General features: G+C 42.4%; 1 protein-coding gene across 3 annotated transcripts; it reads right to left on the bottom strand.

Annotated features, from left to right (window-relative positions):
• Positions 1–35,321: 35,321 nt before the first annotated feature.
• On the bottom strand, positions 35,322–57,161 carry pfkpa (phosphofructokinase, platelet a). 3 transcript variants are annotated; one of them, XM_080864777.1, is made up of 22 exons: positions 56,902–57,161; positions 54,253–54,326; positions 53,365–53,442; positions 52,072–52,261; positions 51,651–51,816; positions 51,347–51,391; positions 51,152–51,260; positions 50,859–50,954; positions 49,161–49,253; positions 47,358–47,483; positions 46,693–46,757; positions 46,374–46,443; positions 45,286–45,432; positions 44,077–44,147; positions 43,775–43,862; positions 41,751–41,903; positions 40,180–40,344; positions 38,951–39,012; positions 38,589–38,700; positions 38,166–38,265; positions 36,247–36,352; positions 35,322–36,123 (listed from the first exon to the last, which is right to left on the bottom strand). In XM_080864777.1, exons 1-22 carry the CDS (start codon positions 56,993–56,995, stop codon positions 35,967–35,969), a joined length of 2,367 nt encoding a protein of 788 aa, XP_080720903.1. In that variant the 5' UTR covers positions 56,996–57,161; the 3' UTR covers positions 35,322–35,966. The 3 variants fall into 3 exon arrangements, with proteins under 3 accessions (XP_080720903.1, XP_080720904.1, XP_080720905.1); XM_080864778.1 differs by lacking the exon at positions 50,859–50,954 and adding an exon at positions 50,433–50,528; XM_080864779.1 differs by lacking the exon at positions 50,859–50,954.
• Between the last annotated feature and the right edge of the window lie 14,928 nt (positions 57,162–72,089).

Below are 72,089 nucleotides of genomic sequence, written 5' to 3'. Positions count from 1 at the left end.
CTCCACACACAGACGCACACCTTTGCCCAGGTGTGCACCGATAACTAGAGGCATGACACACTTGTCTGAGTTCTTTAAAGGTTTTTTGTTTTGTTTTTTACACGCCAGCCACCCCGACAATCCATTCCTTTCAGTCATGCTTCAGCATCGTTTCCTTACAGCCCGAGGATTACTGAGGAGAGGACGGCTGTGGGAGTGACTGTGCAGGGGTAGCTGGGGTGAAGGGGGGTTTCCATAGTGACACCAAGGCAATGAAAAGATTGGACCAGTGGAGTGCGGAGCCGGTGCCAGGGTGTGTATATGCACGCACGCGGGTTCTGCTCTGTAGCTCGGTGGAGACACAGTGGAACCATTCATGATCTACTATCTGGCCCCCAGCGGCCTTCTCGCTCTTAAATCAGAGCCCTCAGATCCCTGCTGGGTTTTGTTTTCGCACCCAAATCCACAGCAAAATTAAAAAAAAAGAAAAATTACTGTTTTAATAGTGTTTGATATTTTCTGTCATCTTTCTCCTCCCACGCATTAGAGCCTTCTCATTTCTGTCCAAAAACTGTGCCAAAGTGGCGAGGTCATGTTTAATACCCCTGTCATGGAGAAGAGAAATTGATGGCTCCGAGTTGTGTGTGTTAATGGTTTTATGCTGGCCGAGGGATAAACAATTAGAGGGAGATGTATTCATAGTCTCTAATTATCCTTTCTGCACGCAGATTAAATGTTTTCATAAGTCTGGCTCTAACGAGCCAAATCCTCTCAATATATGGGCATTACATCTGTCCACAATCCAAAACAAAATCACTTAGCTGCTGTTGTTATCAAGTCACACTGTGCTGTGAGCGAGACTCATCAATATCGTTTAACTGGGGAAACTTGGGGCCTCATCCGATTGCCTTTTATAGCCATTTTCCAATGAACTTGACCTCACACTGAGTCCACTGACAGGGCACTGACTGTGGCTCAAAGTGTGCTCAAAAATGCATTTAACAGGAATCTGTCTATGAAACGACTCAAAACGTGCTCACGTCTTGTAAAGATCCCCCCCTCTCTGCCCTGAGCATACATTACAAGAGGAATCGTTTTCAAAGGGGCCTTGATTGTGCGGAGCCTATTAATGAAATCTGTGGTCTTTCATAGAAATGACACTTAATGAAGACTATAAATTGGGCACAGACGCCTTGAAAGAATGGCGTAAATTAAAGCTGAAACTCTAAATCTGGTGTAATACCTCGAAGAGTAATTTAAAGATAAGACAATTTCTCGTTTGGCACGTGAAATAATTAATTATCTCTTTGATCCAAATCTTAACAGGGCTGCTTAGTATGCATATAAAATTCTGAATTGTAAAATCAAATTGACATTATTAACTTATAGTGTTTTAGATTACATCTATTTGCTTTTTAAAAGGTCCCATGGAGTTGAATTGATAATTAAGTAATGAAATGAAAATGTATGATCTAATCAATGGCAGTCTGTATTAGCTCAGCAGTAGTAATAATAAGGTCACGGGCACTGAGGGGCCTGCCTAAAGCTGGCAGAAGCCCTGAAGAATTAGGTTGCAATATGACTAATAATTATCATGGATCTATAATGAAGCTTTTTTACTCCTCTTGGATAATTGAATGGTATTCATATAGTGCTTTTCTACTCCAAGTGCCTTTTACTACAAACCTCATTCATGGAAGCTCGTTTCCACCACGGAAAAAAAATAAAAAGGGTCACACATTGCCCGAAATTTCAAGTTAATAAATCAAAATGTTACGTTTTGCATTACGTATCTCAAAATTTTGAGTTGATAAGTCAAAAAGTCAAGAAAAAAATTGTGAATTTTAAATGACTTTTTAGAATTTCTGAGAGTTAGCGCTGTCAGTCAGAAAGCTCCAGGTTCTTCAGCTGTGAATGGCTGCATAAAAGGTATGTAGTGGACATGCACACAGGAAAGTGTGCTGGCATCCAGTGTGGGCATCAACTGCAGATATCCAGTGTGTTTCACCCGTTTGTACAGGTCACATCAGTGTGGTCATAGTGAACTACTGGGCAGCTGATGTCTTCTGTTTCCACATAAGAGCTAACTCTGCCTAAAAAGGCCCTTGGCCCTTGAAATTGAGCCGTTACTGAATTCAAGATAACGTCCGACATCTTTTTCAGTGGCAGAAACAAACTTCACACACCCAGTTTTTTCTACACCCAGGCGTCTTGTCTAACATCACTGACTTCATATATTTTTTAAATCGTCTCACTTCATCCAACAGCGCTAATGTTAAGTAACGGGAAAAACTGGACACCCAATCAGCTTTGCTCATATCTTTGCCCAGCTAACCAATCAGATTTCCCACGTCCGCCTCTCTTCTTTCACCTGCCACGTGCCCGATTGTCTTTTGCTCTGTAGCAAAGCCTCCCAGTGTTCCTTGTTGTTTTTCCTGGTGTTCACGGCTATCTTATGCATGACCTGTTGCCTTTTTTCCTGCGTTGTGCCTACATTGTTTGGTTTTGCTGGCAGCCTTTCTTTGTATGACCCATGCCTGGATTAAAGACTGGATTTGGGATTTTACTCTGCCCCCTGGTGTTCTGTATTACATTGCCATTGTCATGATCCCTAAATTTTCTGTCCCACTGAAATACATACATTTTTTTCTCTTTACTTTTCTTTTTAAAATCTTCAGATGACTCTCAGGATGCCACCAGGAGCTGCTGCTAGCACCTTGGTGTCTGATACCACAGGACACCTTCAGCGCTCTTGTGGCGTTTGTGCCTCACCGGGTCGAGGCGTTTTAGCAGGACGTGTTGGACCCACACTGTGTGAGGCAGGGAGTTTAAATGCTCTGTACTTAATTGGAGTATTGGATGCTAACATGCTCGCCTGCATATTTATTATTAATATATGTGTTCAAAACAAATCTGTGAACATTTGAAATCTCAGCTCATGAAAATTCATGAGCATCTTAATAATCCTTTTTTAATCCTTTTTTGTATGGAATTTGTTGCTTATTAATCTCTTTAAAAGGATTTCTCGTGATATGTTATTTGGTGCAACAATTACCCACATGCAGTGACCAGCTATAGCAATAACTGTATTCAAAATTTAAAAACAAAAATACTATTTTAATACATTTTTAAGTCGGTTTTATGCATTATGCATGAAAGCCACAACAACTAATTTATCTGTATAAAAAAGTCACTTAATTTGAAATCTTAAAATGTTTGAATTTCTCATATGAATAGATATTTACTGTTAGTGTTTGAACAACACTTATTTATTGTTGTTGTTTTAATTCTGTATCAGCTCCAACTTCATGGTGTCTTTGTGTATTAAAGTAAAGGAAAACTTACTTATTGATCAGATACCGATTACAAAGTTGGTATCGATACCTTTCAGGTATGATTTTTATAACAACTTACAAATTGTAAGTAATTATCTGTAGTAGCAGATCTCAAACGAATGGTAAGATTACATGCACCTGTAGCATTATGTGCACATAGAGCTGGGTGATATGGCCTAAAATCTATATTTGAAGCATGTGCAGTAACGATATATATTGCGATATATTCTTTTCTTCTGTATACACACACACACACACACACACACACATATATATAGATATATGGTGGTTGGGAAGCTCATCTGTAACCGGAAGGTCGCCGGTTCGATCCCCGGGCTCTCTGTCCTGGTCGTTGTGTCCTTGGGCAAGACACTTCACCTACCGCCTACTGGTGTTGGCCAGAGGGGCCGATGGCGCGAAATGGCAGCCTGGCTTCTGTCAGTCTGCCCCAGGGCAGCTGTGGCTACAACCGTAGCTGCCTCCACCAGTGTGTGAATGTCAGAGTGACTGAATAGTGGCATTGTAAAGCGCTTTGGGTGCCTTGAAAAGAGCTATATAAATCGAATCCATTATTATTATTTATTGTGCAAAAGTTGTTGTTTTTTTAATTTTTCAACTTACAAAGCTTTTCAAATCATTTTTAAGATGTAACAGATCTGTTTCCAGACAATGAAACACCAAATTCTTAAATAACAAATAAAAAAGTTTTGAATAAAGTAAATACAAGTAAAATATCAGTAAAACACTAAATTCTAAGTTTTTTACAATAAAGTGCAAAATGTGCCTTTGGAAAAGATCAGTCTGCTGGTGTGTAGGGCCACCTTTTTTCTTTCCACTTGACTGACTGGGCGTTTGTGGAGGGCGAGTTTTTGGTTTTCCTCATATTGAAAACGTGCTTCGTCTCTTCGCTATTACTGTCGCCCCGCATAATTTGCAGATGATATTTTTCTGGTTAACATCCGACTGCTTAAACCCAAACCAGGTGCATATGACCGACGTCGCACTGGTCTGCTTTATGAGCACCTCCCCCATGTGTAAGCTCCATGCTTGCAGCCGCTGCAATGCTTTCGACCAAAACAGGCGCAGCTTGACGATATCATCAATATAGGCTATCGTGGTAGAGTGGTATAGTCACAATCTCTGTCCATCCATTCGCTTCTGCTTATCCTTTTCAGGGTTGCGGGGGGTGCTGGAGCCTATCCCAACTGTCATAGGGCGAGAGGCGGGGTACAGTCTGTCACAGGGCTAACACATAGAGACACAGACAACCATTCGCTCTCATATTCACACCTATTAATCAATTAACCTTTCCCCACCAACTGCATGTCTTTGGACGGTGGGAGGAACCCATGCAAACACAACAACATGCAAACTCCACACAGAAAGACCCCGGCCTGATGGTGGAATTGAACTCAGGACCTTCTTGCTGTGCAGCAACAGCGCTAACCACCGTGCCACCGTGCTGCCCCAAAATCTCTACCGTTGGCCAAATTCATATAATTTCTACTGTATACCATTTATACCGCCCATCATCCATAGCGGTTGTTTATAAAAAGATTTTGTAAAACTATTTTTAGTGCAGTGGCACTCTGGGGTCAGCAGAATGTGTTGCCATGCATCTTTAAACCTTTAAATAAGTGTTCATCAAACAGTGATGCTAACAGTGCCTGTAATTGATGATTTATAATATAGTTTGCAAAGAAGAAGGAAAAATATACGTATTTATTATTTATTTATTGTTGTTAGTCAGCCGGAACCATTGCACAGTGTCATCTCAATTCATTTTGGGGTTTTGTTTCATTTCAGTTGGAAAATCTGGAAAATGCTGCTCTGCCAGAGGTACAACGAGAAGAAGGTTAAGGTGAGGCTTAGGACAAGGATTCATCCTCTGTGCAAAACTTCACAACTGTCACTGGTTACTGAGATATTTCAGTCAGTACAGAAGGCTCACTGCGTGCCCTCAGCCATGCAGCAAAACACTTGCTTGCACAGCGCTAGCAAAAATGAAAGATGATTAACATTTGTTTTGCTGTAAAACCAAGACGGCTTTGGCCCCTGCAGGGCCTTTTCAATTCTGGTGGCTTTGTCAATATATTTTAATATTTGGCCTGATGCAAGGAGACACAGTGACATAAAAACACGATGCTTCAGCCCCACTGCTTCATAACAGGTTAAATGGAGCGGAGGGCGATGAGCAATTCTCCAACAATCCCTCTCCTTGGGTTGCTCTTCCCCCTCCAAACCCATCACTTCCTGGTGTTCCGGCTTAAAGCTTTACCCTGTGGGGTCCCAACAGGCTGGAATAAAACACGAGTGGATGCGGCAAGTTGCCATGGAAACTTAATAAGCCGGCAGTTGTAGTGAGAGAGGGAGTCAACTACAGTACCCGGTGAAGCATGCGTCTGAAGGAAATAAATTGAATGCTGCGGAGGGGAAGAAGACGGAGGGAGACGGGAGGGGAGGAAAAAGAGGCAAGGGGGACCGGGTGCTATTGTGAAATAACCTTTTAAGTCGGAATTAAATATTTTGTCGAGAGCGCGCGACTCTGATGTCCCACCCAGGCCTCCCTCCGCCCCTCTGCGATGTGCCTGAGGAGGGTTGGAGGTTAAATGGTTGTCTGCGTTGTCACAAGGACACTCTGAGCCGTCTTCTGCCGTGCGTCTCAACTTGTGACCAAGGGGCGCCTGACTGCTACCTCCAGCCCCACCCCCCAGCTTCCCCTAACCTCACCTACAACTGTCACGGCTGTCGGGCCATTACGCAGGCGCTCGTCTCCAGGGCGCAATTGATGTGCCTTTAGCTGTCAAAGCTCAAAAGCCTCCAACATGCTACAATATTGCCGAGCATCCTTTACGCCGCGTTCATTAACCGCCAATCTATCATTAATTATTGGCTCCTGGCATTTATGGAGAGGTGGGGAGATTGATAGGGTGGGGGCTGGGTTGCTGATTGAGCCTGTGTATAATGATTCACAACAAGGAGGATCCCTCTTAGCTTTTATTTATAAGGCATGGAGTGAGAGGGGGGGGGGGGGGGGGGGGGGGGTTCTTCTCACCACTTGCCAGAGGTGTTGTACGTCGGTCTAGCTAACCCGATAAGTCCTCACGGCAGCTGGAAAACAGCTTTATCTTCATTCTCCGCGTCTCTCAGGGTCCGTCTCCATATGTTTTTGGACAGCTCGATGATCATCTCTCTTTACCTCTGCGGGCTCCTCTTTCCCCCCGGCCCCCTTAACAGAAACAAATTAATTCCCCTCTGAGGCTTAAGCCCTGGACCCCGCAACTTTAAAGGTGATGAGCTTCCTGCTCTTGATTCAGGGGCCAGGCGACTGCCACCTTTCTGTTATTGGGCTTTGAATAGAATTAGCTATCTGCTTCAATAGCAAAAAAACCCTAAATAACAGTGTCAATGACACTCTTATGTCGCTGTAGCTCTAAATACAATAAAACCAGGCCTTGCTGAGTCTATAAATCATCAGGAAACCTTGGCCTAAAAGTGCCAGCAAAAAAACCCAAAAAACCTGAAACGTCTTCCTTCTCTTTTTACACCCTAATTCTTTTTCATCCCCCTCTCTCCCCGGACCTAAAACTATTTACAGCTTTTCAGATGCTCAAGCCACCAAATTATAGCGTTGTTTTATCTTTAGACAAGTCGATAAGGGACCATATTGGTTTTCTGCTAAAAGCTACGGATTGCGCTGCCTGTATTGACTCATCAGTCGGGCAGTTCAGACCGCGGCCCAGGGAGGCACATCCGTCCACACACACAGGCACACACATAGTCCTCAGTTGCTCACAGCGTTTCATTTTCTGAGATTCACCTGGTGGAGAGAAAGATATTAAAACTAAGAACAAGGATCAGAGCCGGGATAACACAGTGTAACAAGAAAGAGGTAGCGAGCGGGAGCAAGAGAGAACAGAGAGGTACGAGACAGAGGCAGACGGAGTAAGACAGGGGAACAGGAATAGACGTGAAATGAACACCCCTCCAGAGCGCTTCATCCTGCATTGTCACGCTCTGTTATACCAGCGGTCTGCTTGATATTTAGTGACAAAGACTAGATTAGGGCTGCCTGCCTATCGCTGCTGTCCCCAATCAACCCAGCGGTGCACAAGCAGTCACACGGAAACCTGCTTCTGCTGGGAGCTAGTGAAAGCTCCTGGAGGCATCAGGTGAGAGTTAAGATATTGTCAGAGAGGCCAGAGAGGGAGACGGACAGATTCGTTACATCGGTTATTATTCCAGGTCGCGTCACAGTGGAATGGGAGACCTCAGCAGGTTTCATTAAAGCCCCCAGAGTGAGTTGTTCAGCGGGCTGGTTAGTGTGCAGATTCTGGGAAAGCACTGAATAGATGGAGGGTTACTGGAGGTGACTGAGATAAAATGAACTAGTGTGTTTTGGCCCGCAGAGGTTATTATATGTTGTTGCACTGAGGGCTCACAAAAGGCTGGCCTGAGCTACAGCTCAGTCAAGCTGTTTATTACGAACTAGGTTGATGTAACCAGAAATATCCAGAGGCTGAGAAGCCAAATGGACAGCTGCCATTTAAAATAATAAAAAATAATGCATGGGTGACTATCACAGGCAACAGGATAAGCTTTCAGAAGATGATTTTATGCATTATTCTGTACCGTCGCTCATAAAAGTATTCCGGGAGATGGAAATCTGCCTCCGAAAGACTTTCATCTGCAGGCTGCTACGGTTCCCATGTTAACCTGGGAAAGATGAGTGTTGAGCAGCAGAAAGGCACAATAGTAGAATTAGGATTCATATAGTGTTGGCTTTACAGGTACTCTTCCAAATGACTCCATGGAGCCCTTCAGGCTACTGTCAGCAGAAACCCTCACAGGAGACATACAGCTTATATGCCCTTGGTGTTTCACAGCACTGGAGCAGATGGTTATGATATGGATTACACTGACAGTAAGTCAATAAGACCCAGATCTTGGGTTTGCACCGGATTAGTCAATTGTCTCTGCCCCGTCCCGTCCCCCCCACACACACACTGTTTTTATGATTTTGCTTGCTGACTGTTCGTGCCTCTCAGCTTTTTGACTCGATTTGAAGCCACTCTGCCAACCAGGCTATGAAACAGTCTCCATGTCCGGATAAACAGGGGATGCTCATCCCGACGCCGTAACCCACCAGCACAACCCGCACAAATCTCATTTATTGCTCCCGTGCCATATGTTACATGTCCACATGCTTTTACTCTGATATATGCGCTCAAAACCAAGCTTGCAGGCCAGCTTTGGTTGCAATTAACCAGTGCGCCATCCAACCAGAGCGCGGCAATTAAACAGCATCCAATCAAATTTGCGTGACAACCAGACGCCTTTCATCACAGCGGGAAACCAGACGTGCTCCGTGCAGCCCACCTGCCCCGAGCACTGTCTCGGAGATGGTCTGGAATAGCTAATTAGGCAGGGCCGCTTTCAACCATCCAGCACGGGACACTCACACCGAGCCGACACAGAAAAAAATTCCACTTGATCTCGTCGTCGTGCTTTGCTGTTTTTTTATGTGTCAGCATTCTCCTGTTTGATCCTGCATCCACGCAGGCAGAAGAGAGAGACGAGCAGTTATGGTTTGTTTAACAGAGTTTCAGAGGAGTTTGGAAACACCTGCTGTGCACGTCGCACCGCATGCTTTTCAACCGCAGTCCCACCCAGGGAAGGGGGATGGGGGGAGGGGTGGACTGTGCAATAAATTTTTTTTTAAAGTCTTTTCATTTCGGGAGGTTTTTTTGTAAACGGTGGACTCGTCTTTCTCAGCTAACACGTTTAAACTGGTTGTCATGTTGTTGCGAGAGCATTCGGGAGGTGATGCGCTGCAACTCCGGCGCTTTGAGCCGCAGGAAGTGCACTTCAAAGAACGCGTCTCTGCTGCGAGGCTCTTTGGTTACACTTTTGTTAAAAGCAATCCATTTTTAGCTATTGTTCCAGGTTTTGTTAATGCAAAAGCATCGAGGGGTGGCGGTGGGGGGCTATCTTACCACAGAAAGGATAAATATATGCATATGTAAATAATTTCAACAAAAGCATCGAGTCAAGTCACCTCTCGCTTAGCTGTAAACAGACAAAACTCCTCTCCGTCCTGGTGTTTGGAGAGGTGAAGAGTGGAGTTCTCACTCACAGCTGGAAAACAATAAAGCAACAAATAATGTATGAGGGGCCAGCAAAGGGGGAGCGCACCGCAGTGAACACAAACACGAATTACTCATTATATATGCAATATTCGCTCAGTTTGTGTGAGTGAGCAAGTGAGCTCACCTCAGTTAATATGCAGTGTTTTCCATAAGTCAGGCAGGGTAACTCACCCTTGCTTCTAGCAGGAACCCTGTGAACCCACCTCCTTCTTTAGCTTTCCGACTTCCTCCCTGCCCCTACCCCCGACGTCCTGCGCTCACAATAAATTGATGCGAACGCTGTTTTATCACTAGAATACCAACTTGTCAGTAATGTGCAGGAATGTGCCCACAGTCAGCAAGCCTCTTTCCCTGTCCGCTTTCTTTAATGTCTGGCCTTGACAGGGAAAAAAAGGCATACGTTGGGCCTCAAAACTGAGCAGCTCATCAGTCATGACATACCATTAGTGTTCAAAAGGCCAATTACAAAAACCTACAAGCCACTCCTAGTCACTAAACGGCAGACTTCAATTGGAGCTTGACCTCGCTGCGATTTGTGTGCACAGCTAAGCACCAAATAATAGATAAAAGATCTTTAACATAATTACGCTTTAATGGACGCTGAAGCCACGCTGTCAAAAATTGATATGCAGGCCTTGGTGCATTTAAGACGAGATGGCAGAGCACATTTATCTCCACGTCAAAGAGGAACCGAGAGAGAGGGGAGGACAGCTAGAGGAGTGACACACCAGGATGTGGATTGCACCACCCGCTGTAAGATCTTCTCCCATCAAGCAATTGTGTGTTAGTGCTATCTAGTCTAATTGCAGTGCATATATCCACCCTTCACCCCTACCAACCCTTTTTTATATTTAATCATATCCTGCTATTCTGTTGACAAAGCCTGATGAACATCATTTCTACCGCCGGGTCTTCTGCCGGGCCGTATTAGCGCCAATGTTGACCAACTCCACCAAGGTGACCGCCAATAACTGTGGTCAGCTCCAGTTGGCCGCATTTAGCAAAGACTTTTTGTGAAGTCAGCCCCATTAAGTCAGGGATAATTGTGTGTGTGTTCTCCGTGGTGAATATTTGATCTGCTGTTTGCCCTTTGCTGGCCACACAGTGCAGAATAATGGCCCTCTTTGAGCGGCGCGAGGCAAAACCTTCGACTCCTTCGGCCCAGTAAGAGGCCAACGCAATTACTCTATCAATTATTAATTCATCATAAAGGTCGTCCCTTTGCTCCATTATCCACACCAGTCTAAGCATGCCAATGCCATGAGTGTTAACAGGCCCCTTGGGTCAAACGCCACCCAGACAGAGAGCTATACAGACACTTCACAGGATTCAACTCATTGTCAGAAGCAGTGGAAGCCATATGTGTATAATTAAGAGCGTGAAATTTTATTATTTGAAAATTCTGAGAGTAGTAAGGAGTCTGAATTAAACTTTAATTGAAGGTTTTACTAAAGTGTCATTTAGCGCTAGCTAGCTAACTGAAGGCTAAAGAAGGAGCAATTAGCTTGGAGCTGTATTGTACCAAGTAGCCTAGCTAGCAACTGGGTCTAGTGGACAAAATGTTTTATATTAAATGTGAATCTACAACATTTTGTTAGTTAAAGGTTTTGTTCTCTTCCTATGATATTTCACCTCAGTGAGCAGGCTTGCTACCTAGCAAGCTATGATATATGAGAAGGGGACAGACATGAGTGTGATAGACTGAATTTAAAGAGTGAAAGAGGAGAAAATAGGAAATGAGATTTGAAAACCTGTTGAGAAGAACAGGGACAAGACTTGAAAATGTCTTCAGAATTTAAAAAAAAGAAGAACAGAGGAGGATATGAGAGCAGAGGTGTCAGGAGCTGATACAAGAGAATAAAATATGCAGTTCATCTTTTGTGCATCTTAAGTTACTGATCAAAAATATTAATGTTTTTTTTTTAAATATTTTCTTATTTCAGTGGAGGACATTTTCAGGCTTCAACGAGTGAAGCTGAGAGTGAAAGAAGTGAACGATGAATGGCAAGGAATATATAAGTAATACTGTAAGTGTGCACTATTAGGCTCCCGTTGGTCTGATAGTCACTTTAGTGTGGTGTTATTGGACATGATTACATTTTTACACCGTACCTTCTGTAACTTAAAAAATATGAACATCAGAGAGGTTTTGCCTTTGGTTTGGTAGCAGAGGGAAACATTTATTGCTTGCTGTGTTATTTTTGCTGGTTTTACAGTGAAGAACAACAAAGTATCTTTGCTCTGAAGCAGTTTTTTTCTGTCTGAAATGATGCATAGACCTGTTTGACGTTCCATTAGCTCAGTTTAAAAATAACTTAGGAGACCTTTAGGGCTGGGCTAAAGGTCTCCCCAGTTATTCTCGTATCTAGTTACTGCTCTCAACCTGACCCTGGTTACAGAATTCAAACCAGTGGTTCCTAAACATTTTAATCCAATGTACTATGACATGCCAAACAACTCATAACCTTGATCCAACAAGACATCCAGTCAAGCTCCAACAGCTTGAGGTCCCAGGTGCTAGCTGCATGGCGAGTCAGGTTGCGGTGCATATGAGCTCAGACACACTGTTTTGGTCAACCTTTGAACTGTTTGGCCTCCAAAACATATCTAAAGCTCAGGCAGACTCATCAGCATTATGCTCACATTTGTTCATTTGAAGTAACTTTGTGTGTAACACCCAACGTGTAATGCATAACTTTGCATGTGACAAAGTTATGCATTACATATTATTTTCTTCTTTTTTTTGGGTTGTATGGAAGCCCCAAACGCAATTTCATTGTTCTTGACAATGACAATAAATAAATAAATACTAAATAAAAATAAAGTGATCTAGACTTCTTTCAGCATAGCTTCTACTTTTAGTTTATTTATGGTCAACCAATCATCTTAAACATTCATCCAAAACTGTTGACCTGCTATTTGAATCATTTGTCCACAATTTATTTTAATTACTAATACATTTAGCAATTAATAATTGTTCCATCCTTGGCAGCAAGAACTGCCGCCAAGTATTTGTAATAACTAGCAGTGAGTCGGTGATGGGGCTGTGTAGGTATTTTGGTCTTCTTTCCTTTTACAGAATTCTTTGAATTCAACCACATTGGACATTTTTTTAAACATGAACCACACGTTTAAGGTTACGCCAAAGCATCTCACTCTGATTTGAGTCTGGATTTTGAAAAGCCAACTGCAAAACATTTGTTTTTGATTTTGTTTGTCTTTTTCAACCATTCAGAGGTGGATTTTTTTGTGTTTTGTATTATTGCTGTGCTGCAGAACCCAAGAGTACTTGAGCTTCGGGGCACAAATCAATGGCAGGACAGAGGACTGCACCAGAAAGTCCTCAGAATTTGTCAATTATGGCAAATCATCCTGCTCCTGAAGCAGCAAAGCAGCCCCAGATCATCACACTACCACCACCATGTTTAACTGTTATTATCGGGTTCTTTTTCCATGTGGTGCTGTTTTGCCAGATGTAACAGGGCTCCCCATGTTTTAATGTTTGATGAGTCTTTGTGTTCTTCTTGGTCAGTAGTTTTTATCTTGAACTCTCCCACGGATGCCATTTTTGTTCATTCTCTTTCTTGTTGTTGAATCATGAACACTGACCGAAACTGAGCCAAGTGAGGCCTGCATTTGTTTGGATGGTTTGGGGCTTTTCTGTAACTTCTTAGATGAGTCATCAATGAGCTCCGGGAGTATTTTTGGTAGGCCGGCTCCTGGGAAAGTTCACCACTGTTCAATGTTTTATTGCCTCACTGGAGTCCCAAAGCCATAGAAATGTCTTTGTAACCCTTTCCAAAGTGACAGATTTCAATGACTCTCAGCTGTTCTTGAGTTTCTTTAGATTGTGAGATCTTTTAGCCCACTTCACTTTGTCAGAGTGTCTCTATTTAAGTGATATCTTGATTCAACAGGCAATAATCAGGCCACAGCATTTTGTACTTCATCGGGTCATCCTTGGCTAATGTTAAAATGTTTTTGATGACCTGAAACATTTAAGAGTGAAAATATGGAAAAGATAACATTTTTGGAAAGGGAGAAATGCTTTTCGTAACGCTGTATACAGCAGTCTCTCATGTCTTATGGGCACAGGCTAAACAGATTGACTGAAGCAAACCACATGAGCTTTGCAAGCGGATCAATCCGCTTTGACCATGACCAGTGGTGAGTTTGTGGTCCTGTGTGGCTACATGTCAGCGCCGTGGCAAATGTTAAATGTGTCGTCTGGTTTGACCTTTAGTTAATGGTGCTGGCGCTCCTTAGCAAAGGTCACATTCTACATTTCAACCAATCGCCGTTCATTGCATTAACCGTCTGCCCGCTGGCGACCAACCGAAACAACCCCCCCGAAAAGATCAAAATACACTACGTAGTATGTGGCCCATCTCACAAATAATGATGTGATCGGTGCGCGGTGAGGTGATGGTGATAATCAGTTTCATGAAGGATTTGATAGCGTGACATGCTACGACCTTTAAAGAGCCTGATAATGTATGTGTGCTGGGTCAGGGTTATATTACAACATCAATATTTATGATAATAACAGCTAAGCATGTTATTACCCTCTTCATCTGGAACAGACCACCTGTATTTTTTAGTGTGCTGTCAACAACTAGAGTGAATGCAGTTGGGGGAATTGGATAGCAGGAGGATTAAATATTTTTCCACACATTTACTGCCAAAGCAGATTTTCAATTAAAGCAAAGCAGTCTACTTTGGTAAATTATAAATTGTCAAGGCTGTCTTCATTAAATTGTATTATTAGTCGTATTAGCATTAAGTGCATAATTTAATACAATTATCCCTAATTATTCACATAAATTACATTTAGGCCACTGAAGAAGAAAAAAAGGAGAAGTTTCCGTGGTGTATTTTTCCTGCTCTAATTTGACTGTCCCGTTAAGAAGAACGCCCCCCCCCAAACAAAGCCAGCATTAATATTTATTTCCCACATTTCACTTTCACTGAGGAGTTTACAAAACTCCTCTCAAACTTTCTCTTGCTCGTCTATTAACAATATTTTTTATATAACATTATCTTCCAGAGCCACGACGTTGCTGCTGAATATGTGCAGCTTGAGCAATTACAAAGAAGTATGAGGACCTGACAGCTTAAATACCAAATGATATTTTTATTACTATCAATTCTCATGCAGTGTTAAATTGAGGGCGTAAAAAAGCATTAATACAGTTATAATTCATGACATGTCGTGATTCGTGACTGTGAACAGAGTGATGACTGCTTTTATAACCGAAACAGACCTACACGTCTCTTTCATATCATTTCGGCTCACCGGGATACAAGAGCACGGGGGCATTTTCGTGCAGTGTGTCGCATCGTCATGGCAACATGGGAAAGCAAAAGCCAATATGTTTGAGAAAATGTTAAAAAGGACGAAAAAAAAAAGTGCCAGATCTTTTCTGTGGACTCGGTGAGGTAGTGAGAAAGTCTGCCAGCCACCGGTGGAGGAGACAAAACCGAAACAAAGCGGGCGTGTGAGCGTGCACGTAAACTGTGTGTGTGTGCAGGAAAGTGCTGACTGGGAAAATGTGGGGTTTCTTCAAGAGCTCACAAAGCCATGAAAGCGTGTGATGACAGAGTCTGGTGAACACACTCCATCACTGATGTGGGCACACATGCCCGCCCACGTGCACACACGCACACTCGCACGCGCACACGAAGACGCATTCACACTCACAAATGCAATAAAGGCTGTCACAGCAGATGGAGACACTTAAATTTTGTTACAAGTACCTGCCTGGAATATGAGACCTGTTTGAAATCTGCGATACCATCTTGTAGCCAGCGTAGGTGTTTTGTAGAGTAACTGTATCCTCAGATTATACTGCGGTTATAAAAACAGAGGTAGTGCTTTTTACACGAATGCCGAAGCCATAAGCATCCTGCACAAATGTGTTTCTGCACGGCCATTATTTATTGGATTACTGTCTTCTACAGTAGGCATATTTATCAGCACCTTTGCAGGCTATTACTTTAATTTTAGATGAAAAATAAAAGCACATCTCTATGTTTATATTTAGACACCTTGGGCTGTCGACTGAATATTCCTCTGTGATGGGTGGGCTGCGAGTAACACTTTACATAAAAGCCCTGAGACTCAAGTGACTGGCATGTTGTTGCACAAGAACCATTTTTAATAATCAAATTCCCCTGTGGCTTGAGAAAGAAATATGTTTGCGTGCATGTGTGCGCGTCTGTGTGTGCGCCCGTGTGTCTGTTCGTTCCTGTTCTCATTAGGATCTAGAGTACAGGGCGCTGCTTCAATGTTGTTTCCTGTATAGCCCATTACTGCTACCTGCCCCGGGGTTGGAAGTTGAAGCCTGAGACAAACAGCGAGCCGTGTGCAGCAAAATGCACCCGGGAGATTAGCGTGGCGAGGAAATCGGGGTGTGTGTAAGAGGGGTGAACTTAAGGTTGAGTCAACCTGAGGCCACAATGGGCTGTTGTGGAGAGACAATTTCCAGCAAGGCTTTTAGCGTGGAGGGGTGGTGACAAGTGAGAGGCAGAGAGAGGGATCATTTTGTGTAATTTAGTTGAGAAAATAGAGAGATACATTATTAAAAGTCATAGAATTGAGCAAAGCACAAAAAAGTCACCTTGAAAAAGGGCCACGCAATGCAAACAATATAAAAAACTGCACACACAACATTTCCTTTAATAAGGTCAGTAACTTTAGAGCCTGTTCAAATCCATGTGAAGTGAATGTTCCAGCCACAAAGTTTCACTTTTGAGTCACACAGGCAGTGTTAGTATGGTTAGCTGAAGCTAGCTAGCAATCAAAAAGCTGCATTTGTTTTTTAAACAGCTTAATGACGGTTACATTAAATTCTAATGCCAACGTTACATCAAGTAGACAAGTCGACATAAAAGTTGCCATTTGTTGGTCATTGCAAGTCTTAAAACTTCAAAGTTTGAAAACGTATCACAAAAACTATGAAGTATTATGCTACATATCTTAGGCTATAACGACATGCTTAAGCAGGCATTGATGCCACACTCATCACTTCCAGTCAGTGCACCTAACATGCATGTTTTTGGACCAAGAACGTTTTTTTGGGTAATTTTCCCTCAACATTCTTTAGTCAAAGAATCGAGGTGTGATTGAAGTGCAGACGCAGCTTGTGTTTTTGTACATAGTCGCCGTTTTCAGCGGCTCAAACGTAATTTGACAAGCTAACATAATTTTAAAGATCAGGATTGTTTTTACTACTGGTTTGAAAATTCTTTGCATTCACTGCCTAAAGTTTAGAACCCGTGGACATCACCAACCACTGCACGTCTTCCCTTGAGACACTCTGCCAGACCTTTACTGCAGCCACCTTCAGCTGGCTGACTTAGCCATCAAAGAACATCATTTTCTTCTTCTTTTGGTTTTCTATCTTGTATCTGACTGGATGCAAAAACTCATCCAGTCGGTTTAGTAGCATTTGAATAAATCTGAGAACTACTTCTATTAGCAGTCATATCATCAGTAAGCACTAGTGACCTGGCACAAGGCCTTTTGGTTGTTATGTATCACATTGCCTCTAAAAACTGGAAACCAGTGTGCACTTCAATCAAATCTTGATTGGTTGATTTAAAAATAACCATGGCAGTGTACAGATGCAAAATTACAAAATATGTATACATATATGTCATTTTCCAAATGTTCTAGCTGAACACATGCTAGGAGAGGTGAGGCATGCAATGCTAAAATGAAGAATTTCCAAAGCATGAGGTATTTGGCAGGTTTTGCTGCAGTACCTGGATGCAATGAGATACGCCGGGTTACAGATGTGTCTCTTAACTGCCTGTGCTGGCTGCAGAAACGTTCCTAATCACACTGTGTGATTATGGATGAAAAATTCTGTCTGGGTTAGCTAGCTACCGAGACTCATGCTAATGCTGAATAAGCATGAGTCTCGTTAGCCTGCTACTGAGACTTATGCTAATGCTGAATTAGCACAATAAACAGACAGTACACCGCGTACCCATAGATGGGACCAAAAGTTAAAGGACAGGAAAGTTAAATGCAGAGGTGGAAACGGGCAGGTGTTGTAAGTTGTGCTTTAAATGCTGCTCGTACTTTTTACCATGACTTATCTGAGCAGCGATGAAATCTAAACCAACATGAGACATTTTGCGAGAAGAGAGGGTTAATATAGAAAGACAGCATGTGTCTGTTCTGACTCAGTGCTCTGTACACAGTCCGATCTGCCCCATATTCCCCTTCTTCAGTCACGGGCAGTACTTTCCCTCCACATTAATATCAAAAGGCTAGTCCGTTAGCATGGCGTGACTCAGCTCATACTATGCCTGTGTTGTGCCAGTTGCAATTTAGCAGGTGTTTGGTGGGGATGGCTCACACTGATACAGTCAGTCACCATGTTTTCCAATTACCATAGCCTGCACACCAACATGATTGCTTGATTGGCAGCATTATTTCCGTGGCAATTATTACGATTTTGATTATGTCAATCATTTCACTCTCTGCTCCACGTGGCATCGACTCGCAGCAGCTCACATTGCTCCCTTCTTCGTTCCCCCTCATGTGTCTGATGGCTGAGGTATATTCTCTCTTTTTACAGTAGAAAAACTTTTTAAAAATTCATGCTCTGCCCGCCTCTAGCACTATTACCTTTGAGCTTGGTAGCTCATTCTAAATTACTAACGGCCTGTATATGGTCCCCATAATGATCATTTTCACTCTGTGTCAGTAATAATTGCGAGGTTAGTTCTATTTTAGTGCAAGCTCAGGGCTTCTAGTTTTATCTTGCTACTTCTTGTATTATTCATGTCATCGCTGTGTCTTTGACTTTTCCTACAGCGCCCTCCATTTAAACTGCAATTACTACTATTACCTCTTCGACACTCCTCCAGAAAAAAAGGAGAGGGAAAAAAAGCTATTTTCTTCATTACCGTCGTCATCACTGCCACCACCATCATCATCTATTTACTACATGATTCAATTAGTGAGCCATCAGATAAAAGGTCACAACCGTAATCAGTCCTTTAAGAACATGTTTTTCTCTGAACGCCTTCCACTGGGCCCTGGCTTTACATCCAAGGATGGCTAATGACCTCGCCTTTCTATTTTGTGACTGCGACTCGAACGCCTGCATTTTTTTAAACTAATGCAGTATCCACAGCAACAAATGTCTTTGGCTGTGAGGCCTTAATAGTTGGTACAGAATCAGCAGAAATGCAGATATTGGCCAGGCTTCACTCCCGCACTCTTCATGTGATGCTTTATTTATTAAAACCTTCCTTCCTGATTTAATTCTTTCTCATAAATTTTGCAAAGGGATTGAACTGATTGAAGCTTAATATGCAATATTCCAGCTCATGTCAGTGCTCTATGCTAAGGTGAATGTAGGTGGACATGTGACGGCTGTTTACCGTGTGTACTCTACCTGCAATTAGGCACACTTAAATAACTGCATGCCACATTTTTCTTATCCTTTATGAATGATCAGACTCCTTGATCAGACTGCAACAAGAACTACTGAATGAATTACTTTTGTTGCTTTGTTCAGGTATCCGTGTTCCCAGTGATGCATGTGAACCTTTAAGTTTTTACTGTTAAATGGACTTCCATGAAATTTCGACGTTCCCCAGAGGTTGAACCCTAATAACTTTGATGAGCTATTAGAAGCTCTGAGACTTAATTTCTCCCATCTACTGATGGAGATCCCATCCCCATTTTTTTGTTGTTGTTGGAACTGAGAAATTCTTGGAATGACCGTTATTATTTTTTAGTACCTACCTCAGGGTAAAAAACATTTTCCAGTCGTTGAGGAACCTTTGAGTGATAAATGTACGTTGGTCGGTCCAGGCACGCTCGCGTGCATCGACTACATCTCTGTAGTTATTAACTAGCTATTAATAAAGTCAACCTCAAAAATTCCTAAAACATGAAACTGACTCATATACGAATTACCAACCTGCTATTTCTATGTCCCTTCCATATTGGCGGCAATGGCAGTTTTATTTGTACAGCACATTTCATTACACAATAAAGATAAAAACATGAAAACCTATTTAGGTCTAGTATCGTTTAAGGTCATAAAAACAAAAACTTTACAAACTGGTTAATTTAACATACACACACACAGTATATTATCAAGTGTTATTAAGAAATTCTGTAAGTTTGTTTTTGACTCATTTCTAATTGATCCTGGGTCAGCGGCAGCTCGTTCGAAAGAACAGGACCACAGTAACTGAGACTCTTGGTGACTGGAAAAGAAAAAATAATCCTTTGAAGGCAGTGGCAGGTCAGGAGCACCTGGAATTTTCCAAGTGGTCAGATAAAGTTTAACAAGGTACCTGATGTAACGATTGGAAGATAATTTTCTATTAAAAAGGGCGGGGCTAAATGCTGAAAGTTAACTAAAAGGTGCGGGGTCACTCATAAATATTAGCAAAAAAGAAAGAAAGAAGCAAATACCTATTTGTATTGTCCTTCAATTTTGATTGATTTGTTAATTTGTTAATATACATTTACTTGGTGCTTGAATGTAAAAAGATTCAGTTGAAGATTTGAGCTCACTCTGTATCTCATTCTCTGTTAGGAAGGTTTTGTGTGTGTAGCTTTGTACATCTGTATCTGCCGTGAATGTATTCCCACTAGGTTTTCAGCAGGCTAACCATGCGGGCAAGAAATATACCTTGAAAACTCACAGATCAGGTATGCTGATAAATAATTAAAGGTGAATAAGGTGTCACTACAGCTTCTATAGTTATGTATTACGTCTTTTCTTAGACCAGGGGTGGGGAACTCCAGGCCTCAAAGGCCGGTGTCCTGCAGGTTTCAGATATCACCCTGGGTCACCACACCTGAATCTGATGATTAGTTCATTTCCAGGCCTCTGGAGAACTTCAAGACATGTTTAGCCATTAAATTAGCTTTGTTGGATCAAGGACACATCTAAAACTTGCAGGTCACCGGCCTGGAGTTCCCCACCCCTGTCTTGGACAGATATCCATGCTTCAAACATTCATGCTCCACACAGGATGAACTAACAAGGTCCTCTAACATCTTTTGAACGTGTCCAGTCACTCAGCCACATTATCAGTCAGTTTGTGGATTCAAACTGACGACCTTTAAGTCACAAGCCTTTTTCTACAAGCTTCAATAAAAAGAATGCCAGATACACTTCTAATCAAAGTGATGCATTTGACTCCAAGACAATTTCACACTTTGGTTATTTAAGACAGAACCTAAGGTAAAGTTCATTTTATGTTATAGGGCTGAGGCTAATCAGCCTGATATACTTATTTGAAGTGTAATCCAACTGACACACTCTCCAGCAGTGACCTATATCTGAATGAAAGCTGACAGACTGCTTCCTCGCTCACACCCGCATGGACACACACACACACACACACACATGCATAATCACCTTAAACATCAACATCTTAACTTTTCTGAGCTCACAGGCTGTAGTACGACTGTCTGATCAAAGCAAACTAGCAAACTTCAGTGTGTGTGTGTGTGAGAGTCCATCTCAGTAGCTGCTCTGTCAGCATACTCCCAGTCCAAGAGGGGATGGGGTGGGTGTAGGGGGGCACACAGCATGGCTAAAGAACTCATCAACAACCCCAGGCGCTGTGCTTGGTGTGTGGGATGATGCGCTGCAGACTCAGCCTCTCAGCCCAGAAACCCCCCCACCCAGTGCACACACAAACACATCATCTTCATCATGGACCCGTCTGTACACACATTAACATGCTTACTGTCTGCATTCATTCGGCAAATGTGCTTGTTCCCCACGAGGACGGGCATTTTTTAATGGGGGTTAAGAATCTGGAGTGCAGGAGCCTGTTATGAGAAACTAGAATTTGATTTGCTGTGAATGCAAAGCACACAGCGAAAAAGCTCTTGGGGTATTTAGTCTCTGGCTATAGGCTTAATGAGCTTGTGTGTGCATGCAGTATGTGCCGCGTTACAGTTGTGTGTGCGGTGCACGTGTGCGCGTCACTGTTTGTGCAAGTGCAAATGCCTGTTTGTTTTGCAGCTGTCAAAGGCTGGAGCTCTCTCCAAGTGTAATACACTTATGTGATGGCTAGTGGCTGGAGGCGGACGGTCTAATTCACTCTCGGAGGCTAATTCCATGCTAACAAGTCAGTGATGCCACATGCTTGTCCTTGCCCACAGCCCAGTGGGCCAGTCTCAAAGCAAACCAATTAGCCAGCCTCACTCAGGCTCTGTCAACCCCCCCGCCTTGAAAAATCATTCTAAACTCCCCCCCTCCCTCCACTCCTCTCTTGGAGGCTTTTGAATGAAGTAGGTCCGCGAGGAGAGTAAAGGGTCTGTGCATTAATAAGCCTGTATCGCTGGCATGAAAGACGCCTAGCAAGAAACATCAAATACACAAACCTAAGCTGCCTTGCCAATTAGCTAAAATAGCTATTTAGTGACAAATCGTCTAACCGGCGCATGAATCCACGGCTAATGTACAAGTGAGGAGATGAATACAGTTTTAATGGACGCATTAGCACGCCGAGGGATTCTTTGTGAAAACTTGCTCCGCTCTATCACTGCGAGTTTGAGGAAAGCAGGAAACATGACGGTGTCAGGGCTCGCTAAGTGGACTGGCTTGACACTGTGCTGTATTGCTGCAGTTCCACTGTGGGAGTAGCTAATTGGATGGTAATTAATGGAATGGAGGCCGATAAATACCTTTGTGAGCAGGCTTGTCAAGGACAAGGAGGTGACGGGAGGAAGAGAGGGAGAGACGAAGAGAAAGCTACAGGACAGGCACCTTTTCTTCATCATGACAGCTAATCCTCATCCCTTCATCCCTCTCCTCGCTTCCTAAATGAAACTACCCCTCCCTCATCACTCCTCCTCTTTTACTCTGCTCTCTTCCTCCCCCTTATCAGGCCCCCCTGCTTATTCTCCCTTGCCCCAACTTCAGTTGTTTCCATGGAAACGCTGAATAAAAAGAGTTACTTCTAGATTAAATCAAAGATTTCGAGGTTGCGAAAATATTACAAGCTTTTGAGTCGTTTTCCTCGAGTTCAGGATGATACTCTATTTTCTCCTTCCAGATACGGCATGCGTGCCCCTGCCTTCGCAGTGAGGAAAAAAAGGCCGAGCTGCACAGCTTATTCGCTCACTGATGCAAACTACACTCGTGTGTCTCTGTGGGACCAATGAATAGCTTGTGAGTTGACAGTTTCGCTTTCTTCTTGGGCTTTTTTTTTTTCTTCTCCTCTCTTTTCTGTGTTTCAAGGCTTTGTAGGTGTCCCGCAAATCTGTTTAACCAGTCTGTCAGCTGCCATCGAGGTGGTCCAGAGGAGAAATTTCATGCATAATTGAGTGCGTGGGCTGGAAAACGAACAAATCCTGCGATGTTTCAGTAGGACACTACAGATTAATAAGGTTGCTCTGTCTCTAAACACACAATAGGTTACTGTGACATGATGCAGGTTACCTTGACAATAGACTGTGTTGTTTTTAACTGTTGTCTCTTTTATCCTGATCCCCATTGTGTGAATGGAAGCTTTGGCTTGCTTAGCTTAAATAAACAGCGGCCTTTTTTGCATTGGTGGTGATCTTAACAGCACAGGTAGAGGTCTCTGCAGAACACGTGGTTGGGTTTGGGTTAAGGATCAGGGACATATAGGGCAATATAAGTAATTCCTTGCAGTGTAATGGTTTAGGCATTCCCGGTTAGGTTAAGGAATGCCTGTGCTGTGTCCTACATACAGTGCAAATCACAGCCTTTGTATTACAGGATAATTTGTGTCTCGTTTTCCTGTAAAATACATGAAATTATGCAATACTTAAAATACTTATTCATCTACTACCTAAGATTACTTGTTCATTACTTAAATTTACTTAAAGTATAAATATTTCTTTGTTTTGTATAAAAATCTGACCTGTTATCCTCTTCTAGTGTACCTACCTTTAAGTATTTCTAGTTAAAAGTAATTACGTTGTATTTTCAAATAAAATCCTTTGAAATGCCATTTAGTTACAGTGGAATTATGTCCTTAATTTCAGGCGGTATTATAAAGCGTTACTGTTACGTGTTACAATTATGTGATCCTTAAGTAAATGCAAAAGAGGTAACTGTGGTAGGATTTTTGTCTAATGTCCCACATTAAACAAGTGTGATATATACATGCTGATACGTAATAAAGGTTCGAAACATTCAAATGGCACATTACAGCCTACAGGAAGCAAACCAATACAAAAAGACGCATAAGTACAGGTACTTATTTTTTTGCATACACATATTTTCTTTTAAGGTTACATGCATAGAGATTACAAAATAAACAAACGTAATAGTTGGGTTATACATTCAATGTTCTGAGTGAGCTCAGCTCTGGAAGACATGGAACAATAATTATCTTTTCCTCAACATGAAATGGGTTTTCCCATTAGTATATTCGTAAGGCCTGTGCTGTAGCTATTAAGTCAGAGCAGAGAAAAGTCTGAAGTCGACTGAACTCAGTGCAGCTGACGCTTTCTTTACCACAGTTGGATTGGGAACTCTCTGCCATTTATTTCACCTAAACTGAACCCTATGTTACTCTTCACAGTTTTTTACAAACCTAAATGCAGTTCAAACGAGCTACTACCACAAGGGATGCTTGAAAAAGGTTTATTAAGAACGGACCCGTCTTCTTTTAGTTGCTCAAATGATATCAATCCACTTAAGTTCCCCACTTACATGATTCTCTCATGTGCACATGCTCTCAAAGTATCTGAAGTCTGAAGCCGTTTTCTTTCCAAGTTGCACCAACACCACTATCAGCTTTACTGACAGTGTCACACAGTGTGCGGTATTGCTAGCTGATAGTGCTTTGCTAGCACAGGGGCAGCCTGGTGGAAACACAGTAGCTGGTACTGCTGTTATTATTTTACTTTTCTACTTTTTTCACAATCATATTTCAGATTTTTTTTTTCCTGAATATTCAAATAAATAATACGATTTTGAATGATTGCTGTCAGTCTTTAAAGAAGGATCATGCATACCATACACTCCCTAGCTCACAGCCCCAACAGTCCACATGACCTTCAAAAAAAGAGAGACATGGCCGTTTTCTTCTATTGTGCCAGTGACCGGAGTATTTTTGTTGCAACAATTTTTCATGATCAAGCAAAGAGACTTTGAGTGCCCATAAACCTGTTGCCATTCTGATGTTCCTTTCTTAGACTAACACTGGTAGATACTATCAACTACATGTCAGAAACTCACAAGGTTCTTGAGACCCAAGACCTCCTTTGCCCAAAGATACCTGAACATGTGGCCTGGAGGAGGCTCTGGACCCAGGATTGAACTTGGAGCTGGAAATCAATTCAATTCAATTTAGTTTTATTTATACAGCACCAAATCACAACAACAGTCACCTCAAGGAGCTTTATATTGTAAGGTAGACCCTACACTAATACATACAGAGAAAAACCCAACAATCATATGACCCCCTATGAGCAAGCACTTGGAGACAGTGGGAAAGAAAAACTCCCTTTTAACAGGAAGAAACCTCCAGCTGAACCAGGCTCAGGGAGGGGCGGGGCCATCTGCTGCGACCGGTTAGGGTGAGAGAAGGAAGACAGGATAAAGACATGCTGTGGAAGAAAACCACAAGCTTTCTGACTCAGTCTCGCGTAGGTCCCCTGAACAATCCCAGCCCATTCTTCTTTGCTGACTCTCAAGCTCCTCCAGATTTCATGGTTTTCTGTCATGGACCTTGGTCCTCAGTTCACCTTTGAGGATTTCAAGGGGACTCAATTCAGAGGTTTATACCGACCAATCAGGAACAGTCATTTTGGTCTTTGGTGGCATGTTTTGGGTTATTGTTGTGTTGGAAGATAAAGCGCCTAGTTTTGCTGCTAATCATTTTCACATATTCATCATTCTTCGTGATCCCTTCCACCATGTCGGGATTCCCCTGTTACTCCCACCATCCTGTTTCACTTTGGGGATGGTCTTCTTTCTTTCTCCAAAAATAAGAAGAGTCTCTGTTTACAAAGAGTTTTGTCTCATCTGACCAAAGGAAACACTTCCAGTGTGCGGAATCTTCCTCCAGGTCGTCCTTAACATACTTACTTGAGTCTTACTTGAAACTGTCTCTTCTGCAGAAGTGGAGTTTCTCTTGGTCTGCAGTCTCGCAGTCCATTCCCGTGCAGGGTCCTAGGGTGATTGTCTTCTTTGAGACCACAATTCTTAGTCATTCGCTTGTGTCTTGGCTGTTGTCTTTGAGTCCTTGGTATCTTTAACTTCCTGCCTCTGCCAGTCGTTCTCTGCACTGTGCAGCTTTCAGCATGTTTCCTGATGACACTTCTCCCTCCAGTTCTTTGTATATCATCTCCTGCTTTGTGAGTTAACATCGTTGCACAGTAGAGGCTTGTGCTATGGCTTAATAAAAAGGTCAGTTTTTAGGTCAGAGAGCTAATAACATTGACGCTGATCATTTTTTATTTTTCTGAAATAATTCCATTAATATGTGCAAATAGAAATATTTATACCTTCTACGGACAAGTAGTTTGTTTTGAAAAGCTATGTTAAAAAGCTGTCTTCAAATATCCCACCTATTGACAGTTGCCATAGTAACATGCCGTGGCTGATCAGTATTTATCCATATCCACAGCTGACCATCCGTATAGCAACTATACGTCATCTCTTCATCACTTTTGCTCGGAGAGGACGAGTGACAAGAGATCCACAGTGACACTGGTAGCACAGAAAGCTTTTAACAGAAGCCGCCTGAGTGTGTCCCTCCTTCACACATGGCTGAGTCCTGAAGGAGACGAGGCTGCGCGTCACCTGAGCGGGGGTAGGCAGGTTCACATGTACAAGGACACACATTTGCAGACACACTCACACACACACACACACACAAGAATGTGGGGAATTAATGACAGAAGAGAGCTCGGCGTTTGGACATCTTAACAGCAGAGAGAGCACGCCATCAGTCCACAAGAGGACATGTGGTGAAAAAGCGGTCGTCTTTACTCTCAGTACAAAGTTGTCTGGCTGCTCTGTTGCAGTTTCTTCTCCCACAACTGGAAGTTTAAGGCATGCTCATTTTTTTTCCATCGGACTGTATCTCCCTCCAAGTGGAGAACTCACAGCCATGTGAAAGATTTTCAGTAAGGGTGCCATTAAATGCTGCAGGACTTATGCATTTTTGAATGCATACATTTTTTATGCATGTTAACCAACTTGTATAACTTACATCCTCCTCCTTTTGTGGCTCTGATGTACTTTAGTCTCTGAGAGCAATAGCATGCTTCAGGGAGAACGGTTTTTGCAGACTGGGTTACATTATTCTGCTTGTGTCTCACCCCCACCCACCCACCCACCCATACAGTACAGTGGTGCAGAGCTCCCACCCAGCAGAGAATGATTTATGAGGTACACACTCGCCAAATTACACCTAATGAATTGTATTGCTCCTGACTGAATTTAACACACCCCCCCCCCCCCCCCCCCCTTTATTTTACTGCCTTTGTTTAACACGGGTTAACTGCCACAAGAAAAGCAATCGATGCTGAAATGGTTAATGAAAGAATATGAAAGATTGATTTGCTCTTGTCCTAAGTGGGATTTATGGTGTGTGTTCTCACGCTAGGCCTGAGGATTAAGCCCACGAGGTCTGGGTTCATGTTACTGTATCCACATGTTCGGCCTGTAGCCCAGGAGAACCAGTGGATGCAAACACATCTGTCTGCACCTTGACCTCCTCCCTGCAACTGACTGAGGTAGAGAGAGGGAGGGATGATTTTAACGCACACCTGCGTCAAATTTGAGGAATTCAGCCGCACCGGAGGCCGGCGTTTTGTAAAATATCCTGGCACTCTTGTTAACGTGTCACGGCTTTTTAAAGGGCTCTGCAAACAGCCCACCTGGGACTCGTGGGAAAGGGAAGGGCGAAATGGGAGGGGAGTGTACAAAACAGAACGCGGCCCGTCGTTATTTTCACAAGTCTTTACGACTCAATTTAGCGGGTGGGGAAATAAAACAAGCAGGGTGTCGGATCTCCGGGAAGGGGAGGAGGGGGAGCTGAGATGAGTTAGTGGGTGCTCCCCGAGCTGTCAGAGAGCTCGCTGTATCGGCGAGGGGGTTGGTGGGGATCAGAGGGAGGGATGGGGGAGAGATGAGGGAGGGGTGGGGGGCAGAGCCGTCCTAATCAAGCAAGTTTATTCAGATCAACGTCAGTCTTTAGCTTCGCTTCACATCTCAGCAAGTTGAAGCCTGAGTGGTTAGCTGAGGAAACCAGGGATTCGTTTCAAAGAAGCGAAGGCTTCGCTTAGCTTCAGAGTTATTTAGCATGAATTCTGCATAGAAAATTAGCATATTTTGTGGCTTTTCCTCCTCTTTTTCATCAAATTCTCCATGGTTTTCATTCCCAAGTAGAATAAGACGGGCTGTGGACCTTCAAACATAATGAATGACGTATATATTTTCTTTTCTTTAGCTTTTTACTTTCTTTGCAGTATGCTGTTAATATTGCCCTCTGATAGTGACTGTTTCCCACACGCTATGATAGTGCCATGTGTTAATGGCGCTGTCTGCCCCTCAGAAAGGCCTCGTCTTCTTTCATTCACCTATCTTCTGTTTTTTTCCCACCGCTGTTATTTCAGACCAATTGGGAGCACGCGCGCGCGCACACACACGGACAGGAGGAGAGTGTCGGTAATTAAAATTCTGTTCAGCATGACAACGCTGTTTCATGCCTCATTTTCCCCCTCCCCACAAGTGGGATGAATACCGGATAAGCGCCGAGACTGTTTTTAATAGGTAAATACACTGCTGGTATGCGCTTATACCGCGTGCGGCGCTACCTCGAGCGCACAGGTGGAGAACAGACGCGAACCGCGCGAGCTTATTATCAGCGGCACCAGCGCGCGCGCCGTTCGGTAATGGCAGAGGCTGTTGTATTTAAAGTGTGCTTAAAAAAGATGAAAAAGGAAAAAAAAAAGCAGTGGCTGTAGCTTTTGAGTGCAGTGTGTTCCTCACTGACAGCTCGTATATGTTTGTGTGTGTGTAGGTGTGACACCAGCATGCACAGTTGCATGCTTGCATGTGCCGATTCTGTGATGTTTACTCATTGAATGGAGGGGGGGTGACACAAAGCCTCCTGGGATCCCGTCCACAGGGCTTGTCAACTACTGTCACTCAGCCATCACAAGCCCCCCCCCCCCCCCCCCCAAATGCAAAACAGAGACAGGCAGCCACAGCAGCTTGATCCAAAGGGACCATCGCTCCACCAGTGTTTAACCTCTGCTACAGCTTCTCTCTGTCTCACTTGCTTTCCTTTGCTTGTACTATCTCCCCCTCCACCTCCTCGTCATCCTCTCCTTCATCAAAGCATTTCTGGCTATTTTGTTTCCCAGCTCTACAGAGAGTTATTGCTCATGACAACGATCACGGTCGTTTATTTTCTCTCCGCAGCCCAGCCTCTGTATGCATGCCGGGCTAGTATTACCCTATGATATTCAAGCGCTCTCTATTAAATATGCATGAACCCTGGAGATGAAAATTAATTTTGGGAATGTTCTCTGCCTCTTTCTCCCCTCGCTCTCTCTTTGAATGTTCAAATATGCCTTCATCTGCCTTTGTGTCAAGCCGTGAATTCATTATTTCATTTGCCGGTGACAGTTCGTAACTTAACGCAACGTGCTGGAGCGGAGGGTGAAGCGGCGTCGCGATATTGATCTTGTTAAAGTGAGGCGGGGGGGACGTAAAAAAACAAAACAAAACAAAAAAATCCCCCAGCTTTGGCCAAAAACACACGTACCAAGAAGGGAGTTTTCTCAGATTGGCCAAGTTTTGGAAAAGTTTGCCCCGAGCTCTTATCACTCATGAATATTAAGGGCCATAAAATGGGAAAATATTACACTGAATTATGCATGTATGAAGTAATGGAAATCTGCAGTAGGACACTGCAGTTTTTGTGCTGTCTGTTTTTTTTATTTTTTTTAAACATGATCATCTCGGCAAACCGCCCCTCGTTTCTGCTTGTGATGCGCTCTCTCGTCCTCCAGACTCCAGCACGTATGTGGGTGCTGATGCGCTGGTGTCTGTTCTGCTGCACGGTAAATTACAGTATTCCTCGGTAAAGAGTGCGCACAACAGTGAGAACATCAAAAGCGTTGCAGACACAAACAGCCTGGTTGAGCAGGCTGTGTAGGAGGTGAAGCCAACACAAGTTGAAGGATAAAACAAGAACCGCTTTAAGAAACAGTACACAGCAGTGAAAAGGAAGTCTGGGCTTTCTTATGGAAGATGCTGCAGTGTTTACTGATGTGCTGCTGTAGTGAGATCATCTTGATATTTTATTCTGGTATTAGTTGAGGAAAACTACGCTGTCGTTTTAGTGACAGTATGAAAAGAAAATGGCTTCACTCAGTCAAAAAATAGATAATTTAGGCTGCGTGAAACCAGGAGCTATGTTTTGATTTGTTGAGGATACTGTTACAGTTTTATTTGTGAAGGGTTAATGCATATGAGCCAGCAGCTGATTAGCCTAGCTTGGATTTGTCTAAAAAAGCTAGCAGCCTTTAAAAGTTTTTTTTTTTTTTAAAGAGAAGGAGATGTAAAATTTTTCTGTTTTTATAATATTTATTTATTTATTTATTTATTTATTTATTTATTTATTTATAAATAAATATATAAATATATAAATATATATAAATATATAAGTAGCTCTGATTTTGTCCTGTTGTGTAAAAGCAGCATCATTCTACCTATTTTTTTTTTTATAATGAAAAACCATCTTTTTGCTAACGCAGTTAGCACTTAGCATGATTGCGTTTGCATAGAGCTAACTGAAACATAAGGAAGCAGCTAACCTTTTATGCCTTTGTTTTTTGAGTTTAAGTTCTGTCTGCCAGGTGTTAGCTTAATTTTAAGCCTTTGTTAAGTACTGAGGGAAATATTTGGACTTTTAACTGCTAAATTCTCAAATTTTCCAATTAGCTACATGCTAAAGTTGTCTACCAGATGTCTGATTTTGGGTATCGAGTGCACAGTGGGTTTTAAGAGCCTTATCACTGACCTATGAAAGCAGTTAGAAGATATTTCAAAAATATATTTTAACAGGGAGTTCTTCCTCCCCGCCATCACCAACTGTTTTGCACATATTATATTTATTGTAGGCACTGCAATATATATATATATATCTATATCTATCGTAATTATTTGATTTTTGGGACTTGTGTACAGTGTCATTATTTCTTAGAAATGAGCACTAGGCATTATTGTATTTTAGTGTGACCCAGTGTGATATCAGGAAGTTTATGTTGCCTGAAAGAGCTGCCCATTCAGCAGACTGGGAAGCTTTGGGCTGCTCCACATCAGCCCCCTTTTGGCCTGTGTTCACTCACCCCAAGTCCATCTGCATAACTGCATCTTTCATGAGCTCTGGTCAATGCCTAATCCATACTGTATGGGAGTGTGTGTGTGTGTTCAGGTGAACGCCTGCACGTTCTCTCCTGGTCACGCGCTACATATTTTGTCTCGCTGTGACCCATAAAGCAAAGACTCACATGCACTACATGGACAGACACAAAAGTATTAATGCGGGACAGAACTGTGCAGTCTATCGTAGAGTAATCGTTCAGGTCAGCAAATAATGATCTCTCAATCGCTTAGCTGCGAATTAGCACTCTCACCTGTGTCTCTTTATCACCTTCATGGCTCCTGCTAGTGGCACCTTGTTTAAACCCAGTCAGTATCAGCAAAGAGAAATGCGGATGCCGGCAGCAGGTAGAAGACCCCTGTAGTTCTTATCAGGTAAAGTGGTTTTTGATTAGTGTTAATGGCCGGGACTAAATAGCGTTCAGCTTTTCCAGCAGCTATGCTTGTTATTCGCGTAAATGTGTGTGCGTGTTGTGTGTCTGTGTGTTGTAGCTCAGCTCAAGGACATGCTGGCAGTTCATCAGGTTGACAAAGCTATATCTGCTCTGCATCGACGAACAGGTTTTATGTCTGTGCCTGAACCCTAAACTTACACCATCAGGTTGCTTCTAGCTATTTTGAGAATGCTGCTGGATAGTGTTCTGGACTGCAAAGCATCTCCCCGCCGCAGCAGTGTCAGTGTGTCAGCACCGCCTCAATAAGAATGAGGCTTTTCTCGTTGTGCACGCTCCAGAGCCACGATCCACTCGTGGCCTAGAAAGACAGGCTTGCAGCACCCGCCCTCCAAAACGCTCGGCATCTGGTGCAACAGACAGCCTTGCATGTTAATGCCGAGTTAATATTATTCTTATGAACTGCGAGTGACTTCGCATGTTAGTGAGCGCTCTCTCTCAAATTTATGTCACTTCCATTAATGCCGCCGTCTATTTCACGTCACGAGCACGTCCGGGCCCAGGCACACCCCACACACACCCACAGTACAACCTCGTGCACTCAACTCAACGCTGGATACACACGGTTGTATCCAGCGCACGCCTTTTTCTCCACAGAAGCAACAGAGAAGAAGAAAATGAATGTCCTGACTCATTTATCACATAGCCCCAAAAGTACAGATGAATCCAGTGATGAAAATCTGTCCTGAGAAATGTCAGGAAGATATTAACTCCAATACATCAAAGAGGAGCTGCGGTCTCTGAGCTGACTGCCAGCCGATGCTCCCAGCCTTTTTGGTTAAATAGGTGGGGGGGGGGGGGGCACCACACACCAGCGCCGATGTAATTTTTGCCAGCTCTGACCGTTTGTCACACAGAAACGAGTAAATAAAGACACAAGTCACTTCCGTCCACAGATTAACATCCGAAATGATGCAGAGCGAATTTCATTAGTGCGCAAATGCCATTCTTTAGATCTGTCTGATCTCAATGAAGTGTGAGAGAGTGAGGGGAAAGAAAAGAGGGGGAGAATTGCCTTTTCATGTAGATTTCACTAATCGCTTCCCTAACAAAATACGGCAGACTTGTACTAATAAGTAAGTTAAGGCTCAGTGGACAGATAGAGTGAAACACGGCACAGAGGCTAATGGAACTGAGAGCTTTCCATGCCTCCATGGGTGTCTTAATTGTCAAAAAGAGATTCTCAGATGAGCATTTCAGCCCTCGCCCGCTGGATTGTGGGAAGCCTAAATTGGAGTGCGACTGACTGGACTTGTTTTAAGGCAGAGCTTCTCTGGTGTGTGCGAGGCGGATCAAATCCCTTATCCTATGTCTGGAAACGGTTCCTGTGATTCACTCCTGTTTATTTTGCAGCCAGCGCCGGCACAGTGTGAGCTGCCCATGCAGCCAATGGGGACTGCAGTAGGCTCATATCAAAAATCTATAACTTCTGCTCTTCTGTGCTTTTTCATCTCGCAGCGAATGTATTGTGAGCTCATCTATTTTTTGCATGGCTCCTCTGGTTCATAAATATTCATCCCCGCAACGTCAAATAGGTGATTTATCTGAAAGCAAAAATATGGCTTTTTCGGCACCAGCCAGCTTGGATTTGTTGGCTCTTGTCGCTACTGTTACCGAGGCACCTTTATAGCAAGCTATTTTAGCATTGCACCTCTAATGCTAGTTGTTACAGCAGTAGAAATTCCAACCGCTGCGGTTCATTAGTAGTGAAACCGGAGTGCAGGGGGGGACTCCATGAGAGACGGAGAATGCACTTTTAATCTAAAAAGGTCAATGTGCATGAGCTATTTTGGAGATTCACTGCGAGCTTATAATTGGAGGCCTGTCTGAAGACAACTTGGAATTAAATGAAGACAAAGTTACCGAGCGTGTGGTTGGCCTTTGATGAGAATCGGGGAGTGAGGACCCTTCATTTGCAGCCTTTAATCAGTCCAGTGAGATCAGATTCACGTGTGATTGTAGGAGAAAAGAAAGGAGGGGAGAGAAATGAAATGGTAATGAGTATTGATTACCTATGTGCATATGACCCTTTAGTCTCCTCTTGCATTCTTAAATCAACCCAAATTATTGAATTTTCTAATTTCATGCTCAGAGAGAAGTAGCCGGCAACATGAAACTGCCTCCACAATGAACCATGCGCCCATTGGGGTCTGAGCAAATTATAGTGAAGAGAAACAAGGCGTCTTTTTGTGCAGAGGCGTGGGCGTGAACCTGAATTAAACGCACCGCTTTTAAGTTATGGATGATAATTATTCTGGGAGGGTCTGTTGGGAGTAAAGGTGATTCAGGTAGCTTTTTCTTCAAATTGCATTTCACGTCACGGCACTGTCGCTAAGCGATGGCCTCAGCACAGCCATATATGTATGTAATTGCTTGCCGTTAAGTTGGAGGAAAAAAGGTCCGTTTAGGCTGGAAAAAGAAGCCCAATTACATGTATACACAATTAATACACCCATGGGAAATAGAAATTTTCTTTCAAATGATAAGATTAATTCCTAATTATGGCCTCACACACACGCACACACACGTGCACACTCACACAAGGCCTCACACAGCTAATCTACTTTAGTAATAAGCTAGTGTACACTGAAATAGTGAAGAGAGAAGTGGACAGCAGCTGATGGAGGGAATCCGTGTCATAGTGGACTCAATGAACCGGGGCACAGCGCAGGCCTGACGGTCCTCTGCTGCCATCTGCTGGCTGTAACATATATCATGGTTGGTGCAGCACAGAGGGCTTTTAGGAGTTTTTGTTTACCTCCTCCATGCCTGCCATCCCTGCATTTACTGAAGAGAAAAAGTGCATAACAACGATTGGTCCGTTAGTTGGCACCTTGTAACTGTTTTCAGTCTCTTTGAAGATGCTGTATGTATGGTGCAACCACACGTGTGCACTATCGTTTCGAATTACTTTGGCTCTTTTTGTGTCTCCCTTGTTGTGCTTCTCTTCATGCTTATATTTGCTTCTCTGTAGATTATGGTGGATTTTTCCTTTTCTTCGTATTTCTTTGTAGTTTGTTGTTACTTTGCATCCTTTATTGTGTTTGAACATTTTGCTTCTCTTTACAGTTTGCCTCTTTTTTATCTTGTTTTTCTATTTGTGCTGATTTTATTATGTATTGTTTGTTTATTTTGTGTAATTTAGTCTAAGGAGCTTGGAAAGAAAAGCGTCTGGACTTCTTTGAGTTGCTTGAAGACGTTTCACCTTCATCCAAGAAGCTTCTTCAGTTCTGGGGTCAAATGGTGGAGAGTCCCAGATTTAAACCCTGTGGGAGTGTCCCCCGAGAGGGACATGGACCCCCTATTGATCCTCTACCTAATCACACACGCCAGGGTGTGAAAACGGGTGTAGGTCACAATCAGCCAAGGTTTCGGGTGAGCCCATAGTGAAACCTAGCCCCACCCTATCATGTGATTTCCTGAGGTCAAATGACCCAAGATGTGAGTGGGCGTTAAGGCGACTGGGTGACTGAGAAGTGGATGCAGACATGGTGTTAATTTAGTTAGTTAATACAGTCGACACTATTGCCTCACAGGAAGGAGGTCCTGGGGCCTTTCTGTCCAGGTGCTCTGGCTTCCTCTCACAGTCCAAACACATGCAGGTAGTGGGGTGAGGGGAACTGCTTATCTAAATTGGACATAAAGGCTTAATGTGGCCGTGTGTCTCTGTGTTAGCTCAACACACTGGTGTCCTGTCCAGGGTGTGTCCTGCCTCTCACCCTTCAGCCCCTCCATGACCATGAATTGGATAAGTAGTTTGTCATTAGGTTAACTTTGCAACAACAAATATTTACACAGCTAATGAATGGCTCATTAATCTGACACTCGGGGCCACGAGCCTGCTAACTGGCTTCACTAATCTTCAGGCTTCACCAAGAGTCAGTCAACTGAAAGCGATTTTGATTATACAAGCTCTAGTTAAACCCCAAAAATGTCAATTAAATGACTGGAAGAACTGTAATAATCCCAGATGAAATAAAAGGACATCGTTTGATGGAAAGTGACAATCGTGACTCAGGCACATCTCAAGTATGATTTTATTCTGTGGGTCTCATATACATCTAACTCTGTTAGTGCAATATAACAGACAGCTACTCAGTACAGCAGTGCCTACATTTTTAATATATCCACATTTACAAGCAAAAATAATTTTTAAAAGATAAATATTAGTTTCCTTGTTAAAGCACAGAATGGAGTTCTCTTGGCTTGCAGCAAAACTATATTGCATCAGTCTCATATAAATATGCTTAACCTCACACTCGTTCTAAGAAGATACGCACTGGTTTGTGCTGCAGATAAAGTGCCTACTCTGCAGCTCTGCAGTCAGAGAATGTCGAAGCAACTCAAGACACAGAAAGTGCAATTTAAAAACACTAAAAAGATCCAGGGCGACGAGGACACACAGATGCATGGCAGGACAGCTGTGTGTGTGTGCATTTGATAAGAAGAGGAGAGAGGCTAGACTACAGTTGGTGAGTTTTTTTAAAACAAAACTGAGAGGAGCGCCACTAAAAGGAATGACAGTAACAGACCATGAACACAGCATGTGGCCAGAAAAAAAAGTGTTCATGTTGTAACAGGAGCTCATTTACAACACAAAGACTGACACCTCACAAAATTTCCATCATACACAAAGACTGAACTCAGACCGTCATACAGCGCGGGCCTTCACATGGCCACCGAAGCGTCCGAGTCTTTTGGTCGATTGTGTACGACGTGCTCGAGCTGTCCGGAGTCGGAGACGTCGTAGCTCGTCTTGTACTTAGCCAAGATCTTCATCAAAGGACGCAGCTTCAGCCACCACTGCTCCTTGGGGATCCTGTGACTGCACACAGATGAAGAAACGTCAGTGTCAGCGTTTATTTCGGCATTTCTTTCTCATTTTGGACTCCCGAGTACTCTTCTGGACTAATCTCCCTGTGTGCCAGCGAGCTACTGTGATACATACACAAAGTCAGTCTCATCCTTGAGTTGGACCACAGGCTGGAAGACCAGAGTCCTGCGGCGCATTCCCAGCAGACAGCAGGAGTCCTCGGTGTTAGCAAACACTCGGCCTGCACACAAACACTGAATCAATCAAAGGTGCAAACACAGGAAGTCCCTGATCTTACAAACATGCATTAGGGTGGAATTAAAGCCACTGGAAACCCAAACCTACAACAGCGTTCCAGCTGTGGGTCTATGCAGTGCCGTTATTTTGGAACTTTTTGATCGCTAGATTTAACTTCCTACACCTCTGTGTGTCAGTGATTTAAAAGCCCACTGGTGAAAATGACTAGTGTCATTGTTTTTGTTGGAGAAACAGTGGACTACACTGGTGATCAGGGTTACCCTCACATCAGCAGCAAAGGATAACTGCTTCCCTTCTTAAAGTCGGTGATTTTGTTAGTTGGCACCAGAAAAACTAGTCGTTTCATTATTAATATTTTGTTAATGTATAAAGCGAGTTAACTGTAGAGTTGAAGCTGCGTCTATGTAGCCAACCACCAACAGCCACAGCTGCCTTACCAGCAGATGGCAGCAGCACCCCACCCTGCCTCTCTCTGTGATCGGTAGCTTTAAGAAGATCAATCACAGCAGCACATGGATCAGCAAACATACGACCCGATGGCCAGAACCAGACAACCAAAGGGTCCATCCTGACCTGCTTGATAGCTTTCAAAGAAGGGCGTGCATTTTGCACCTTTAACTGTATTTTAATCAGTTTTACAGGCCTGTTACTGTGGCTTGTACGCCACAGTAAGAAAAAAAGAAAAGAAGGGAAACTTCTTTTGTATTAGCAGTAGTCAAATTTCTTTTTTAAGTCTCTATTTTGTATACGGTAAAAAAAAAAATCAGAACTTTTGAACTTTTCAATTCACAAATAATTTCTGTTTTTTAATTACAGTCCTTTTTTTGTTAAAGTGTAATCCCAGTGACTGAGCTCAGTTTTTAATGTTTTTGGACTTTTTTGTCTCATCAAAAAGGCCAAGGACTCACCTAAACTCTCAACTTTGATACCATTTGTAATTGTTATGATTTTTGGCTAAATTCCCAGTGGCTTTCACATTGAGAGGTATCTGGGGAGGTGGGGGTGGTTCACAGTGATTTCTTTCTACCAGCTAGTGGCTATCTGAAACATCATCATAAATGAAACAGCTGCAGTGTGGTTTAAGAGGATGAGAAAACTGAAGCACAAAGAGGTGTTGATATGGAAGCCATGAACAAAAGCAGCTGAATTGAGATAAAGCACCGCACACTACCAAGAAAATGTGGGAAAAGCAGGAAAAAGAAATGTGCGTGTCGCTCACACAGCCCATGCTTGCACATTTCCATTTCAGAAAGGACCTGGAAACAGCACTGCATGGTGGCTGCCGGTAAATTTGGAAGGCATGGGCAGATTGCATCCTACATGTGTGTAACAGAACAGTGAAAATGACACACACAGAAACACACACACACACACACACTGGGAGTATGGTGCTAAAATGAAAACACAAGATAGGAGCTAAATATGTAGATGGTCATGGAGCCAGCATGAAGAAGAGGATTTACCTTCATCTTATGTCATCCGAGTGTAAGAGAAATGGACACAAAAAAACAAAACAAAAAGAGGAGTTTTAACTTTAATGGCGGCCTTATTACACAAACAGTGTACAGGTCGGTTGTGTCGTATCAGATGAGGAAGCGTGTCGGTCCTCATTAAAATGCTACATTGATGAGTGTAAATGATCAATAATTCATTTTCTTTGTGAGGATAAACATACATCAAAATGTCAGACAGAGTGACTCCATGACAGATCTGCTTCACAACGGCCACGCCTCTGCAGGGAGGGAGGATCGGCTACCGCGGGTCTAATTACAGGCTGCAGGGAACATTAACCTTACCTTGTCTGAACGTCTCAACCAGCTTTTTGGAGACCCACTGCATGGCCTTGGCTGAGATCTTGGTCCCAAAGTTCCGGTCAAATGGAGACGGCGCTCCTCCCTTTGAAAAAAATTAAGAGTTTTCACTCATCCACCAGATCTTTCCCCCCTTTCTTCTTAATTGAACACATGTTTGCTGATGTGGTTTGCTAGCTGTGCTATCTTTTCATTACAAACTAGATTTTCCTCAGAGATCATCAAAGTTTTGTGTGTTCCAGTTTTTTTATGTGCTAATCTCAAGATACACAAATCCAAAATACAACAAAGACCAGCCATGTAAACTGAGAACATGCATATTCATGATACAAATATGGAAAATTGGCACTTCTGTACTCTGGAGGAGACATTACCACTGATTATTTAAACAATGGGAAATCAGCCCACCTGCTGCATGTGTCCCAGCACATTCTTCCTGCAGTCAAACACCCCCCTGCCTTCTTCAGAGTACAGCTGATAGATGAAGTCTGTTGTGTAGTTCTCATTGCAGTTCTCATTCCTGACAGACACACAGTGAAAGTGTTAGCAGAGGCACACTCACGATGTGAGTTGACGCTCACGCTAGCTGGACGTCATCAGTGGGAGCCGGATCGTAAAATGTCAGCACTGTCAAAACTGTCGGCTTCACCACAACATTTGTTTACTATACAAGGAGCTTCAAACACCGAGGGATGGAAATGCATGTTTACACTGCAGCTCATTACAAAGAGATGCTGGCTGGAAATTTAAGGTGACTGTCATTTTCTTACCTGAGGACCAGACCTCTCTGAATGCTCGTCTTCATTTTCTCTGTCAGATGTTCAACATTGGCCTGTGGGACAAAGTAGTGCATGTGGCTGATGTTAACACATAGGTGGCTCTGTAAGGTCTGCCTTAGAACTAGAGTAGGGTGACATCTAGTGGATAAAACCAGGAATGACATGTAAAGAACTGAGCCTGAAACTTAAAGGGGACCTATGTTGCTTTACCTTATTTACTGCCATATACACTAACGGCCACTTTTTTAGGTACACCTCTTTTGCCTTCAGTGCTGGTACTAAGGGGCCTAAAGTTTTCCAAGAAAATCCCCCGACACCATTACACCACCAGCAGTTAATGCATGGCAGAATGGATCCATGCTTTTATGCCGTTTATGTCAAATTCTCACCCTGCAGTCCCAAAGCTGCAGCAGAAATAGGCTCGACAGCCCAGGCAACATTAACTGTTGCTTCAGCTTGCAGTTGTAAGCTGACAGGAGTGGACCCTGCTGTGGTCCCCTGCTGCTGTAGTTTGACTTGTTGTGCATTCAGAGGTGTTCTTCTGTAAACCACGGTGGTAACGAGTGGTTATTTGAGTCACTGCTGTCTTCCTATTAGCTCAGAGCTGTCTGACTATTCACCTCAGATGTCTGGCATCAACGAGGCCCTTTCACCAAGAGGACTGCAGTTTGTCTGGATGCTTTCTTATTCTTTGATCGATCTCTGTAAATCCTAGAGATGGTTGTGGGTTCAAATCCCAGTAGATCAGCAGTGTCTGCATGCCAGATGCAGTGAGTAATTGTCATGTGACTGGCTGATTAGATATTTGGATTAAAAGGAATTTAAACTGGTGTACCTACAAAAGTGGGCATTAAGTGTATATACACTATAAATATAACAGATTCCATCATTATTAAAGTTATTATTGAATGTTTTTGTTTTCATACAGGATAGTTTTCTTTTTTGTTTTGTTAGAATGTTTTATTTGCTTGCTTACTTCAGTGTTTATTTCTGAGCATTTATATAACACTGTTTGTTGTTCATTGGACAATACGAAAATAACTGTAATAAAGGGAGAATGTCCTTGGAGAGAGAGGAGCCAAAACTGTTTGTTTGTTTATTTTGGAACTGTGACTCATGCAAAGCTACTTCAGTCCAAGAATAAAAAGCTGGTGCTGAAATGACCATCACAGGTCTACTTTAAATAATGAATGCATACTGGTTCTGTGGTTGCGTCATACCTGCAGTTCTTTGATGTCAAACGGCTCCTCGTAGATGTAAGCAGCATCGGCCCCTGAAGCCAGGCCCCCCACCGTGGCCAGATAGCCACAGTAGCCTCCCATAGTCTCAATAATGAACACACGTCTCTTGGTCCCACTGGCTGATTGCTTGATGCGGTCACAGGTCTGACACACGCACATGAGCTCACAAAGTCAGTACACATTCAGCACTAATGTGTCAAAGCTAACCTCTGTAACCCTGAGCTCATATTTGCCCATCAAGGTAAACATAAAGATTAGTGTTAACTTAAGACTTTCCACACAGTAGAACAACAGCATGCTTATTTAGCGAATAGCTACATTTCAACAACAGATTCATCTAAATGCTGCTTTCACCAGACAGACTGGATCCTGCGAAAGACGACAGAACACGTCAGATGGTAACATTAAATTCAGAATTCATATGCAAACACTTGGTTAAATTCTATGTGGAAACATTTTTCTTCCTGTGCTAGATTTTTATTTTGATAGCCCAGTGCTGACAATCAGCTAAATATGAGATAATCTAGCGTCAGTTTAGAAGTTGCAGCAGTGGTAAAAATATAAAAATATGTGTTACTGTGAATTCACGTGCTCTGCAGAGAGCCCGTCTCCCAAAAATGGGAAATCGTGCTATAGTGTATCCTTGTGCTTTTAAATGAGAATGTGTTGAAACAGCACAGGGCGATCGTGGCTTATGAGTTGGGAGTTTGCCTTGTAATCGGAAGGCTGCCGGTTCGAGCCCCGGCTTGGACAGTCTTGGTCGTTGTGTCCTTGGGCAAGACACTTCACCCATTGCCTACTGGTGGTGGTCAGAGGGCCCGGTGTCCAGCAGCCTTGCCTCTATCAGTGCGCCCCAGGGTGGCTGTGGCTACAATGTAGCTTGCCATCACCAATGTGTGGATGACTGGATGTGTAAAGCGCTTTGAGGTCTTTAGGGACTAGTAAAGCGCTATATAAATACAGGCCATCCAATAAATAAACTGTTACTTTAGCTTTTAACAGGGTTAGCTCTAAGAAGTAACATTTGTAACAAATCTGTTTCTCTGCATGGACACAAGCTAACAATTTTGTAAATCACTATCCTGGAGCCCTCAAAGTGCTTCAGCATATCATATATTTAATGTTAGAAAACAAACCTGATGTACTTAAATGTGCACAATTTTACTTCATGCTTTTGTGTATGATTTAAAAGAACTGAGAAAGTTGTGCACCAAACTTTTCCATCTTTCTCAGTTGTTTTGATGATGTGAGGGGGATCAGTAGGAAAACACTTTTTTCCAATTTTTCGCAGCAGCACATGAATGCACAGTTTATGTTTGAGTTAGTGTTCGGGCTAAGTTTAATTCATTGACTTTTGTTGCCTTTACTGTAACCTAAATCCAGAGAAAATAGTGTAGCACCTTCTGTAAGCGGACAGTTTGCTGAGTATTAGCACTGGACCACAGTTTTCTCTCTTGCACTTTCATATCATGCCTCACGTTCAGTGTCTTTGCACAAGCATCTTGAACAAAGCGCTCAAAGCTCTGCTGGCGGCGGTTTGACTGCCTTACCTCCACAATGGCATTGAGGGCCGTGTCTGCCCCGATACTTAGATCGGTGCCGGGTACATTGTTACTTATGGTGGCAGGCAGCATACACATCGGGATGCAAAACTCCTCATAGCTGGCGCGAGCCTCATACAGCTGCAGCAGACTCTCAAACGCCTGAAGCAGCAGTATACAGAAAACGCGTTAGACGACCGGTCACTTATAGAGAGAGAGGGGTGAATCTCTCTCAGTTTGCAAGAGAGTATCCCGCCATTCCGGCATGTTCCGTGTGATAGCGGCTATGGCTTCCCTTTGGCAGAAAGGACGGGAGGATGGGATTGTGAACAGAGTGGTGGAGAAAAGAAAATAAGAACAGAAAGAGTGGCAGAGCAGAGAGGGGAACGTGTAATCAGAACAGGAAGTTGATGTGCAGAGAGAGAAAGCAGAGGGAAGGATGATAAACAGGGACAGACAAAGAACAGATGAAGAGACAGGACAGAGAGATGTGTGCTTGTTGGCCTCAGAATCTGCTCCACGGTGACGCGGCATATAACAACCACATGACAGCCAGATCTGCTTATATTCAGCAGGACAAGCAGGGCCAGTCGAGTCTGCATACACAGCAGGAGGACATGAAGATGGCCAAGCTGCGATTCCAGTTTGAAACAGCACACGTTACCTGAACTACAGGCTGTTAAGCTTGTGTTCTGGCGATATGTAGACGTCAAAACCTGCATGCAGCCAGCCACTCGTCATGACGTGTCAGAGGACACTATCACAAACACACAGACAGGGAGAAGGGCAAGCAGAGCAAAACATGGCGGCCACAACACGTGTGCACCTCACAGCATGCCTCCATGTTGACACTCACTTACTTACCTGAAGGGAGCTTTACGTTTACCAGTCACGCCTCACGGTGCTGACATGACTCACTTTGTCTGTCTGAATTTCTAGTTTTTAGGGAGGCTTTTTGTGCCACGTGTGGCTGACAGATGCCACCGTTACAAGGATTTCTTCCGAATGATCCCCTGACAGGCTGGTGACTGGTAAAACACAACACTGTGGGTTTTTCCCCCTTGTTGAAACACAGCTGGCTGGCTTGTAAAGTGAGCGGATGTGTTTGTGTGTCTGTGTCATGTCTGTCTATTCCTGTTGGCAGGCCCCATCACTTACAGTAGTGATGGCGTTCAGAGCCGTGTCAGCGCCAATGCTGAGGTCAGAGCCCGGCACATTGTTGGAGACAGTGGCTGGGACCATGACCATGGGCACACAGAACTCGTCATATTTCCCACGAGCCGTTAACAATTCCAGCAGTGACAGGAAGGCCTGCAGGGCAGAGCCAAGTGCTTTAGTGTCTGCGAGGGGTTTGGAAGGTTGGTCTGGAAGAGAGGTGCTACTTGCCACAAAGGAAAGGGTAAGACATAAGTGGAGGGTGCCAAGGGGAGGAGCCAGGTCTATCACAACGGACAGCAGCGAAACAGACAGGTACCACTCCACATTCACCCTCAAAAAACACACACACGTACATCATACACAGGATAACTCATTTACTTGCATTCATCAAAGGAAAAGTAAAGCTGGTGAGCATCTATACAGGAGTGCGTGAAATGGCTGAAGAAAAGCAGGTGTTCTCTGTTTCCAAATCAGATCAAATCGAGTCAACTTCAGTTAAATAATCCAAAAACATCATGTTAAGGAGTCTTCTTTCTCACTATATAGCTATACATATATATCATATACCATTTAACATGTAATGCTAAATATTAGCTTCCAATGTTGCAGTTCTGCAGCTCTGCTTTTAGGCAGAGAATTGAATTTAAAGCATAGTTTTGTACACAGCTATGCATGGAACCATACAGAGGTGTGCTGAAATGAAGCGGGATAAGGCTGATGGAAACATTATACTGTTTATTGTAACATGTCATAAATATTCATAATTTAAAAGCTTTTAAGCTTGTACACAGACTTAAAGATGAGAAGCATCTACTGACAGACTCAACAAGTTAAAAGCAAAACGAGCAGAGACAAAAACTGAGTGTGAAACTTACCTCGAATCCACCGATAATCAGCAAAGCATTTATATTGTGCTTTCGCATTTGCTCAGCAATTTTCTCCACGTGTTTTGCAGGAAGTGTTCTGAGGATTACAAAATGAGTATTATGAAAAAAAACATTATGCAAATATACAAAATCATTGAAATACAAAGTGTATGGCTGGGAATTTAGTTTCTTAAAGCCGTCTATGAGGAAATTCTCTGGATACACTGGTACAGTGCTGATACAGATTCCATCACCTTTGTAGATATCTCAATTTAATCATCATTTTATAAGAAAAACTGAAGACTCTTTACCTTTTTGTCCCCAACAGGGAGCCACCCTGTCCCGTCCAACCTCCAACATCACCCCATTTCACCTCCTTAATCTGAAGGGTAGATGGATGAGACATATACGTTAGCTATTACTGATGAGTGGAGCTGTTCACAGGATGCTTTTATTTATTTTGTTTTGTTTTAAATGTTCTAATTTAGTGCTCTTCTAACCTGCAACGAGCTGAAAAGCTCCAAAAGCTGGTGCTTTTCTTTCTTTGTTGTGTTAAGAGTTGCACAGAGACTAATGAGTCCCAGTGTGGAAGCTGTTTTCTCCCCAATTTATTTTCTTAAGTTTGCATCTCTCTCACAGTTGTGTATTTTCTGTCCTATCCTCCTGGTTCTCAGGGCAGACATAGCAAACACCAGAGTTAATTTGCTGGACAATCTCTTTCATGTAGCAGCGGAAACTAACAAAGCGTGTAGCAGAGAGTGCTTGAGTCCTGAATAACAGAAATCCATTATTCCCTCTGCTCTAATCTTCTTGGGGTCAGTAGGCACAGTCTGAATCCAGGTCTCACAGAGGATGTTTAACTAAGCAGTGACAGTGGAGACATTCTGATAGAGATAAATGATCCGATTGTTTCTTAAGTGCTGTTCACTGAGCCGACCCCACACTCTGAGCGGTTTCGTCAAAGGAGGCTAGAGGACAGAAACTAGTTATACCAGTCATGCAACAAAGAAACGGTATCACCTCAGATTACATATCAGTACAAGTTTTCATTGTTAAAAGTCACACAGGTGCTGCTTGCTTTTACCCTGTATTCATAAATCTCGTGATATTGTGGTGATAGGTAATGTGAGAAAGTCTTTGACTTATCAGTACAGAGCTGTGTTTCTCAGCCCAGGGAGAACAGTCTGTTTCCCCCCACTGGATAGTTGTGGTACTGCATCGTTTCGACTGAGCCGAGCAGAGCAGGGAGAGTGAGCGTGAGGAAATTGGTTTACATTAATCTGGACAGATTATCCCCCGGGTTTCCCTGATTATGCTTTAGTGTGACTGTGCACTGTCTGACTCTCATCAAGCTAAGCCAATTCTCTCTGAGATATTGATTAAAAAATTGGAGTCACACACACAGAAGATTTTTATTAAGCTTGGAAATTATGAATGCATTTAAATAACATGAAATCTCATTAGTTTCAGGCCGATTATAATGACATGCAGTAGTGCAGCAGCAGTGCTACAAGTCTCACCTGTCCTTTGTAGAATCCCTCAAAGCCATCACTGACGGCAAACATCTTGTGCCCCTCAGAGATGCCCACCCTTACAGCTGAACGGACAGCAGCATTCATGCCCGCTGCAGGGGCCCCGACATTCAGCACTGCCACATTGAAGTTGCTCTGAAGATATAAAATGCACAGCAACAGGTTATCATACATTCTGGCTCTGGAATAATCCCACCAAATGATAAAGTGTGTTTTTGAACATGGATGATCACGCTCTACAGAAGAAATCAATAAATGCTTTCTGGGGTACTCTCAGCCACATGCTGAGCCTACAGTGGTCATTATCACAGAGGCAGAGGGTGGAGTCAGACCCTAAGGCAAGGTCCACAGCATGGAGTCTGTCAGGCTGCCTCTACACTTCGCTGATTTTCAGTGTAAGCTACCTCCTATGGAGCTGCAGCTCCTGGCAGGGATGATCAAGTCCAACCCTCAGAGGGGAGCCAGGTGTGATCTAATATCACTGCACAGCAACAGTGGCCACCCGGGCCGCATATGAAGCCCACGCTCACTAAACCTTAAGGCTTCAGAGTAAATAAGAACAACATGGTTAGAAGTCAATACTTGTTCTTATTATGTGCACTTTTCATCTTTTTATAATGAACAGCAGGGAACCACTGACGCATATGACTGCTGAATACTAATGCCCTCAGCCTGATGTCACACACCCGTCTACAGGACAATGGTAATAAGGTCACTCCCTCAGAAGGTGTGCAGCGCAGGCTCCATAGCTCAGTGGTTAGAGCACTGGTCTTGTAAACCAGGGGTCGCGAGTTCGATCCTCGCTGGGGCCTGATGCCTGGACAATACTTTTTTATTTGTTTTTGCCTCCACCTCTAGATAAATAAAGTATATGGCTTTGTTTTGTCAAAGACAGCTCTTAAAATAGCAGCAGCAGTAAGGCACAACTGAGTCATTATTTGTTGGGCAGAACCTTAGGCTGACTTGGCTCCCTAAAAACAACCTGCTCTACAGGTATTCTGTGGGGGGGGCTCTGTCCTTTTTCATTTCTGTGTGTGTGTTAAGTGTGAGCAAGCAAAGCTGACACCATCACTTACAGTCGGCAGCTCGGATTCTGGTTTACGATGAGCCAGCAGTTTGTATGTCTTCAGGTTGTTTTCAAAGCTCCTGCAGAAAAACCAAGTGCAGTGAGTTCATCTGTTCCAACACTTCAATACACAGTAAACACTTCAAAACTAAGGGAGGTGTATTTGAAAATGAAGTCCATGATCCTGATTCTTCCCCTCTTTCCTCATCCTGCTGAACACTGAGTGTAAACAACAGACTGATGGTGTTCTAAAATAGCACCTTGATCCACTTTCCCTGTGTGCACTTAGAAACACCGGACTGAGTGAAGTTCAGGTCTGTCGGTCATACCTGCCCCGAAGCTTAACGGCCTCCTCAAAGCGTTTCTGGTCCATAGCTTTCTGGACCTCTTGAGTCTGGGGCAAAAAAAAGAAAGGAGATTGTTTCATTGCTTGAAATCTGCATTTAGACACGGCAGCACAAAAGTACTTTTCAATTTGATTAATCTACACGATTTGGGAATAAACATCTGCATGCAAGGTCTGTGATCTTTGAAGTGTCACAACTGCTGCATGGAGGAGAAACTGCCCTGAAGTGTGGACAGAGGAAAAAATAACGTGTGTTTGGGCAAAAAAGGTGACTAATACGTAACCTGCTCTTCACCTCTAACATTTCCTGCTACATAACGTCAGTGAGGTCTTCACTGTGAGCTCTGTTAAACCCAAACAAGGAGCGAGAACGACAACAAAGCTTTTTTGTGCATTTCTATGGCGGTACACATCATCATAAACAGATAATGATTAACCAGTGGCTCCATCTCAAACAATGCACTTCTCTTGTGGACACTATTGCCACTCCAGACTCTGTGCTGTCTGAAATCATTACTTAAGCTCTTTGTCTTTATGGACTCTGTGTCTGTCTGTCCTCGGCTTCTCTGGTTTTGTAAATATGTGTGTGTGCATGCCTATTGAATACGTGAAGGGCTTGGACTGTTTCCAGCACAGAGCAGCACTTACCATCTGCACACACTCCATCAGAGGCACGCGCACCGATGTGTTCCCACACAGAGACACCACACAGGCCGGCGTGTTGGCCGTGGTCTCCAGAAGCGCGAGAACAGCCTCGACACCCATGCGGCTGGCCTGCATGTGAGACGCACAGATTAAACTGCATCTTCCTCACTCATCGTTTCTATGCCAACACATTCTTCCCCTGCTCAGGGTTTCTTTTGTTCTTTTAAGTTTTATTTACTTTAAATCTAAAATTGGTTTTAATTCTCCTCTTAAACATCCATCATTTTTTTGTTTTCATCTGTAGACGTTTTGTAGTAAACGGGAAGGGTTCCTGGGATACACTTGCACGTGTGCAGAGCCACAAATCTGTTAATATGCTTAACGTAAAACCTGAGGGCAGCGCTCCTCAGACACACACGGGATTGAACAGGAAATGTTTTGGACAACTCCTCAAAACAATACATTTACTATAAATTCTCAAAAGACCATCTATTGAAACTGTGAAAATGAAATCATTTCTGATAATATAATGGCTTTTAAAATTAGGAATAACACTTTAAACACTAATAAATATGCTGCTCAAAAACATAAATGTGCCTATAAACTGCCAAAATAGTCAAAAATGTCAGTTGCAACAACCTCACGTGATAAATTTAAAAACATGATTTATTTGACAGGCCAAAAGCAAAAGATACTGCTTGGAAAAAAAATGAAAGGAATCCTTTTTAATCAGAGTAAAGCATCAAGTCAGTTAAAGTTGTGGGCACTGATCTGGTCAGTTAAGTAGCAGAGGAGGTTGCTGATCAGTTTCAGCTGCTTTGGTGTTGATCAAATTAAGAACAGGTGCAAGAGCATGGAGGAGATCCCAGGAGAAGCTTGGTTACTCTAGGAGAGCTGGACGGGGGCGTAGAAGGTCCTTAATCCATCAGCAGGAGCGCTGTCTACTCCTTTGTGCGAGGAGGAACAGGATGAGCACTGCCAGAGCTACAAAATGACCTCCAGGAGAACACCTGTGTCGATGTCTGTGACCAAACACAGAAACAGACTTCATGGGGGCCTGAGGTCCTGATGCCCTCTGGCTTCCCCTCTGTGTTCACTGCCTGGCACCGTGGAGCCCGACTCACATTTGCCATAAATACTAAAACAGGCAGGGCACCGCTGCCCTGTGCTTCTTACAAATGAGGACATGTTCAGCCTGAGCAAATACGACAGACATGAAAGGATCTGGAGAAGCCACAAAATCGTTCAGCATGACTGGTTTGTTGGTGGGACAGTGATGGGCTGGGGAGGCATATCCATGGGAGGACACACAGACCTCAACAGCTTAGGCAACTGCACCCTGACTGCCATTAGGTATCAGGATGAAATCCTTGGACGGACGCTCAGACTGTCCAGGAGTTCAGTGGCGCGCTGGTCCAGCTCTGGGAGTAGATTCCCCAGGACATCATCCTTTGTCTCATGAGGAGCGTGCCCCGTTGTCAGGAATGCTGACGAGATTGTGGGGGTCACACAAACTACTGAGAACCATTTTTAACTACTAGCCTGCAGTAATTTGATTTTTAGGGTGTCTTCTGGAGGTTGAAGTTCATTTCCATCAAATGATCTGGCATCATTTAATTCCTTATTTTTAAAACAAGTTTTATTTAACCAACAGGCCAGAGGCAAAGTAGTTTGACAGAGAAAAATGAATCCTGCTTTTTGAGCACGTGAACCCAACAAATGTTTGATATTTTGGCCCCTAAAGTAATTCAACATTTAGCAAAAAACATCAGAGCACTGGCTCATAACTCAGGAGGGTGGACCTACCAAGATACGGTCAAAGGCAGATGGGGTTCCTCCTCTCTGCACGTGTCCCAAAATTGTCACTCGTGTGTCGAAACCCAAGCACTTGACCACGAGCTGCGAGGAAAAGAAAAACAAGTTTGAGCAGATGGCCTGGCATCACATCATCAACATTCTCATGAAAATAACAGCTGTTCATTTAGGTAATGGATCCTTAAAGAGGCAGTTCACCCTAAAATCAAATGTCTGTACTTTCCTCAGGCCTGTGCTGCTGTTTATCACCTATATTTGCTTTGGTGTGAGTCGCTCAGCTCCAATTGGTAAGTCTGTTTTCTCTTGAATATAATGCAATCAGATGATGTTTGCCTAGTGCTGATCAGAGAAGCAAAAATTAAATAAATACATGCATTTAAAATAAACCTCACAGGTACATGCAGGCTTCCTTCCACATAACGATACAACTGTTAGTCGGTTAAACAAAAATAAATTAAAAAATGTGCGTGTGTGTTGGGGGGGGTTCAGTGTTTGTTTTTTTAAATAAGCATTCCTGCTGAGCTTTTTAAATGGATTTTGAGCACCACAAATCGACTGAAGAGAAGGCAGACGGCAAAGTCATCTAGATGGATAAACAGCACAAGATAAATAGGACCAGAGAAAAAGATGTTTATGTGATTTATGGGTGAAGTGTTGCTTTACTGTTGTCTAAATTCATCTAATGCATATTATATATACACTAATAAAGGTATAACTGTGTCACTAATATATACAAAACAAAGGTATATGCAAAAACACATGTAAACAAACTGGCACATCACAAACTTGAACATCAACACGATCTGAAGCTGAAGAGAAGGGGAAACAACAAAGCACAAGCAAGCCGTTCTAATTTTTCAGTCATGTTAGAAAGGAGCTTTTAATTTGAAATCAAAAATAATTACTCTGCTACTTTAAATAAAAACAGAATCTCCAAATAAAAATGTTAGTAATAATTACATAATAATATCATCATGATTCACAATTTACAGTTAAAAAGTCAATTTGTAAGGAAAAAGAAGGCTATGTGTGAAGCAGCTATAAGTAAATGCTATAAGACCTATAATAGCTGTGAGGTTTAGAAAAGGTGCCTTGCAGTGCTTTGGCAGTACAGTGTGGTGAAAGCCCTCTTACCAATCTAGCAAGTGTGCTTTACAGAGCATTCCAGAAACACAGCAACAAAGCCACACCAGGGCAGCAGTACAGTAGTAGAGGTCATTCAGGAGGGAGTCAAAGCTGGAACTGGGTACACTCTGTACTTACATTCTTAACATATTCAGTGGTAATGGGTTTGTTGTTACGATCAATCGCCCCTTCGGCTACAATTATGATATTCAGCCTTTTCATCCCTGCTCGGTTCTACAAGGAGGGCGTGGTGGAGAAACAACATGACAGAAAAACTGAGACTGTGGCTGTGACGTGGGCTTTCAGAAGCACGGGGAGGGAGCCGAGGACAGATTTGTTCACAATAAAAGCCTGGTGTCACCACGGCTTGTGTTCACACTTAGTTATCAGGTGTATCCTGTCTTTATTGCTGCTTGTCCACACTTTGTTATTACGGGACTGAATGTGGATACTGTAAGAAAACTGTAACCAAAGATTTTGGCGGTGTGTAGCTCAGATGGCTGGCTTGCATCAGTCAGGTCTCCGTGCTTCTGGCTTCCCCTTTCTTAACACTCAGGTACTCACATCCTTGACAAAACTAGAGGTTATAGGCTTCCCGTGCCTGTCAATGGCTCCCTCTGCAACTATGATTATGTTCAGCCTTGTTCCCCTGGAACGGGTCTAAATCATAGAACATTGGCATTTTTTTTCAAAGCAGAAAAAACACAAAATCTCACAAAAGTCTTTCGTGATTTAAAGTCTGTGTAGAAAAACAAAGAAAGGTTTGGAACAACATGTTATCAGAGTAAATATAACATTACATCTCATAGAACAACCCAGTAATACTACACTTCACTGAGTAAGTCTGACTGTGTTACCGCAGATAGTTTCTGACACATCTTCTCCTCCCAGCCATCCTCTGGAGGCATTTCAGGGATCAGCACCCAGTCTGCCCCGCAAGCCAGGCCGCTCACCAGGGCCAGGTAGCTGGGAAACACACACAGGTGATAAAGGCCTGTGTCTCTGACTGAGAGTTGATGGTTCTGGATCTGCTAAGGTTTATCTATTCTTACCCACAGTGTCTGCCCATGACCTCCAAAACAAATGTCCTCTGGTGACTGAAAGATAAGGAGAGGAAATATGATGTAGGAACGCTGATGTACCCGAGAGCAGGTGTAGAAGATACCATGATAGTTTTTTCCTGCGTTAAACTTTTCTCAACTTCAAGGCGAGTGATTGAAACAGCTGCTGGTAAGAGTGAAGGATTATTATATTTGAAATGTACCCTGATAATTAAAGCCTGAACTAGCGACTGACTTGTCACATATGCAGCTTTCACACGTAAAGCTGCTAAAGGTGCTTATGTTGACTGCTCACCTCTGTGCAGTTGTCATAATTGCGTCCACCACCTCGATGATTCTGTGCAAAGCCGAGTCAGTGCCAATTGTCATGTCAGTTCCACAGAAGTCGTTATCGATAGAGCCGACCATCCCCACAATGTGAAGGGCAGAGTACTTCTGGACGGCATCGGCCTCAATCAAACCTGAAAGGAAAAGAAGCTTAGAGCAGGACTGGGCTTTTGTCTGAGTAACCACTCTGAGTCACAGCTGTTCCTACAAACACAAATCTCTGATATTACTGGCAGGAGATACGGTTTCTCAGTATGGCACCAAATGACTCCAAGCTCCACATGCTGTGCAGAATTGTTTTCAACAGTGTAACCACGTCCTCAGAATATATAAACTGCATTTTGTCTTGACTGGAAATAGGAAACACAGAGCCATAAAGCCTCCACTACCTTGTTCCACCAACTCATTCAGCAGCCCGCTCCATTCCTCCTTGAAGAGGTTGGCTCCCGTCAGACTGCCGTCTCCACCGATCACACACAGGTTGGTGATGCCGTGCTGCACCAGGTTGTGGGCAGCCTTCAGGCGCCCCTCGTGAGTGCGAAACTCTTTGCAGCGAGCGCTGCCGATAACAGTCCCTCCCTGGTGACGATAATGGGAACGTTTTAAAAGTGTCTCCGGCCCATATCACATGGTTATTCTTTTGGTTTGAACTCCTGCGTTTGTTCTTCAACAGGAAAAGCACTACTGATAACACACCGCCTACTGCGATGTTAGAGGTTGTAATGTTTCACCACTAAACAGCCTTATCGTCTGTGTCACATGACTTACATGTTCCTCCTTTGTGCATTGCTTCCTGCAAGATAAACCTAACTTTGATAAATACATATTTCAGTGTTTTTCCACACTTTTATATTTTATTTATGGTGGGTAAAGAGGGCATGTGGATGCATTAGTCACGCCATAATAAAAAGGATAATAATTCCAATTTATAGCAAACGTCTCAAGAAATAAATCTGATGTGAGGTTAGGTTATTTATTAATTATTAAACACGTCGATATGAAGATTGTTCCTCTGCAAAGTGCTTTGAGTAAAATAAGCTGCTTATCTATTAAGATGAACTCTAACTGCACTGTCTTGAACTGCAGCTGGTGACAATACTCCAAAGTCGCCTCGGTGGACTTCAAAGCAATACATCAAACGGGTCTCCACTTGCTCCAGGTTCTAGTTAGAATGGTTCCTCAAACTCACAGAGGATAACCAGAGTAGCACAAGGATACTATCCCCAGCTGCAGTTCAAAACAGTGGAACTGGAGTACATCTAAATGGACATGATCCTCTCTGGAGAAAGCAGCTGAATAACGCTGATTACCATCACAACAGTAGCCTGGTCAGAGAGCCAGGAAGAAAAACGATACAGGAAGGGCCAGAGTTAGCTTACTGGAAGATGATGAACTTGCAGAGTGAGAAGATCATAAATCAATCACACATCAAGGCGTTCCTCCACACAAATAAAAAGCTAAATGAGTTTTTGGACAGTTATTAAAACACCTGCCAGCCCATCCAAGTAATGTTTCCATGTGGGAAACACTGCACACTGCAGTCCAAGAACTGCAAAAGTATTTATTACTTTCGAATGTTTCCGATATAAGCCGGGAGCCCACAGGAGAGAGAACACCTGCTTATAAAAACCTCACTCTGTGTATGTTACATGTGTCTACTATAGACCATGATAATTACTCACCAACTGCAGCATGCTGGACACACTTTCCCATGTGGCTTCCTTTATGTTATCCCCACCATCCACCATACCCTGATATCCCTGATTACAGAGAAAAAAAAGAATATACATTTAACATTTATGCCTAAACTTATGGCTGTAACTAATTTAATTAGATATAAATTACATGTAATAAACATATAAATTGCCCATGTAACTCTGTTACATAAGTACAACATGAAATGTTACATTTAATGGAATCTGGGCAAATAAAATTTACTCAAGTAGTATACATTCAGTTTATTTTCCTTACTAATTATTTATTTGAATACATGACCATTTGATTTCTGCTGCAATTTATTTCAAAATATTGCTTCATGGTTATGAGGCCAAAGAATCATCTTTCTGAGTGTTGCACGAGCTAAGCAAACAAACACACACTCCAAATAACCTCTGGCTAACGGCCCAAAATACAACGCAACGACATCCTATTGTCATCATGACTTGAAATAATCAAAATATTTCCACATAATTCAAAACCAATGAAACTTACATCATTAACTATAAGACTGGTGCATCCTCATACTGTGCTACCTTAGCTGGGTGCAGGGTATTCATATGAGGCATCTAAAGCCTCAGTTATGTAACATCACACTGTGTGTGAGCAGAAGCCACACGTACACAGATGTGCTGGGATCACAGGATGAGCAGACAGAGCATGGCTCTTCCCAAAGCTCTTTTAACATCTGCTTCATGAAAACAAAATAAACATCCCTGTATTGATACCGGACCCCTGGCTAGTACTGTACACAAATCCAACCATTAAAGTTGGGCTTAAATGTCTTCCAAATACTTTATAGTGATTTTCCTTGAAAATGCTACTATAGTCCTAAAGATAAATTTATGGCTCACCTCATGAATGAAATAAACCTTTGCCCCCACGTACAACCCCATTCGAACCACAGCACGCACAGCACCATTCATTCCTGAAAGAGAAAGAGTTAAAAGAAGAAATCTTAATCACAAAACAACTTGTTTTACAAGGTCAAACTTTAAACTATAGAGAGGGAAAACACATGTGTCTCAACTGCACCAAGTCATTGTAAAACCCCAATTTGCATGGCTCTCCCAGGGCTTAAGCTACATGGATATTTATTTAATCTGGGTGCAGCTGTAAACCTTTATTTATTTTTTTATGAGTATTTCTATGTCCTGGATGTGGGAGATAATGTGTGTAAGCCCAGCCTTTGCGTGTTTATAGTGTCTGTGTGTCACTTGTGGATTTTTTTGCCCCATCAGAAAGCCCTGCCATGTTTGGTCAAAAGGCTTTCCTAGCTCCTCCTACAGGTTCTGTGAGTCTGAGTGAAAATACTAACCAGTAAGACCATGCTCTGTGGCTTTAATGTCAACGTCAGGGTTAGCTTCAACACAGATGGGATAAAAACGTAAAGCTTTACCCACAGGAAGGAGGAGAACGGGAACTTGGCTAACTGGAAGAGTTGTAAACAAAGGGAAGAAAGGACTGGGTTTCCTTGTGACCCAAGCAGTACTGTTACTCTGCAACACAAAGGCTCAGCCCACTCGGGAAGCAGAGGACACAGCAGTGAGGGAAGGGAACAAATTAGGAGGAGGCCTCTGCAATGTGATCTGCTCATGAAGCCGGCAAAGCATCCAGAATTATTAGAAAAGGACCAACAATACAACCCAGTGTATAATCCATGGCACGCTGTCCTTGTTACATAACTACAATCACAGGGGCATCAGACATCAGAGTGTGGTGAAAACAGAGGCAGAATATATGAAAAGATGTTCGCGTAGATATCTCAGCTGAAGGTTTCAAAGTCTCTATCAAAGCAGAACATCTCTTCTTCTGCGTGACTGACTCTTTCTCCTGCTGACTGACTGAAAGCACTCAGCCAAGGCTACACAATGTACTCTGACATTGATGCACGGTCTCAGCTAGCATGCTGCAGACTCACTGCTTAACTCTGGGGCCAGCGCTGCGTGTTTGTTCTGCAATTAAGTGGATCAATTCACTGCTTCTGAATAACCACATTCACTCTTTGAGCTCCTGGAGGATGGAGGTTACACTATAGAATACCTGGTGTAATTAATAATAATGCATTATTAATAATTCTTCACAAATGCACTTACATAACAACAACAGGTGGTTTCTGAGAAAAGGTCAACATTTGTCTAAATTATGTATTGAAAAGTTTAAAACAGGGTGGCAGAAGATTTTAACATAAACAACATTAGAAAATAAAGAAGCTTCTTTAATGCTGTAGAGCAGTGTTAGTGCTGCTGCCCTTTGTATCACAATCCAATGCTAAAAGTGGACACAACTTTGATGTGACCATGGCTTCTCAGGGTAATATTGGAAGAATATCTGGATCAATAAGCCAAAAAAAGCTGAAGTGCTTTCTGACTATTTTTAAAGCAGGATAAAGAAGTTTTTTCCCCACAAAGATACAAAGCTTCTTGCTATTTTTGTCAAATTACAATTTACAGTTGGTTTGTTAATAACTTTCCATGCAGCATGAAAACAATAAGAAGAAAAAGTGTTTTAAAATATCCATATTTATTCATGTTTTGCTCATATTTCACTTTCTACAGCTTGAAAGCTATCAGGATGGATTCACTCTCTCTTTATGTTTCCTCTACTACACTGGTCACGTGTAGGCCTAATAATAAGTTACATAACAGGTAAAAATAATCACATCCTGTCTTTAAATAAAATCATAGTTTCGACTTTTGTTGTTTAATTATAAGATGATGTAACTCATTCGGATCAGCCGGCTGCCATTACAATGTGGTGTTACACGGCAGTAGTAGATGTACATGTGCTTAAGCGAAATTACGAGATGAGCCGGTGAGCACATGACCCGGGTTTCCTCTGTGACGTATAGTTGACTGGAAGAGACGTAGATGAGTTATATGCTGCTCATCACGTACACAGGATGCCGGCATCCCACAACCGCTGGCCTCCACTGTGCTAATAAAAATCCAAAGTCTCTAGTCTCGCTAAAACTGAACACGACAGAAACGCTGTGTAAGAATTTCCAACCTGTGCGCTAGTGGCCTACGCATCCACCAGAACCAGCTTTTAATGGTTACACAGCGCCCTGCACTCCTGCGTATCTGGCTTCTGCACAACCTAAATTAATTGGGAATCTGCGCTAATTAAATGCTAACACAAGCCCGTCAGTTATAATGCAATAATAAACTGTGAGGAGGAAAGCAAACCGCGCGGCTCGACCTTGACGCATCTGTCTGAGCCGCTGGGTAATGTCACACATGCCTCTGAATCAATGACAGGATGATGCTGTTAGCGACTTAGCAGGGTGCGCGGTGTTAGCATGCCGGCTAACCGTGTAAATGGCACATAACATCACAGCCTTACTGTACCACCCCGCCCCACCGCGTTTTTAAATAAAAGCCAGGCTGACTTGACAGGCAGTCACTATGACACGGCTGTGTATCTTCGCCCTTTGCGGGCCTTTCCTCACTGATACGATGCTTCACACAAGTATCCACAAAAAGTGTAACTCGATACTCTACCTTGAGCATCCCCTCCGCTCGTCAGCACCGCAATGGCTTTGCCCGCTCCCGACAGGTTCTCAAAAAATATCTTCTTGCTGTCCGGCTGCGCCATTTTCACAGCAACTCAATATATAAATATAAATAAATATGTGTTTCCTGGCACAAGCCGATAAAAGAGAACACCGACAGTACGGAACTGTGCTGAAATGATGAAGGGCAACAATCTATGCCCTCTACCTATGTACAGTATGCCCGCTTTGGTCTCCTTCTCCTGCCTGTTCCGTATCTGGTCGCTGATTTGCATAGGCCGAGCGCGAGGACAGTTATTGGCAGAAGCTCGGGCCAATCAAATCATAGTTCCAGCAGCATCCGTTCGCTTGCAAACTAATAAGAGATGTGTGGGCGGGTCTATCATTAGAGGATGCCGGCGAGGTTTCAGTGAACCTTAGTGAGGAGGAAGCAACAGGCTACGAAAGTTACACACAGAAACACCTGAATCATACAGTGTAAAGACGAATAAATCTATTATTTTTAAATTAATACTATGAGTAGTAATAGCAATATAAATATTTTTATTTCTATTTCTAGGCCTAGATGTTTTTATTGCAGTAACTGGTTTGCTCTATCATCAACATTTTGGTAATCCTTGTGTTTCAACTGTGTACGTTTTATAGTATTCTAAATCTATATTCTTTCACTGTTGCTGATGTATTTGCCCAACAGTGTAAGGTAAAAACAAACCTTCCACAGATGCGCTACCTTATGCCATTCTTCGTAAAATGCATCGTTTACGGCCCAGGCTGACACTTTTGTGAAGTGTATTATTGTGTTTTGATCACTGCTTAAATATCATATTTACATTTGCATCACTGAAACTGTGCGCTTTCCTTCAGGCCGAAATCCTTTTGCACTGGAGCTATGACTTCCGTTCAAGGTCGTTTTTTATGAGCCACTGATTTTTGTTACTACCTTTATGTGTATGGGACTCCTAACACTACACAGAGTAAGTTAGCGTTGACTATTTAAGATTTTTCACAGATAAACACAAGAATGTAAAACTATGAAACACGCAATGAGGAAGGTTCCACTTTGGATCGTTGTCTCCATCATGTGGCCTTAAGGCCAAACTACAAGTGGAAAGCTATAAAACGGAAGTACTGTGCATGTTCTGTATTGGTCTCAAACAAAAAGTGTGAGTAAAGGTCTGTTTAGTAACATATAACATCAAAACCTGAGTCATCAGCAGAAAGAAAAAAAATCAGTCATTTTGAATTATTCTCATCACACAGCAGACACCGCTGAACGACCTAATTCAATTATAGAGTACTTTGCAATATGATTTAGAACAAGCAAATGAGGCTACTGTGCTTTTAGTCCAGAATCACCCTATTATCAGAAGAACTGTTTTTCCTGCAAACTCAAAATCGATTCAGAAGAAAATAACATTCTGATATGCATGAATGACAGCCCTTAAGCTTCAGGAACTACATACAAGGACATATAAAGTGATCCTGCTAGTGACATCACTGATAGTTGTGCACCTTCTTGCCTCACATGTGTCCCCTCAGTCCCCTTAGACACTCCTACATCTTCCCCGGAGAAGACACTGTTTGTTTTTGTGTTAGTTCCAGTCAGTTATGAGAACTGTCTCAATTTGATCACACTCACTGTCCTGAAAAGTCAAATAAAAGTAAAGAAAATACTGAGTTAAATAGTCTTTAGATAGAAAAAAAACATTTAGTTTATTAACCTCCTAAGACCCAAACTCTTCCACGACATGCATTTTTAATTTCTCTTTGATATTTGGGCATATTGGGGCTTGATAAATGAAAAACAAAGAATTACCAGATTTTCTTTTTTACCTCATTTTTGTTTTTATGAAAAATCAGAGCCACATATGAGGATATTCGTTTAAAATTTTGATAGAACAGTAGCAGTATAATGTCCTCATAAATGGATATCAGGCCCTTGAAGAGCAAAACTGAGTATTTTGGTCTAAATAACCCAAAATGTGATGTCCACATATGTGGACACCAGGTCCTAGGAGGTTAAACTTAAATTGCATCTGCAGGTATATTCAAACAAATCCAGCATAGTGTTAGTTCAGACAGGCCACAAAGCCAAACTCAGATGCAATCTCTCCTGATCAGCTCATCTCAGTGCCAGTGTACATTAGCTGATACCCATCTACACATCCAATTTGCAAATTTCATGTAAAGCACTCTATTTAAGCTGCTGCACATCTGCAAGCCACTTAGCAACCCACCTCCATTTCAGCCCCTCCTTTCATGCTACATCTGTCACGGAGGAGCAGGGAGGACTCGGCACAGACTGAAATCTCAGAAAAACAGGTTTATTTACACACTCCAGGTGCACTATATACAGGTGAAGGAGAAGGGGGCCAGGGTTCCCAGGGGTGCAGAGCGGGGTCGGGAAAAGCGTCCAGTAGTGATGGCCCGCTTGAAGCTGACGCTCCGGAGCGTGTGTCGAAAAAAACAACACACTGGTTCAGAAGCACTGTGTCGAGGCTTGCTTCGTTTGGCAAAAGTCACGTGACCAGTGACGTCCGAAGCTTCATTACGCACGTAACTGCTTCGGTACCTGATTCAAACGGATATAAGGAAGTGAATCATCCACGGGATTCGTGGAGTGTGTTGATGGTGACAGAGAGCGAAGAGGTGATCATTCCACTGACAGATATGGAGCCAGCGAGGAAGAGAGGACGTTCTGGCGTGTGGGAATATTTTGAGTTGATTTTGCTCAATTCATTTTATCTGCCGAAGTGAAAAACTTGAAATGTCCAAAATCATGTTTTCATAATGGAAATATCATTACAGCATATGACTTCAGGAACACTTCCATGTGAATTAAAGCTAATGAAGACTACAAAAATGTATTTGACACTATACGTACATTACATTGCTACACAGTTTAGAAAATCATTTTGTTTATTGTTTTTAGGTGATAGTCTGCAGGACCCAGGAATACCTGCATATCTACCAACTTGCAGTGTAGTTCCTGCACTCCACAGCCTCTTCTGTTCCATGCAAGTGGATTTTCTCCAGGGCAGGAGAAACTATTTCTAAGAAAAGAAACAGACTCAGCCAGCGCACAGTAACACTAATCCTCTTGTTAACTGTAAATAACAAAAGGGCTACCTGACATAGAGCATGTTTTTACTTTGCAAGTTCTTGATTAGGGGTGGGTTTTGATTATCGCCTTTCTGATTACAATCCATGCTAAATTGAATAAAGTGATATTGATTCATTAAAATCCCGTGTCGATTTGTAAATTAACGTTATTATGCCTGAAACGCCAGCATCTCAGGTTAAACCTCACAACATGTCGTCAAACACCATACAGCTAAAACAGTAACTGGGAGCAGGTTTACGGATTCTGCATACAAACGTGAACACAGAGCGCGGACCCGACGCGTCAGAGTCAGATTTTGGTGCGTCGTCGGGTCCGCGCTGTGTTTGCCTCTTTTTTTTCCCGCTGGCTTCTGCAGCTGCAGGTTTCATAACTCTCTGTTTACATCTCTAATTAAGTCTCACATGTGTCAGCTTTCTTTTAATAGATACGAAATTATGGATATATACTGTTAAATGATCAGAATTGTAATATTTCTGACTGAGGCAAAACTTTCCAGATTCCAATCAAATTGAATCGGATCCTGTATCGAATCAAAAATGATTCTACAAATCAGTGACGATGCAGCCGTACTCAGCTCCCTAAGCATTTTCCCTTTCCAGTTCACAATCAATCCCACCCCTAGGTCAAAAATATGTATAGGACAATTGGCCTCATCTAATATTTTGTATGAACCTGTCCAGCTGTCCAGTGATTAAACGACAAGTAGATGGAGGCAGGACTTCACAGCAGGGGCATACTCCATAATGTGCTGTGCATTCTCATATGTATATTATATATATTGCTCACTTATTGTATTTACCAACATCAAGGAGTTATGAGCAAAGAAAGGCCACACCATAGTGCATGTTTAAATAGGGAAAGTTTATTGATCAAAATGTATTACGCAAATACGCATTACATTTTTTTCAGCCCCCCAATCGAGAAAACAAAACCAATTACATGTTCAAAGCAACGGAACGGTGGCCCAATATCAGAGAGAACTCCACTCTTGAGTGAGCAGCGATGATTGAGCAGTCCGTTTTATTTTGCAGATTCAAGCTGCTCTTCAAAATTTTCACCACCAGATGTCACCGGAGAGGACTGTGTTGAAAAGCTTCGAGTAATGAACCGTTTTTCAATACAAGCTTCAGTGCTTCGGAAAGCTTCATTTGGCCATCACTAGCGTCCAGAGTCTCCAAACCAAACACGAGAAATCTGCATACAGAGAACAAGGGTTAGCACGGAACTTTCACGGACAGAGCTCAAAACTGGCTGAGGCTAAAGTAGCACTGACGAGCGTTATTCAATAGTCCAGCGGCGAGGTGCTCTCAGTCACTGCCTTAAGTAGCGGGAGCAAACAAGGTGAGGAGCCACAGGTGATTGCCTACAGGTGGTGGAGGCCGGGAGCTCACAATGAGCTCCGCCCAGGCAGCGAGCAGAGAGAGAGGAGAGAGAGAAAAGACAAAACATAACATGTAGCCACACAGGGCCAGCCGAGCAGGCACGGGGACCATGACAACATCATGAAAGGAAGGGCTCACTTCCAAGATCCTTGGGGAGCATTACATAACTCATTAACACTAAAATAAATCAAAATCAGCACAAACTAACCATTTATAGCTGATGTGCCCAAAATCATGCACAACTCTGAGACTAAACACAGTCGTGTGTGATGACTGGCAACAGTCTAATTGGCCATTCAAGGAACAGCACATTTTGGAACTGTCAGTTTTATTTACAAGTGAGCTGAAAACCAAAAGGGTGCTCCCGTGGAACTGCAGATCAGTGACTTAAAGTATAAAGAAAGTCTCTAGGCATCAATTATGCATCTGAGTAGTCATTCTGTTGGGTCTCATCATGGCATAATTGCCAAACACAGTTTATTTGTGCTAAAAAATACCATCTGTACATGTTACAGTAAAAGTATCCCAGTGAAAAAACACAAATAACAAGCTCTCACTTTTCTCATTTATCTTCCTTTTTTTAAACCTTCAAGTGGAGAGAATGGCTTCCTTTACATTACCAAGCCTCTCTGCCCTCAGGCACTTACAACCATCATATGGTCTCACTCCACGTGCTGTCGAGGCGACTTTGGTGTATACTGTTTTGACTGCCAGCTGGAGGCCCGATGTGGATCCTTTATCTGAACTCATCATTCTTTGCCGTCAGCTTTTTGCTTCACATAACAACGAAAGCTCTGTATCCGTCAAATTATGTCATCTGCTACAGTATTGGTTTATCGTCAGGCCTCAGCTGTAGCATGAAGCAGACGACGACAAAGAGCTTAATTTGTGTAACAAATAAGTGCAACTCTTACACACAACAAATGTTGTCGTTTTCATTTCTCCAGCACATCATATTGTGTGCGAGGTAACATGAGTACAGCCTACTGTAAGTATCCATTAGGGCGTTAAGTGACATGTAGAATTTCCAAGATTTCAATTACGCTAATCTCTTGGAAAAGCGTGAGAAACACCAGCATTATCAGTCGTGCATGTGAGCAGCCTAAAGAAAGGCCTGCTGGCAGGCAAGCTGCCATCGGTGTTGTTTTCTCACCGTACATGTGCGGACTTAAGTTACTCACTCCCACAGGAAAACCGGGGCTGTCCATTAAAGTCTGTTAGCTTCATCCCAGAAGCATGTAAGTGAATTGATAGTGAATGGAAAGAGAATGGTTGAGTAAACTGAGCCGAAGAGACGTAAATGTGTCCACGTCTGGTTTGTCAGAGGCAGCCTGCAGGTAAAACTCCTCAGACTGTAGGAAAAGACTGCTTTTAAAACGTCACTGCAAGTGTTGGGAGACGGGACTTGTAGAAAAGCAAGAGAAATGAAAGAATTGAAAGAAGTTGGATTTTTCATTTTTCTTTTTAAAATGTAGAATTTTACATCTATTTGTAGTTTCTTGTGTTTTCTTATCATTGTTGCGTAGCAGCCATTGCCGAGGTGTTTTTCCTCTGGGGTATTACACTTCTGTGTATTCTGTGCTGAAAAAAAGTGATTCTTGTATTACCAGTTCATTTTCTACTTCCAAGAGCAGCAACCAGACACCGGGGGGTTACGACACCAAAGAGGAAGTTGTGGTTAACCACAGATTTACTCTTGATTGACTTATTTATTTCCTGCATGGGCACGGGGAGAGAGAGCCAAAAGACATTTTTATTTTTACATATTAATAAACATAACACAGAAATGTAAAAATGCGCTATTTATTTGGGTGTGGAACACAGAGATGTTTAAAAACTAAATTCATAGACAAGAAATTGTCTGAAACATGACACGCTAATGATCTTGGCCCAATTGAATTTGATGGTAACATGTTATGCTCAGAATGATAAGATAAGATAACAAGTCAAGAACTCAGTCTATAATCTAATTCGATACAATAGTGAGATTACATGTAACGTAAATAAAGGTATTGTGTTTTGAGGTCAAATGTATTTTGCACCTGTCCTTGTGTTGGTAGAGTTCAAACAGATGTTAGAGAAAGTGTTCAGCTCTGGAACCATTAATTATCCACATCCATTCAGCTCAGCCCAGTCATTTTATTGACCTCTGCATCAGCTGATAGAGGAATTTTACAGTGTGTTGATTCAGACAGATTCAGTGACACGCTGCCTCACTGAGTAATATGGATGCTTTTCATCAGCTAGCACTACAGTATTCAGGCCACAGAAGGGTTCCCTTGCACTAACAGGTTCAAGAAGACAGCACTTTTCAGTCACAACTAATGCTGATCCTCCACATTTCTTCTTGCTGATCAGATTATAGCTCGTATAACTGAAGAATTTCTAAATCGCTGAAAACCAGGCAGACACACACAGCTGGAAAATGCCCACCATACAAAAAGCTGCAAGTGGCCACTTTAGATTGGCAACCATGCTACATGGTACAAAAAGCAGTTGCTGTAGAGTGGCTGTAGACTGTTACACACACGCAAGCACACAGTGTACCCTTAAAGCCTTAAAGCATAATGTTTCCACCCACATGCTTGACTATGTGGAATGTGTTCTTTGGTCATACTCAGAATTCCTCTTCTTCCAAACATGGTGGGTCGAGTTACTGGCGCAAAGCTCAACTTTAGTTTCCTCTGATCACAGCACTTTCTCTGAATCATTTTAAAGTTCACTGGAAAACTTAAGGCAGGCCTGTACATGTGCCTTATTGAGCAGAGGAATTTGTTATGACATAGCGTTACCATGATCCCAGGCTCCTCCCATGTAGTTTTGGGCTGATCCACTAGCTTTCCTAAGCTCATCCTCACCCCAGGAGGCGACTGATGCTCATTTCTTTCATTTCTGAATAATCGCACCAGCAGTTGTCGCCTTCTCACCAAGCCTCTTGCAGTCTTGTAACTTCTATATTTACATTTATAATATATATTTATAACTTTTTTCAGAATTTTTGGATGATATTCTGTTTCTCTTTATTAGCATAAAGCTACCATAAACATTACAGACAGTACGTGGTGTCATCTTCAGGAGACCATGAATATCACTTTGACAAATCACTGTGAAATGTCTACTGGTGTCTGAGATGTTTCCAGTCTGGACCAATTAAAATGTGCAATAATATACAATTTAACGGGACTATCCGGTAATCCCCCCCAGCAGCAGTCACTCATGACACCACTACACCTACTCAGCAGTCGTCTGTCCCTCACACAGAAACTCACTCTCTGTCAAATTACATTTCCTCCTTGTAATTTTACACCACAAACCTCATCCCTTATTGCCACACGGATCCCCAGGGAAATCCAGTGCCAATTTAGAACAGGTTTGTGCAATATAGGCTCGCATTGATTGTTTGTATATTGGCTGCAGGTTGTCATTCAGATTGGTCCTTTTTGTTGGAATGAGGTTTTAGCAGATGTTGTGACCCAAAGAGACAGAGCTCAATCTATTTCCATCCCAAGAGGCGAACTGCAGTCTCCAAAACTGCACTGCCTCCATGGAAAGAGTTCATTGTTGTTTTTTTTAATTTAAAAAATGTAAAAATATACGATTAGTTTCACTGCAAAATTCACTTCATTAAACCGTTTTAATTAGCAGTCCCCAACCTTTTTTGCACCACAGACCAGTTTAATGTCAGACAATATTTTCACGGACCGACCTTTAAGGTGTCGCGGATAAATACAACAAAATAAAACGATAGGACCAAGACAGAAACTGTGGTGTTTTGTAAATATAATAATAAACACACATTCACTGTGTAATTGTGTAACTTTATTAGCAGCGTCCTCCTGAAATGTTCCAACAACATTAATTAAGAGTAACGTCCTCCTCTTGCCCCCTTAATGCTCTCTGGTTGCTATGGTAACGCATAAATATTTCTTTCAAAATAAGACACACGACTACAACACAGGAAAAGACCCAGGAAAACCGAGTTAACGATAAAAACCCTGAAAATCATAAATTTCAAACCCGAGCCTCAACTCTCGTGGCCCGGTGCCAAACAGCTCACGGACTGGTGCCGGTCCGTGGCCCGGGGGTTGGGGACCGCTGGTTTAAACCATTTGCTGGACTTTTTTTCTTATTTAAATATTATTGGATCCTGTCATTGGCACTAAAAAGTCATGGTTAGGTCCCTCCTTAGACATTCGTCTGGGGAGAGAAGCTAGTGACTGTCCAAGTTCCCAGAATTGTTTTCTTGCTTTATTTACATTATTTACATAGTAATAGTAATAGTTACAGTAGTAGTAATAGTAATATGCAAAACTAATCTGGTTGATTTGGTTCTAATTTGTGCTTGGTCGACACCAAAGCTTTTACGGTATGCAGTACATCAGGAAATGACATAATACGGGTTGAAATTGAAAGTGTTAAAACAGTTCTGCCACTAATGAATTCAGCTTATTGCATCCCTATATAAAGCAGTCATGCACTTCCTGCTTTTATGATGTGGCAAGGATGCCTTTAACAGACACATGCAACACGGATGCTGTTTGTGTTTCTTCTCTTCTTCGTTTGAAAGGCTTGTTTCTACTTTAAAACAGGATCATGTAAAGCACACCGGACAGACATTGTGAGCTAATGGTCTGTTGAAAGTAGAGAGCCATGAACGATATCCTCTAAGAGGGGAATATGATTGTGCTTGTCGTCCTTGTCTGGTGACGTGATGCATCATTTAGGCTGATGCATGAGACTCATTAAGATATTGTACTGAGATGCCTAATGGCAGCCTATTTCACAGCTGATTTTCCAACGCAGAGTAACATACAGTATACGAGCAGTACTTAACCATGCTGATTATTTCTTCTTCTAAAAAGAAATCAATTGACAATATTGTTACCACCACATGTATTAAAAAAATACCTGATCTGGGGTTAATAGAGGTCACGTTTGGCATCAGCACACATTTGCAGCAGGATAAAAAAAGAAGAAGACGTGAAAGTAACAAAAAGAATACAAAGAGATGGTTTATAATGTTAGGTAATAGCGTAAAGGTGGTGAACTGATTTCTTTCCCTTTCTGATTGCCACATGGGAACAAATGAGTGAGCTGCCAATCTGCTGAACTGATTTCGGGGGGCCTCAGGTTGCTGATTAATGAAATGTGGGAGGACAAAAAGACGACTGTGAGCCTACCCACAATCCCTCACTGCTTTTTCTGATTGGGCTAATCACCCCATTGTCCCTCAGAGCTCCGAGTCTGGGATTTTTAAGGGCAAGAAGAAAAAGAGCGACTGAAGGAATCACACAGAAAACTGCATTTCCTTTTTTCTTTTTCCCCCAAATCCTCCCACCATCTCCTCTTTCTGCCGTATCAAATCTTGCACCATTACCTCCAGTTTTTCCATAACGCCTCATGTGTCATCCATCTAGCTCACTTTAATGGCAGCCTCATAATTATTTAGATGATTATGTGTTGCAAGCCATTTAGCATGCTCAATGACACATGTTTAATTTATTTGCTGCAGCAGCTTCTCATAGAGGAAAGAGGGGAAAGAATTGAAGATGGCTGCTGGTGGTGGTGTAGCGGCTACAGTTGCTGCTGCCGCTAGTGAGGCAAATCCAGTGCCAAAATTGTTTGATAAATTGCAGCTGTTGATATAATGCGCCATGCCACATCAAAGAGCTAATGTGATACAAATAAGGTATGGTTTGTGTAGCATTGCAAGGCAACATTTGCTCGGGCTAATGGCGTGTGTCTTGGTTGACCAGTCAACCCACATAACGGACTGCACCATTGAGCAAGCTATTAGGACACATAATGGACAGAGCAGCCTGGTGCCGAGTGTGAGGTCGTTTCCTTCGAATCCAGCTGAAGCAAAATACGCAGAAAGCTCATTCTGTGTTTGCCTCTATTTTAAGAAAATCTCAATATTTCCATTGTACTGGCAAGAAAAACTGAAATTAGAGCTGGACACACTTGTCTGTAGAGCTCAAAGAAATATTTGAAAATATAGTTTTGGCATTAAAGCTTGAGAGATTTGACAAATGAAGGGAAAGTATACAAAAAAGCACAGCAGCTGTGACTGTTCGAGTGCCTACATGCTTCTGCATGGCTGCAATGATGCTAGGCAGCCACTAGAGAGTAGTACATCCCTGCTGAAAAGGTAATAGATGGCACTGATTCTCAGAGGTTGGTTTGGTCTCTAACATGAAATTGCTCTGCACATGCAAACAATATAATTACTTTATTTAAATTTGTGGATTTGATTAACTTATACTAGTTTCTGAAACTTGAGCTATCCATACGAAATATAATACTTTTGCCTTTTTACTTTTTATCACACGTATTTGACTCAAGACTGTGATCATTATTTCAGTCATGTTGTGTTTAGACTTTGGTTCTTGAGGGTATGTTTATATGTGAGATGAACAACATACAGTCGAAACATGGCCGCCCCTCCCTGAGCCTAATTCTGCCAGAAGTTTCTTCTTGTTAAAAGGATGTTTTTCCTTCCCACTCTCACCAAATGCTGCACATAGAGAGTTGTCTGATGAGTTGTTGAGATTTTCTCTCTATTAATGTAGATGCAAAACCTCAAAATTTTGCCTAAATAAATCATATTTTTCTAAACTCTAGTCAAAATATCATCACACTTGAAAAAGGGACACAATCAGCTACACAGTAACATTTCAGTGCGGTGTAGGAAGTGAAAAAGTCTTGAAAACATATCGTTTTGAGTCATATCTCACACAAAACAAACATTTTCTAGTTTTCATGCATTTGTTTTTAAGCTCCTGTGTTATTTGTAAAAGATGAATCATCTTGTTTCAAGAAATAGACCAAACTGGAACGACGACATCAAATCTGCTTTATCGAGAACTGCAGTCTTAGTATCTTAAGTACAGTGTGGTTATTTTTCTTACAATTCAAACAAACCATGTCAATGTGACATTGAAAAAGAGGCAAAAGCTGACATTAAGTTTCCGTCTCTGTTGTGTTGTGCTGGACAGACTTTGCTTGAGTTGTGATTTCACACTTTAGAAATAAAACTGAACTGAATCGAATCAATAATATTTACTAACCTGTGGTGTTGTGTGGTTTTTCTTAAAATTATGTGTTTCTGTCATAAGTTTGGCGCACAACAATATGTTAAGTTCATGTAACTTATCCTTCTTAAATACAACACGCTTAAAAATATTATATAAAAATACCCAACACAGAGAACAAACTAATTAAAAATGAATGCAGCTGAACTATATTCCTTATATTTGTATGACTTGAATGTTTATGGCCTACGGAAAGTGATCTGTGTACAAAGTTTAACATTAGACAGTTGCATGCTTGCATGGTCATAGAGAAGGAATGGATAGAAATAAAGGGTTTTGTCTACATGATAAAAAAAAAAGACTAACATTTAAAATAAGAGCATTGCCTATATGCTGAAACATTTCTGTAAGAGATCTTAAAGTACAAAAAAAGTTCTCCCTGAGGACCGAGCCGGGTCGATCAGCACAGATTTATGCTTGCGTGGCGCGGAGCAGCACAGCTTGCAGACACAATGTCGAGTGCAGTGTGCTGCAGCTGGGTCTTGACGTGCGCTGAAGTCTGTCACTGCGCTCCAGGAGCGCTCTGTCATCACTAGCATCTGCCGTGACTTCTTGTTGGAGAAGCTTCTGGAACAATCACAGTTCTCTGGTTGTCAGCACCTGGTGTTCCTGTCTGCTTCCCTGCAACATGTCACTGTCACCCAACCGCACGCATTTCACCGCTCATATCCACGAACCAAACAAGCATGCTATTGTCGTGCACCTCTCACTGTAACCGCAGACACTCCTGTATCAATTAGTGCCTTTTTGAAAATCATATTTACACAGCTGGTTACTGGTATCATTTAAGACTAGATTTCATGTTTGAAGTTCTGCTGTAGTGGAATTTTCCAGCTGTATAATGTTGTTTAACAAAATCTAATTTCTCAAATGCAATCCAACAAGAGTATTCACAAGCATATGCCTCGGTGTTTCGCACTGACCCAGAAAGCATATGGACCATTTGTCAGCTCCACAGTGTGCCTCTTGTGTTTGTGTGGTTGATTGTATCAAACGTGTGCACATATAGAAAATATGCTTCTTTCACAGCTTATGTTACTCTTTGGTGGTGCTGCAGCCTAAGATTAAAGAGGAGCTTTTGTGTTTGCTTGGTTTCAGCACTTCAGACGGCAGACGTTTTCAATTGTTTCTCAAAAATATGATACAGTAACCTCAAAGCATCTGGGCTTGATTACAGGGTTAGTGAGTAAATGTGAAATCAGCTGTGCTATCAGTGCTGTTCTTTGAAATACATGTAGCAAAATTGTACAAATGTAATTTCCTTTCTTTAATTTTTCACAAGGTTCAATAAACTCTTTGTTTCAAAAGATTTAAATTTTCTGGCTATTATTTTACACTTCAGACTTTCCAGGGCGTTATTATATGAATAAATTTCATCAGTGCAAGAGTTCTGTTGTTGGCAAAACCCGAAAAAAGTTTACTGCTGCAGGAAACTCTTATAATTTACAGGTGTGTAAAGTCCTTAACCAATTTATTATCTTCATGTGTTGTTTTTTTAATCTGTATCATGATTTCCACATTAAATAAGTTTGTACATTTTATCTTTACAACAGTTAGGCTTCAAGTGCAGCAAGTACCAATCAAATTTGAAAAATGGTAGGTTCAATTTAAGTTTGCGCTTCACAGTTGAATCTAATTCCATAACTTTCATGATAAAAACATGCATTCATCAGACACTTTAATAAGTACACCTGCAAGTACTAGGCTGGACCCTCCTTTGGCTTCAGAAGTGCCTTAATTCTTCATGGCACAGATTTAACGAGCTGCTGGAAACACTGCTGGCTCATATTGAGATGATTGGACCACACGGTTTCTTTTCACAACACATGATTATCTGAGTTACAGTTGCCTCTCATCCTCTCAAAGCAGTCTGGATATTATGCTGATAGAATTAGGATATTTCCATTGCTTGTTAGGGTTTGAATATATAAACATTATATAAATATAAACATTTCTTAGTATTGTTATAATAACCACTGCTTAAAAAATGTATTAAAAACAAGAAAACACAAATAATCTAGAAATCTTTAAAAAAAAAAACTTGTTTAAAACTCAGATTTACTGAATTCCCTGAACCCTTCTTGCTTTTATACCCACATCTGAAAATTATATTTTTTTAGGATTAAATACATCATTTTGATTAAAAAACTAAAGGAACTAGCCACATTTTCTGAACATTCATAAAACAATTGGCTCTTTCTGTACGGATTGGACAGTGACATGGACTTCCAGAAGTGCCCCAGCAGCCCACCTAACCAACATAAGTTCTTTAAACAAAATTAAATAAATAAGTATGCAGAAGTAAATTACTTATCCAATAAAATTTTGACCGGACGATGAGGACAATCATATTCAAAAGCAGACTGATGTTTCCATCTGCACTAATTTATGTTTGACACGGCGGCGGTGTCCCAGGACCGGACTCTTGGGTTGTGTAAGGTGGGACCAGCACAAAACAGAGCACCTACCAATCCCAACAAACACAACACTGATGAAATCAAATTCAAGACAAAAGGAGACGGGTTGCAAAGTGGCTTGGAGTTGCACAGCAACAGCAGGCAGGCTCAAACGGCTTAAACAGTTTATGTGAGAGAGTCAAATGAATGGTGTAGAGCTGAGCCACTGCCTGAGATCAGCTGATCTGATGGGACTGTTGCCTGCTTGAACCAACTGTATACTTAACTGATTACCACTAAACATAAACATGATACGCTATTAAAGGTGAAATCATGTGACATGGCGGTGTGTAGACCTGTATGAGGCCTGTGAGGTGACGCTCCTGTGACCCCCGGGCCAGTGAGATTGAAAGATTTAAGACTTTGATTATGAATTCCTTCCACTGTGCAGGAGCCCAGTTACAATGGGCTACTTGTCCTCAGAGACAACACCCCGTCCTTTCTAAGCTGTGATACAAGCTTAGAAAGGACAGGATGGTACATAAGGAAATATCTGAGGTAAGAGATGTACTCACTTTCCTACAAAGCAGTTCATTCTGTGGCCTCGGGATTCTTCATGATCCCAGTTCTATTCAAAGTGAATTTACACTGTTAAACAAACACGTTCCCCCTCCTTCACCAATTTGGCCATGTTTGATTTAGGAGCTTGCGTATGTACTCAAAAATACACACCTTAAACAGAAAAATGAAGGCTGCTGAATAACAAATCCCAAACCCTGGCTGTATGTATTTTAACCTTGTTAAAAGTTCACAGTCCTTTTGTTTTCACCCGGTAACTAAAAGAGGATTTTGTGGAGTCGCATCTTTTTCTCATCACCATTAATTAATGATTAAATGATGATTGAAAGATCCCTCACCTGACTGCGTATGGTGATGTATTTAGTCTGCTGATTGAAGTCTCTCAATCAGTAGCTAAGTCTGTAATCAACACCTGATTATAACATGCAAACATACAGTGGGACTCTCCCCCCCTCTCGCATCCTAAAAATCATCTCTCCATTTATTTCATTTAATCAGCTAATGGTGTTAAGGTTGGCAACTGTTCTACCGTTTGTATCCTCCCATTCTTTTGACTCCCTTTTTGTCCTTAGAGCCTGAACCAACCCATCATTGCTCCATCC

This window comes from Rhamphochromis sp. 'chilingali' (assembly GCF_963969265.1).
Source record: "Rhamphochromis sp. 'chilingali' genome assembly, chromosome: 18".
In the NCBI taxonomy this organism is placed as follows: Eukaryota; Metazoa; Chordata; class Actinopteri; order Cichliformes; family Cichlidae; genus Rhamphochromis; species Rhamphochromis sp. 'chilingali'.
Note: the sequence above shows the minus strand (reverse complement) of the source record. Positions and strands in the feature narration are given on the sequence as shown.

Excerpts from the sequence above, each read along its gene's own strand:
- pfkpa (XM_080864777.1), bottom strand. The coding sequence starts at position 56,995 with ATGGCGCAGCCGGACAGCAAGAAGATATTTTTTGAGAACCTGTCGGGA. Across the intron at positions 51,261-51,346 it reads GTCATGGGCAGACACTGTGG|CTACCTGGCCCTGGTGAGCG; the intron begins GTAAGAATAGAT and ends TGTGTTTCCCAG. Across the intron at positions 36,353-38,165 it reads GGTTGAGACGTTCAGACAAG|GCCGAGTGTTTGCTAACACC; the intron begins GTAAGGTTAATG and ends GTTTGTGTGCAG.